The sequence below is a fragment of the Sminthopsis crassicaudata genome, chromosome 2, assembly GCF_048593235.1.
Source record: "Sminthopsis crassicaudata isolate SCR6 chromosome 2, ASM4859323v1, whole genome shotgun sequence".
NCBI classification, from domain to species: Eukaryota; Metazoa; Chordata; class Mammalia; order Dasyuromorphia; family Dasyuridae; genus Sminthopsis; species Sminthopsis crassicaudata.
In genome coordinates this window covers 251,260,590-251,332,678 of record NC_133618.1, presented here as the reverse complement: position 1 = coordinate 251,332,678, position 72,089 = coordinate 251,260,590, and the positions used below count along the sequence as shown (strand labels likewise).

General features: G+C 38.7%; 1 protein-coding gene across 1 annotated transcript; it reads left to right on the top strand.

Annotated features, from left to right (window-relative positions):
• Nucleotides 1–31,347: 31,347 nt before the first annotated feature.
• Nucleotides 31,348–60,317, top strand: GATA5 (GATA binding protein 5). Its single transcript, XM_074288785.1, has 7 exons — nt 31,348–31,482; nt 32,844–33,608; nt 38,593–38,768; nt 55,198–55,323; nt 57,714–57,801; nt 58,582–58,703; nt 59,514–60,317. The coding sequence occupies exons 2-7, from the start codon at nt 33,080–33,082 to the stop codon at nt 59,664–59,666; spliced, it is 1,194 nt and encodes a 397-aa protein (XP_074144886.1). The 5' UTR covers nt 31,348–31,482; nt 32,844–33,079; the 3' UTR covers nt 59,667–60,317.
• Nucleotides 60,318–72,089: the final 11,772 nt, after the last annotated feature.

Below are 72,089 nucleotides of genomic sequence, written 5' to 3'. Positions count from 1 at the left end.
ATGGTTTTGTCTTGTATCTTTCATCCAACACTTTCAGGTCAGGCCATCACTTATGTGCTTCAGGCCCATCAGGCAATGACTGAGTTAGGAATCCGGAGTTCAAAGTGAACCGTAAACCTTCGTCTATCCAATAAATCATACAAATCACTTTAACAAAATAGTGCATTGGGGGAAAGGGGTTATCGTGTTACCTCCAGTTTACATCTCTAATGACTGTAAGTTCTCAAATGTGTTCTGTCAAGAATATAAACATTGCTTTTATTGTAAAGGGGACAGATATTCTTGGTAGCTTATAGTACACAGTTAGTGGTTAGCTTACAAAGTGGTTAGCAGGGAATAGAAGAGGCAAAAAAGAGAATTTTTTCATTATATCTTATACTTTGTAGCATAATTCTTTTTCTTTGTAGTTGAAACTATTAGCATGAATGTAAGTGTTTAATTTCTATTTAATTTTCTACATATACATGTCCTGAAAAGATCATTCTCTCCATCAAAATTGAAGCAAAACCCCACTTTCTGAATTTAAAACTGGATTGTGGGTCTCGTGTCCCTGCGCAGTCTTCCTCGCCCCTGAATGAAACATAATTTAACACTAGATTTAAACCACAATTGGAGCATAACCATCAGCAAATTGTGACATTTTGACACTGGCTCCATGCACTGCTAGGTAAATCACTTAGGCCTGGGTAAGCTAGTTGCTTATCAAATGTATATAAATCAGGAGGGTTTTGTTTCTAATGCAGGGACTAAGAACCCAAGGCTCCATCCTGCTCTCAGATCCTTACTGCAAATCTTTGAAATGGGAGGTTATTTATGTGATTCCAGTTGAAGGGCTTGGTCTGCAGGTATCTGCTGTCCTCTATAAACTTCCCTTCTCCCAATCTGTCTCTGTCCCGTGCCTGAAGTGGCAGTTTGCTTAAAGGGGAGAGTGCAGGGAGGGGGTGAGCCCGGGAATCCATAAATCCCTCCTTCCCTTGTTGTTCTCTAACTTAGGGCAAGAGCAGGAGACAGGCTAGGCAGAGGAAACTCCTCCCAGGCTCCTTCTAGGATAATTTACGCTCTTGGGGCAGCCCCATTCTGGGGCCCAGAGGGATGGGGCAGCTCCTGGAGCTTGCTTGCTCTGGTGCTTCAGCTCCCTCCATGATCCAATCTTGTTGGGGGATGGGGGAAGTGACATGCTTGAGACATTGCCAGGGGGCTTGGGGTCTATATTAATGGCTTATATTCATCCACAGTCATTGCTCTTTCCTGTTTCTATAGAGCAGCACCGGCCCAAATCAGTGTCCTCCTTGAACCTTATATTTTTCCATTTCATGATTTCCCCCTCCTCCTCTTAATTTATTACTGCGCTGGAGAGAATTATGCCTCTTTATTCTTCACTTGGCTCTTTTGAGGGGTATATTGCCAGATGGCTCTGGAGAGTAATGAGCCCTTTGCCAAAAGGTCATTGGATTGATTCAGATATGGGTCAGAAGTAACTGTGTGATGCTGTGTGCCCAGGCCCAGACCCGGAATCAGGAAGAGGTCAGGGACCTCATAGGTCAGAGAGCCCATAAGCCAGGGGCCTTTCTCCCCAATGGCAGGGGCTTATTCTGCTTCTCATGAATCTTCTGCTCTTTTCCAGCAACTAGAAGAAGACTGAATACATAGTAGGTGTTTGCTAATAGGTACAGGCTAAAATTTTGGTTAAACTGTATATAATATCTACCCTGTTGAGATTTAGAATATCAAGTCTGAAAAAGGCAAAAACATGCCTTGAAGTATAAAGAGGAAGGTCTTTCAGATGCAAAGCCCCCTTCCATATCTTAGAATGAGACTGAGTCAATTGCCTATGAATAGGATAATTACAACAATGAACTTGCCCTATGGCACAGACCGCATCAGAAACCTTGTACCTAGCCATTCATCTGCCTATGAACCTATAAAAATCTGGGAAGTATAACTGTGATGAGCATTATAAGTAAATAATCTCCTATTAATGGAAGTCACCACTAAAAGACTGTTAAAAAGGAAAGGCTAGAACTCTCCCTTTCTAGGGCTGATGAACCTCACAACACTGGCTCTGAGGAACTCTATTAAACCTAACTTTTTTTTCCTTGACAAAAAGAGAATTGCAACATTTCAACTGAAAGGAATACTGTAAGATCTAAGTTTTGGAGGCTATAATGACTAAAGCTGCCAATTGAAGAATGTCTAGGAAGTCCAATGGATTGCACCATCAGGCAGAGACACTACAGCCTGAAGAAGAGCCCAGCAGCTGAATAATCTGCCCTGCTGAGGCTGGCAGCAGCTATCAGTGGCCTGCCCTGCCCAGTCCAGTCCAGGATGATCAGTGAAGAAGCTAGGTCTAACCCAGCAGCGACAGAGCTCAAAGTCAATCAGCAGCCAAGCGACCTGCTTGAGTTAGGCTAAAGGAAGAATGACATGTGAAGCTATGATACCTTTCCCTTTTAGAAGAAAGCCCAGTTGAGCCACCCATACAACAAATGTGCTTTGTCCTATGAAGAACAGGTAGAATTAACTCATCTATCACAAATATTAATCACCCCATCCAACTATCTGGGGGCTTTCTAGGAGAGAAAAGGACAAAATTCCAGTTGCTTTTCCTATTCCTGTGTTTTGCTACCATTAAATTTTAACTTTGTGCCTAGTATTATGATATTAGGTTTCATTTATGTTTATAGAAGAGTGTGTCCAATATTTGGAAGGATATCAGTCAATCAATTATTCAGCAAACATTTATTAAGCATTTATTAATTATTGTATAATAAGCATTTATTAATTATTGTATAATTCCTGGTACATAAAAGATAATATGTGACTGGCACTGTGCTAAGTACTGGATAGGCATTGTAACTACTATTCTTGTAATGTCATTTGAACAAAAACTTTTTGCTTTAAAAACTGACTACTGGTTCAGTTAAATAAGAAACACACCAGTTGGGGCTCATGGGCTATAGTGTTAGGAAGATGACCACTCACAGGGTTACCTCTAGAACCCTATTAGCAGCCTCCCTCCTGGGAATCTAAACTTCAAGCCCAGGGAAAATGTTACACATTAGTGTCATAGAAATAGGACAGGACTTCAGAAGTCAGCTAATATAACCCTGTCACTTGACAGGTTAGGATGTTAAAGATTAGAGTTAAAGTGTCTAACTTATGATCACAGAAGTAGTGTCAGAACTGAGATTTTAGCACAGGGGTAATTACTCCAAGTTCATTACTCTGTCCACTGAACATGCTACCTCTGCTCACCAGACTTAAAGGGAAAGACTTCTATGAATAAGGCTCATCACTCTGTGTCTCAAATAAGTACTGTGTTTAAACTAAGTACTGAAGATTCAAAGGAGAAGATGACATAACCCCTTCCCTGAAGAAGTTTATAATCTTATACAACAGGAAAAAAATAGCTCCAGAGTCGGAATTGATGAGGTCCAACGCAGTCTCTAGTGCTTGCTACTTAAATAATCTTGGACAACTTATTTAACATTCCAAGGCCTCAGTTTCCTCGTCTCTAAAAAGAGAAATTGATATTGGAGATCACTTCCAGTTCTAAGTCTCTGATCTTGGTAAGGGAGAGGTGTCATGCATGAGATAACTATGTTTGAGGGAATATGTGGAGAGCAGAATGTCATAAAAGTGTGAATAAAGAGGAAGGAGAGCTTTATAGTGCACACAATAGATCCTTAATAAATATAAATGGAATGAGTAAGAGATCACTTTTTCTCAGAGGATCAAGGATTCCCCAAATGGGGCCATTTTGATTTCCCTTTCCTTGGTGGTGAAAAAGATGCTATTTACCAATAGAAGACCTATCTCTTTTTGATATAAAGCAATCTGAGGTTGTTGCTTCTCTAGCCAACCTCTCTGCTAGGAAAATGAATTGGTAGTCACTAGGGGAAAAGCTTTGATCCACCACACACACACACCCCTTTATGCAGCATTCTTCCCCTTACTGACATGTGCTACACATCTCTTTACCCTTCCCCTTTCCCCATATTAGGAAGTGCTATTCCTGGGATGGTATCTGCCAAGTGGTCTGAAGTCACCAGAGAGGCCCTAGTGGGATGGATTCATGGTCAGAAAAAGACACAGATTCAGAAAGACAGAGAGCCCACATGGACTATAACTGAAGGAATTTCAGCTGGGATAGCCTGTCTCTGGGCAGATGCCCAGGCACAGACAAGCAGCATGCACAGTTTGTGGCTCTGGCTGGCAGCTTATTGGTGCATATATACACACACACATACACACAGGCTTGCCAACATTTGTATCTGCTACACAGTTCCTTCCACAGGGGCAGCATTGGGCTACATGAAGTTTTAGAATGCTGAGAATCCTTCCTCCTCATCACTGCCTCTCCCCCTCTGCAACTTTGCCCTTATTTCTACCCCATCCCCATATTCTAAATAAGCTTTAAATTTATATGATATCTGAATCTTAGAAAAGTGTGATTTTCTGATAGGGAAAATAGTTTGCTTGGTTTTTTCCTGTGATTAAAATGATAGCATTTCTGACCTCTTCTTTCCTTCTGTCTTCCCTGACATCTTCCTAACTGAAAATGGTATGATCATGTAGAATCAGTTATTCAATCTATTCATCAATCAAATAATATATGTTGAGTGACCAGCTCTTTAAAGAGGACAAAGACTATGGAATTTTGAGTTTGCTTTTTGTTTTTTTATCTTCAATATCTTGTATAATTCCTGGTACATAAAAGATAATGAATATTTGTTGACTAATTGTCATTGGAAAAGGAAGTACACCAATTGAAACTCATAAGGGATTACAAGTGGGGGAGGGAGTCAGGCTAGGATTTCATTGGTATAGAAAATGCCAAGTGGTATAATACTCTTTACCACTGGAGATCAGCACCCACTCACTGCCTACCACTTTAAATAGTTACCTGTTACAATAAAGTTTCATGACTTTCCCAAAGTGACACGATCACCATATATCAAAACCCAGACTTGGAATGAGATTTTCCTGACTCTGAAACCAGCTCTCTTACCCACTATGCCACACTGCTTTGGTTAAGTGGCTTTATTTAAACAGCCAAAATTTAAAGTGGAAAAAAAAATTACTGGTTCAAGCTAGAGCCATGACTAGAAAAGAGTAAGTAGTTTGTCCTAAGATGCTGAGTTCAGAAGGTGTTGAATGTAGAAGGCATTGATAAAACTTGCAGCTTTTCAACAGCTGAGAAAGAGCAGAATTCAACACCTAATTAGCAAGAGACAACATGGCACAGTAAACTAAGATTTGACCTTGCCGATCAGGAAGAATTGAGTTCAAATTCTACCTCTTATGCATTTCAGTTTTAGAGTAAACTTCTCAAAGCTCCCAAGAAATTCTCTAAGATTCTAAGTTGTAGGGCATTTGTTGATCTGCTTTGGTAGAGTGTCATTCACTGGAAGTACCCTATAACAATGAAATCACAATTTTAATTTTTTATAATTAAAATCGGATTTCCTGTACAATTGTCAACTCTTCTGCCTTGTCCGGCATGCCCACCCCATCCCACTCCCAAATGAAGGCTGCTTTATGCCACATACCTCAGGCACTTTCTCTGAATGCAAAAATTCTAGTCATGATACTGATATGAGGGGAAAGTCGATATGACCAAAAAAAAAAAAAAAAATAGAGAACCTTCAGTTTTCAGAGGGAGAACACAGAAGACTAAAGCCTGAACATTGTGAGAAGGGGAGAAATCTGGTGCCTAGAAACGGCACCAAAAGAAAAGGAAAAAATAGGCCCAAATTCTTCCTTTCAGCCTTAATCTTCCTCCTCCTTCCCATTGACTAGCTTTCTATTCAACTTCAAAGAGTTTCTGCTCCATCATTTCCCTTTCCCAAGCAAGGAGAAGATAGGGAGGGGTAAGAGGGCCCTAGAGGGAGTGATTTCCAGAAAGGATTTTATCAGTTTTATTTACGAACATATGGATGCTGATTTCCTTACACAGAGGCTGACATAACTGCCAATTATCAGTAATGATAATTCAGTGGGAAATGTCCCGGACAATGTGGATAGTTTCAAAGTACTGTCCAGATGCCTGTTTCTGGCTTGCTCCTTTCTTCCTTTCCCTTAAGAATAAAGGGGCTAAACGTTGACTTTTCCATCCCATCTGACAAGTTAGTAAAATAATTACATCATTTTGGAAACTGGAAGGAGTGAAAGGAAAAGGAGAAAAAACAGAGAAACTTCAATATGTTTTCACCCTTTCCTTCCACATTATGAATATAGTGGGAGTTTCTCATAAAAGACATGGGACCAAAGAATATTAACAACTTCCTTTCCTTAATTTTTTACTAGTATGTTATTAGCAATTATTAACAAATATAAATACTCCAAAATACAGACAGAGCATAAGAAAATGTGAATTTCTGCTATTTAGTTTCAGTTGTTTCACTTGTGAGTCCTTCCATACTTCATTTTTTTCATCTCTAAATTTGTGTGTGTGTGTGTGTGTGTGTGTGTGTGTTTTATCAAACTCCTTATGTTTTCTCCCTTTCTTTTTTTCGCCAGATCTCTCACCAGTAATCCCTTGGAGTATGAGGATAAGAGGAAACCCATGAGACAAACTGGATTAGATAGAGAACTGAGCTAGCTGTCCTTCCCTTCCCCTATTGAATTTTTAAAGCTTTTCTTTTTCACCTATAAATGAGGGGGTTGGATTGAAATTATATGAGTCTACATAATAATTTATGAGTTCATAGAATAATTACTCTTTTTTTAATTTTTATTTTTAAAAACATAATAAGAAAAAAAACAAAAAAGAATAGAAAACAAAATTAAACAAAAGTGTACATTGTTATGTGACCAGCAGAACATCAGGGAGAATTCAAAATATATGAATTAGCAGTTCAAAAGAGTATATATTTCATTAGAAGTAGAAGAAAATATATTCATATGTCCATCTTTTTTATTTCCTTGTAAGTTGTTCTTTTGTCCTCTACTCTAAACTTTTAAACTTTATTTTTATTTTTTTACTTTTTCATCCCTTCCACCTTCCCCAAGCAGGCTATAGTTAAAAAAAGATATATTTATGTATACATATATAAACATATACATACACATACACACCTATCTTTCCTCTCCTTGCTGACTCTTTGCTTTAATTCTGCTTTAAGGCATTGCTCTTACAGTATGGGAAAAGAGATTAAACATCTCTGAATATTCCCCAACTTTATCCTCCCCACCAGGCCTAATAATTCAAAATATTGGAACTTCACACTCAATACCCACCTCCTTCTTGCCATCTTCTTTGCTAGAAAGGTCTCTTAGGGAAGGGAAAGGGTCACTGGATTAGATTCTAGAAGACCAGGATGTGAGAGCTAGCTTGGATAATTTGCTAGATGTATAATCTTGTGAAAAGCACTGAACTCTCTGGACTTCAGTTTTATTATCTATTACATGGACAAATTTGTGCTTGCACTACCCACTAAGAAGAATCATAATTTTTTAAAAAGTGCTTATAAGTGTCACTATCACTGATCATATATGGTCCTGGCTTTTTCTTTAATTATTCCTTAAGTGCGAGTCTGTCTTCCATGCTAGGCTTATCTAGGGTCCCAACCTCCTTGTCTCTTAATTTTCTTTACAGTATTTAACACAAGAGATGCCCAATAAAAATTCATTGAGAGTTTTAATGACCCTCAATTTCTGATACTCCAGACACTGCTATTGCTTTATTGTTGGAAAAAGGTATTTCAGGAAAAATATAAATGACAGAGCAGCTATAGTGCAATGCCTAGGTTCAACATTCTTTGATAATATCTACCTAACAGGTAAGATCCAAATAAGAGAGCATAGGCAATGCTTTGCAAACCTGAATGTACTATATATATGTATACTATTAGTTATCATTTTTATTATCTCTATGACAACCGGCAACTTGTTTCCCCTCTTAGTTTCCTTAGGGGGTTGGAGTAGATCTGTAAGTTTCCTTGCTGCTCCACCATTCTATGACCTCATGCTTCCTCTTTGAGAGGGCATGTGATTATTTCCAACCTTTTTCAGCCATCAGCTCAGAAAATGAGTGCAAAGGAATAGAATTGGCCTTGGGTCAGTTACCTGCCTGAATGGATGGAGTGTGTTAGGTAAAAGACAAGGATTTGCTGCTGCTCACATTAAATAATAAAGTTGGGGTGGGGTGGGGTGGGAAGGAAGGATGGTCACCTGGTGAAAGTTTTAGGATATCTCACTGCATTAAATAATAGCTACAATGGGAAAAGATACTGGATTGCTTAAATGAATATGCTGTTAAGATAATATTTACATAAAATCAGAATATAGCTTTATTAACAGTAACAGTTTTCTCAGTATGGCTTCAAGATCCTTCACTATCCAAAGTCTAATATCAGTGACCACATAGCATTGATATAATGAAAACAGTGTGGGACGTTGAGTCAGGAAAACTAGGTTCAAATCCTGACGTGAGACTTACTGGCTGTTTCACTTCAGACAAATGACTTCCCCTCATAGGCCCTCAATTTTCTCATAGGTTAAATGAAGGGATTAGATTAATTGATCTATTAAATTCTTTTTCAGCTCTAAAAATTCTCTAATCTTCAACATGCGACTGTTTAGTCTCCAATACCTTCAATTTCAAGAACTCACTGCCTTAATAAACCATCCATTGCACTGTAGAATCTCTCTCATTTGTTAAAAAGTTGTTTTTTATGTTGAACTAAAATCTGCTTCCTTAGAATTTCTACACATCTGTCTTAGTCTTATCCTTTTACCTCTTGAGCTATGAAAAGCTCATATAGACATATGTGAAATATGCCTATCCTTTAAATATTTGAGAACAGCTACTATGGCCTTGCTAAATCTCTTTTCCCAGCACTTTCTTAGAAACACCATAATTTGTCAATTCTCATCTGATAATATGGTGGCCAAAAATATTCATATCATCTCTTTTTTTTATAGCAAAGAACTGGAACCAAAGTAGATATCCCTCTTTTGATAAATAACTAAACCAATTGTGTTATATATGTAATAGAATATTATTATATTGTTCTGGGGTTCCACCTCACATCTATAAGATTGGCTAATAAGTCAGAAAAGGAAAGTGATAAATGTTGGAGAAGATGAAAATTGGGACACTGATATATTGTTGATGGAGTTGTGAAGTGATCCAACCATTCTAGAGAGCAATTTGGAACCATGCCCAGAGGGTAATCAAACTGCATGCCCTTTGATTAACAATACTGCTTCTAAGGTTATAACCTGAAGAGATCATTAAAAAAGGGGGAAAGGACCTACATGCATAAAAATATTTATTGCAGCTTTTTTGTGGTGGCAAAGAATTGGAAAGTAAGGGAATGTCCATCAACTAGGGAATGGTTGAACAAGTTGCAGCATATAAATGTGTTAAAATTTATTGTACTATAAGAAATGGTGAGCAGATGAATTTCAGAAAATTCTGGAAAAACTTATGTGAACTGATCCTGAGTGAAGTGAGCAGAACCAAAAATAATTATGTTGTGTGATGATCAACTATGAAAAACTTAGCTCTTCTCAGAAATACAATGATCCAAAACAATTCCAAAAAATATATATATAGAAAATGCTATCCATATCCAGAGAAACTATAGAGTCTTACAGATAAGATACAGATCTGAGCATACTATTTTCACTTTTTTTGTTTTCATGGTTTTTCTCTTTTTTCCTGTTTCTTCCTTCACAACATGACTGATGTGGAAATATGTTTAGCATAATTGTTTATGCATAATCTATACCAGATTGCTTGCTTTCTTGATAAGGAGAGAGGGTAGAGAGTAAGGGAGAAAAATTTGGAACTCAAAATCTTATAAAAAATGAATGTTGAAAATTATCTTTACATATAATTAGAAAAAATTAAAATCCTATTTGCATAAAAATAATATTGTTGAATATTATTGTTGTAAGAAAATTTTAACATGAATATTGAAGCATATTTTAAAAGGCATAAAAGAGAGCAGAAAGAAGTTCAGGGTGAAATACAGACAAGGAGAGCTTTGACAATAATAACATTCAATTTATTATATATCTCCCCCCAAAAGCAAGCTATATGTAATATTCTTAGTTTTATATAAAATCAAATTGTTATGCTTCATAAATACAAATGTTCTCTCAGGGGTGTTATTACATTTTTTAAAACTTTAATTTTAAAATGATGAGTGTGAGAAATTTAGAAAATCATAGGAAGACTTTTATGAACTGATACAGAGTGAAATAAAGAGAACATGGAGAATAGCATACATAACAGAGTGAAATAAAGAGAACATGGAGAATAGCATACATAATGCTCATAACAAAGTAAAAAGTAGAAAAACAACGATTGAACACTTGGTTATTATAATAACCAAGCTTGACCTCAGAGAAGTGTTGAGAAATTCTTTTTCCTCTCTTTGCAAAGATGGGAGTTTATGGGTGTATCTTATTAAATATAGTATAAGACTCTTTAAAGTGTTGATTAATTTTGCCAAACTACTTTTTAAAATTTCCTTTTCTTATATAAATGGCTTACTTCATAGTTGAAGAGAAAGGATACATTTGGAAATGAAGGTGATATAAAAAGAAACTATTATAATCATTAATGTAGGAGCCAAAACAAATTATAATTTTCCACATATACTCTCCTTAACCATCCCGGTATCAGTTTTGTTCATCTATAAAATAGAAATGATAATTCTTGTCCTATTTACCTCACTGAGTTGTTGTGAAGATCAAATTATGATAATGTAGATAAAGTTCTTTAAAATTCCTTAAACACTATATAAATGTAATTCATGTTGAATTTATTTCAAAGTCAAAACAACAACCCAGTCCACTTCTAAATTTCTTAAAACAATCAAGAAATCAGGCAAACCTAATGATAGCCAATGAGATGAGAATGGCCAATAAGCATTCAATCCTTTGAACATTCACAAATTTGCCAGTCCTGGTGAGTTATGTGGAGCATACTTATATATTATCTTCCTAATTCCAATCATGTAGAACTTTGAGGATCTGGTTTCCCAATAAAAGTGACTGAGGAGTTGATACAATATGAAGACAAAAAGTCTTTTAATGACTTTAAAATCAAAACAAATTATTACTCTTCACACTATTGGTCAGAAAAATGCAAATTAAGACAACTCTGAGGTACCACTTCACACCTCTCAGATTGGCTAAGATGACAGGAAAAGGGGATGTGGGAAAACTGGGACACTAATGCATTGTTGGTGGAATTATGAACTGATTATTTTAAAATAAAAAAGAACTAATGATTCAGGAGATCGTAAACTAGAATAGAATTTGAATATAAAAGTCTCTTTTCCTTCTACAATGAATAAAGCAGAACTGTTGTGAGTTAACAATTGAGATACCAGCAATAAATTACACTTCCTTCTCCTGCTAATACTTTTCTGTAAGCACATGGCAACTCCATTTTTTCTGGGGTATTTGTTTGTTTGTTTTTGTTGTTGTTTGTTTGTTTGTTTTTGCTGATTTTAGGCAACCAAATTACAAAAATTAATAGATTCCTACTTTTTGAACTTTGAAAGGACAAAGAGCATCAGAGATCCTATTTGCAATCAGAGTTGGTTACAAAGTCCATTTAGTTGCCATATCTTAACAACAGAGGAAGTGACTGTAGACAGATGTAGGAAGATAGTTTGTAGGGATTGTGGCCTCTCATGATGAAGAGAAATTTTAAATAGACTGCAGAAAGGCACCAATATAAAGGGTCTAGCAGAAAACAGTACTGAAGGGGAATTTCATGAGAACATGACCAAAAAAAAAAAAAAAAAAAAAAAAACCCTCCTAGAGGCAGGAGTTTTAAGATTCCTATTGGTCCCATGTGATATGTACTTGTATGCTTGACTACCTTGATACTTTAAATCTAAGCCCAACTACCCCCAAAAATCCTTGATATGCAAAAAGAAAATGTTCCCTGATGTGGTGAGAGGGGATGCATGATATTTTTGCAACTTCTACTCTTGCTATCATTTCTAAGTCAATCCCTTTCCTAAAAGTATACAAAGTTTTATTAGTTGCTTAATAATGGAGAACACACTGGGTGAGGGCTTAAGAACTACAGTGTTAGAAAAAACCAATGCCCTCAAGGTTGCCTCTAGAACCCTGAAGAGATTAATAGTAAACTTCTTTCCTCAGGATACAATCTACCTGTTCAAGAGAGGGAGCAGGGTTGGGAAAGTGACCAGAGGGGGTAAAATATGAACATTATTGTTTAGTTTCTATATCAAGTGTTTTTCTCTCTTATAATTTCCATTCACTTATGATCTTCTTGGCTCTCACCTGCCACTAAATACAGAAAGGACTGACATGAAACTCATAAATTAGGCGTGAGATGCACCTGTGCTAAAATCAGTTTTCCATTGTCTATAGGACTAATTGATAAGAACAAGGCAAACATTTAGTCAGAAGGAACAGGGACTTTGCACAGAAGACACTTTTTCTTAGATGCCTCATGATGGAATGGATTTTCTAAAATAATGCCAATGAAGTACAATCTCTAGCAGGTCCAACTAATCAGAAAAGATCCTGAGAAGGAGGTTTCAAAGTAGGCTGTATGTTTAAACTCCAGGAATGGAACTAAAAAGTTCATCCCCCAAAAGTTAATGACCTGGACAATGGAATTTTTTTTAATCATGGCCATTTATGCTACACTGAGAAAAACCAAGGATTTCTAGTTAGAGGACTGCTTTATGACCCTGAGAAAGTGACTGCACTCATTTACACCTCAGTTTCCTTAATTGTAAAAATGATGGGGCTGGATTCAATGATCTCTAAGATCCCTCCCAACAGTAAATCTATGATCCCATGAAGATTCTCTGCCAAAATATGAAGAAGTCATGGTGATGGAGGTGTGCAGATAAACAGGAGTACTCACATTCATGAAAGCATGGATCTTTTGAAGTATTAGAGGGTTTGGGGGGGGGGAGGGTTGCAGTTCTTGACTAGCTGAAGTGAACACTTACCAGAGCTAAAGGAATTGTGAAGGAGGGTAATCTGAGTGAACTGCAGAGAGCAAAATTCCTCCATAATTTTTAAGTACCAGCCAGCCTGGGGAGTAAGTTTGGATCTCATTTTTTAAAAATAAAGGACTGTAATTTCACAAGATGACATATGGTTTGCATTTTTAATCTGCTCTGGCAAGGAGGGAGCACTACAGTTATAGAAAACCCAGTAACCAAGCAGATTTAGTTCAAGGTTAGTCTCAAGAAGGCTTATCTGATCTTGGACAGTAATTTATCACACACAACCCATCATTAGTGTCAAGCTGTTTTATTACCCACCGACTTAACACTGTTTTACTAAGAGTCAAGTGTGATGTCACTCACATTGGAGTAATTCACAGCTAATTGATTTGGGGTAGGAGTCTATGCTTTCTTTTCAGGTTGAAGATGTTAGAAACTCTACTTATTTTCCCTAGAAGGATAAAGAGATAATATTAAGGGCTTAGACGGGACATAGAGCCCACTCCCTTCCTGATCCCTTCTTTCCAAATAAATGAAGAATTCCTCATGGTTCTTTTAGCTATTCTCATAACATAACATTAATCTTTCTTTTTCTCTCTCCCCCTTCCATTTATTTCTCCCCTCTCTGTGGCTCTCTTCTTTCTACATTCTTTCCTTGACTCTTGATCACAACTTCTTTCTCCCCCTTTCTCTCTCTCTCTCTCTCTCTCTCTCTCTCTCTCTCTCTCTCTCTCTCTCTCTCTTCTTTTCTGCTTCTTTCTCTGCTTCCCCTTCTCTCTCTTCCCTTTTTTCTATTTTTTCCTGTGGATCTTCACTCTTTTTTTCTCTCTCCCTTCTCCCTCTCTTCTTTCCCCCCTTCAATGCATTTCACCCTCTTTGTAATTTTTCTGTTTGTCTGTTTCCCTCTCTTCTTTCATCTCTCTGATTCTTTATCCTCCTATACACACATATGAACATACTCTCTCTCTCCTCTATTTTATTCTTTCCTCTATCTCTGTCTGCATGTCTCTCCCTAACAGTATGAATGTCTCTCTCTCTTTCTCAATCATTGATTGACTTTCTCTGCATTTCTTTGTGTTTTTCTCTATATGTCTCTGTCTTCCTCTTTTTCCTCTCAGGGAATGCCTGAATTGAAATCACTCACAGGCCCTAGGAGACAAGCCATAAATCTTCCTCCACATGTGACAGGAAATGTGTTAATGCTCCAGTCATGTAGCACACTTCTGCAAATTGGGGAGATAAAATCCAATGTCGACTATGATTACTTACTCCCCAAAAACAAACTTGCTTTGATTCGCTCCTGAAAAACACTTTTTAAAAGAAAATTGGATGATCTGGCCCGAGATTTCCTGCCATTTGTAATGCTGTAGAGAGTGACGGAGGGCCTTTGAAAATAGATTTGGTTACAAAAAATGCTTCAGCTGCATTTGGAACTTTGTTTTCATTTCCAGTTTTCCTTTTCTCTCTCGCCAATTCTATGCAATGGCTGGGTCATCCATAGTGCAGCCGGGTTTATGAGAGGATGCATTTCCCATTTGTGAGCACTTGCTGTCTCTTCTAATGAAATCTCTTTGCTGACTACTTGTTATCTTCTGGGCTAGGCTGAGCTAAAATGAAATAGGATGATCAAGTCTAGGCTTGCTTAGACTGCTCTAAGCTTGCATAGTTTGGAAGAGAATGACCCAAACTAGATTGAACTAGGCTAGGGTAAATTGGGTTCAGCTGGCTTGAAAGGAAGCTATGCTTAATAGAATGGACCTTCACTGTAATAGACTGGACTGGAATGAAATGGTCTAAATTGAATTAATCTGGGCTGGACTGCATTGAAATGGACTGGATTATATTGAAATGGGCTAGACTTTTACTAGACTGCCTTGCGGATGATTTAGATTTAGGAGTTAGAATTACCCAAACTTACCTGGGCTGGGTTAGATTTAATTGAGCTGAGTTATACTGAGCTAATCTGGGCTGGGTTAGGACAGTTTAAATCCTACTGGACCAGTCTTATGTAGCATAGTGGATAGAACGGCAAGCCTGAAGTCAGGAAAACCTGAATTCAAATCCAGCCTCAGAGATTTACTAGCTGTGTAATTTTAGTCAAGTTACTTGACTCTGTTGGCCTTAATTTCTTTATCTGTAAAATGAGCTAGAAAAGGGAATGGCAAATCATGCCAGTATTCTTAGCAAGAAAATCCAAAATGGAACCACAAAGAGTTAGACAAGACTGAATGGCTAAAGAACAAAAACAATAAAAGACCAGGTCAGACTGGGCTTTGGCAAAGAAAGGTCTAGTCTGTCCTAGTCTTAGAACAGGTTGGCCTGGTAAAGCCTGGGATGATGTAGAATAGGCTGGACAGGAATATGTTAGGTGGGATTGGACTGGGCTGAGCCAGATTCATCTGGGCAGAGGTGAACTTGACTCAGCTAAGAAGTATTGGACTGCCCCAGATCCAGAAAGCTCAATATGTCAGAGACACCAAGGGATTGATGGATTGCCTTTAGAAATTTATTCGGGCATACCCTGAACACTTTTCCAGCATCTTTTTTGCTTTAGAAGTACTAACAAAGTATAATTTGTTATCCTTATTTTCTAATATTCTATTCCTGCATTAGCTCCACATGACTAGGCAGAGCAGAAGTCTAAAATGGTTATAATGTAACTACCGAGATAGTTTCAGACTCAGATAATCTTCCCTGTGGAACATCGTGCTAGTTCAGAGAGTGCCCATTGCTAGCCAAGGCAGAGAACACTACTTCAGCTTCAGTATCAGCCTTTAACTGCTTTCAGAGTCTCAGAAGACTAAATTCCCATCCTTGAATGTGCTGCTTTGGGAAGCAGTGGAAAATCCAAAGACCAGGATGGCAGTACTGACATTTACAAGAGGTTTGATTTGGGGCAAGGTATCAAAAAGTACCTTTTTTAGTCCCACAGTTTCCCCATACATAAAATAAGAGATCTGTGTAACAATTCTGCTAAGGTTCTTTCCAGCTCTAATGTTCTATGATTCCATGACTTTCCCAAAGTTACTAGCATAACAAGGATTAGAATCACAAAACCTCAAATGCTACCACATTCAGTGTGTAACTGAGTTGGAATTTTCTCCTTAGTATCCACACAACTAGTCATTCAACCTATGTTTGAAAATTTTCAGTTAGTATAATAAGAGGATTGGACTGGATGATTTCTAATGTCTACTCCAAATAGTTAGAAGGAAGGGAAGAGGAAGAGAATAAATATACATTACCTACTATGTACCATGTACTGTGCTAAATACTTTGCAAATATTATCTCATTCAATCCTCACAACAATTCTGTGAAATAGGTGTTATTATTCCTATTTTGGAAAAACTGAGGCAAACCAAAGTTATGTGACTTGTTCAGGTTCACATAGCTAAGTGTCTGAAGTTGGATTTGAACTCATCCAACCCCAGCACCAAACTTTATATACTTCCTTTCAAGTAATAATATCTTCTTCCCCTTTCTACACTCTAAAGTCTAAACAAACTATCCTTCCTGCTGTTCCTTATAAATAATTCTCCATCTCCTGCCTCTGTGACTAGCCTGTACTTTCCCTTACATCTAGAACTCCTTATTTCTTTTAAAACTTAAATGATACCATGAAACCATTTCTGATTCTTCCTCCCCAGCTCCTAGAGCTGTACTTCCAAAAATAATCTTGTATTCATCCTGCATAGATATATATATATATATATATGATTACATATACATGTTGTCTTCCCTCCAGCCCAAAAAGAATGTAAGATTGTATCCCACAAGACCTAGTGCAGTGCCTAACATATACTAGACCTTTAGAAAATGCTAACTGATTCTATTTCTACTGTGACACTCTGTGTTTCTCTCTGTGGTCCTCTCAATTAGGAATCGCCTAAACTCAACCTCTGAAATTGTTCATCCTAGATATTTGATTAATGCCTGATCATCCTGTGTCCCCTTTTATATCCTATGGTCTAGTATCAGTCCCAGAATCACTGTTTCCTTATTTTCTCATTCTTCCTAACTTCAGGAGCTTTCTCCTCTATTCCCTTCTTTCTTATAGTCTTCCATTCCAAATTCTTGGGACTTCTATAGAACTATGACTCCATACTGACTCCTACTAGTGTTCTCTCCATCTCTCTTAATCCTATCCAGAATTCAGGGCTCAGTTCCTATCTCCTTCATGAAGCCTGGAACTAGTCAAGCTTAGGCTGGTCTTTGTCTCTGCTAAATTATTGCAGCATTTATGTGCTTCACACTCCATTCAATTATCAACCCAGATGACAAAGCTTAGCCGAACCATGCATCTGCCATGTGCTCTGCATATGAAGACTGGGTTGCTCCTAACATCTGATTTACATATTTTCCTTTGACTCTAACAACAATAATCAAATCAATTCTACTAATGCTACTGGAAAAGATGTGATAATTAACTGCTTTATGGCTCCACTCACTATTCCTGATTGTATAAACCAACTCTTTTCCCTGGCCATCAGTCCCCTATATGTATTGTATCCTCTAGTTAGAATGTAAGCTTCTTAAAAGTTTTCTCACTTGTGAATCTGTATCCTTCATGCCTAGTATAGTGCCCATAAAATGTTAGGTCCAATCTAATAAATTTATTAAGCATTTACTATATACCAAACACTGTGGTAAGTGCTGGGGATAAAAGTAATAAAAAAGAAGATCCTTTGCCTTCAAGGAACTTAAAATCTAAAGGAAGAAATAGCACATAAAAGGAAGTAGGAAAGCAATGGTGGGGTCAAGATGTGGACATAAGGAAGTGTCTAGAATTGAGACATTTTATTCTTCAAAGTTAAAACTAGGCAGAGCAGGAGATGTGAAGTGGAAGAAGTTGAATACAGCCTCTGTATTCTATAAAGAAAGGCATTGTGGGGGTGATTCAGGGCAATTCCAATAGTCTTGTGAGGGAAAGAGTTGTCTGCCTTCAGAAAGAGCCTCTATGAGGACTTAATGTGGATTATAGCATAGTATTTTTACCTTTTTGTTGTTGTTGTTTGCTTGCTTGTTTCTTTCTTTCTCATTTTCCCTTTTGATCTGATTTTTCTTGTGCGGCATAATAAAAGTAGAAATATGTTTAGAATTATTGCACATGTTTGATTTATATTGAATTACTTGTTATCTAGGGGAAAGAAGAGTGGAGGGTGGAGAGGGAAACATTTGTAACATAAAGATCAATGTTGAAAACTATCTTTGTATTTATTTTGAAAAATAAAAAAACTTGTTATAAAAAAGAAAGGAAGAAATAAAGAAAAAAGAAGGAAGGAAGGAAGACATTGGGAGTAGTTTGGTACTTCACTCTCCAGCCCTCCAAACCAAGGGGAGAGGAAAATAAGAGAGATGGTATCAGTAAAGAGATCATTAATAAATAAATGATGTTGGGTCCACAGGTACATTTTCATATAGCTGAAATCAGGAGGCTATACAATTGAGAGAGCTCAGAATTAAAAGTCAGTAAGATTCAGGTTCCCATTGTTCAGCTTGTTCTCTATATAACCTCAGGCAAACAGTTTAATTCCTTTGGACTTCAGTTTCCTCATGTGTAGAATGAGGGACTCAAGCTAAAAATCTTTAATCTCCTTTCTAGTTCCAAATCTTTGTTCCTATGATGCTAATTTGTTAAAATCTTCCACAAAAGATTGTCTTTCTAAATCTTTCTTATCAACTACCACAGTGCTAAACTATAATAAATATCCCAAAATACTTCTTAATTGACTGTCCTCTTGGCTGTTTTCTGAGTGCTCATTAATTTCTAGTGGTCTAGGCTATATGGGGATGATGTCAATAAATATAATCTCCTCTATATTGATATATAGATCTGGTTCCATAGAATTTTAATTCAAGATATAAAAATGTTACTCTCCCTCATCTTCCATCAATAGCAGATGCATTTTGCATCTCCAGCATGCAGATGAACGGAACTTAGTTACCCGTATTTTGCCTCCCAGTTTTAAATGTGAAAGAAAAGGTATGTTTTTAATCAATCCACAAACATTTATAAAGCTTCTACTATGTTCCAGGCACTGTGGCACTATTTTTAAGGGAATTGACTGAGGTTTGGGATGAGAAACAGGACAAACAACAATGATAGTAGCAGTTTTGACAATAACATCTACATTCCCCCAGCAATTAAGATCCTTGCTAATGGAAGCCTCTAAAAATTGTGAATGATTGGTTTTACTACCTAGACTTCAGCTATCATTCAATTTCATGCACAAGCATTTATTAAACACCTATTTTATGTCAGGCATTATGCTAGGCATTGGGAATAAATAAATAGTTTCATTTCCTTAAGTAGCTTGCATCCTAATTGGTATATATATATATATATATATGTATATATATATATATATATATATATATATATATATATACATATATATATATATATATATATACCAATATACCATATATATATACCAATATACCATATATATATATATATATATATATATGTAAATACATGATAATTTAAGGATTGAGATTGCAGTAAGTATTGGAGAACTTCAGGGAAGTCTTTGGAGAGGAGGTAGCATCACATAGGTCAACTGATATAGTATAAACAGGCAAACAACAAAATTTCATGGACTGAACTTTTCACTTTGTATCATAATAATGTGGTTTTAGCCACTGTCTAAGGTAGCTTTCTGAAGGCAGTATGTTGCACTTAGTCTAGTACTATGTGCTAGGGAAATGTTCACCTTTGGGGGAAAAAAATATAAGAAATAATGAATATGAACACACTGCAACAGATATGGTTGATTTATTGCTCCAGAGATAGACTCTGTCACGAATGTTGAAAAGTATTTACAGAGGGGGAAAAAGCCAGGGAAAAGACTAATAAGACTAATAAAATCTCTCCAAGTCTCTCTCCCTCCCTCTTTCTCTCTCTCTCTCTCTCTCTCTCTCTCTCTCTCTCTCTCTCTCTCTCTCTCTCTCTCTCTCTCTCTCTCTCTCTCTCTCCCTCTCCCTCTCTCCCTCCTCATTCTTTTTCTTCTTTTCCTCTCCTATTTCTCTTTTCATTTCTCTCTATCTATTTTTTCCTTCCTCTTCACTTCATGGAAAATTGAAAGTTAACTACAATGACATTAGTTAGTGATCTCAAAATCATAGATTAAGTTTTAAGAGATTACTTTCAGCTAGGAAAAAAATAGTAACTCCCATTTGAAAAATCCACCCAACAACTCTGTAATATAGTAATTAAAATGTAAAAATTATGTTATTATTTTACAGATGAAGGATCTAAGGCTTTGAGAACTTAGATGACTTGTCCATACTCTCATGGCTAAAATCTGAATAATGAGTTGAAACTAGCTCAAAGTTCTTCATGTTATATCCAGTGTTTTATCCAATAGGTTAAGGGAGAGTTTTCAGACTGGCTTTTCTCATGGATATAATTCTGCAACTTTTGCTAAAATATCACTGGTTGATCCAGTTGAATTTTGCTCAAAAGGACTGTCTTTGGTAGAAATCTAGAAAGAGAATCACCAAATAAGGATACTGAGCAATCTGGAAGGGTTGGGGTTGTACAGGGTGAGGACATCTAAGATCTGAGTCTGGGAACACACTGGGAAGTGATCTTCTCTGATCCTCTCCCCTCACTGCAGGTCCTGTAATAATCCCATTGCTCCCTCACACTCACTCCGTTTGATCTGGGTAAGACACACCGCAGAAGAGTGTGTAAGGAAGTGAGCTGGGCTTCTTGGGGAAACAGAATCAGCACAAAAGGACCGCGGGATGAAGCCACAGTGGCTGGGTTCCCAGGGTGGCAGACAGATGTTCAAGAGAGACATGACTTCTGCTGGCTCTCTGCTGGTGCTCTCCTAAGCCAATAAGTTCAGTTCTATGGTTTTTAAATGTGATCATGAAGGCACAACAAAGAGTAGCAAGTAACAACAACCACTGACATTTAGGACACATACTTATTTGCTCCCTCAGAAATTCTTCAAAATGAGAATTATTCTTCCCATTTTCCAAATATGATAAGGAAAGTCAGAAAGGTTAAATAACTTGCCTAAATTTACATTACTGACTATTGAACAAGATGGGATTTGGCTTCCAAAATGCTACTGACTCAGGTCCCTTGCCCTTTCCAATATAATACTATCCCAACTCAAATCATTAATGATCCCTCACCAAGCCTGTTCTAACAAAGTTATAAAATAGTTGAAAATACAAAGAACTATTCCTTTTTTTCCCTCCTATAAATTTGTCTGAGTTAACGGTTCCCAAGATCTAGGAGTCCCAGGCTGGGGCTGAGAGAGAACTTACTGCTGCTGCCGATAGAAAAGTGACAATTGAAAAGAAACGCAGAGCCAACAGGGAGGGGAGGCAGGCAGACCGGAGCCTGGTCTTCTCCCATCGAGATTACTCAGACTCCAGCTGCTCAGGACCTCACATTCCCCAAAATCCTAGCAACAAAGTGCTGTCGCTCAGCCTGCCATGAATCATGTGAATGTAACCTTTTCACCTGGCCACCAGAAGGTTAATTCAGCAAAATAGATGTCTTTATTTATTGCCTCTGTGTAGGGTGGGGATAGGGAAAGAGGGGAGGGAGGAGTAGTGGCTCTGAGCATGCTAAGGAGAGCATGTCTCTGAAACACAACATAACAACACACTACACACTACACACTACACACCACACACCACACACACTCAAAACTCAGGTCTACCCATCTCCTTGGGGATCTCTGGCTGACAGCCTCCAATCTGTTTTCTCAAGTGATTGCCATTTCCCTTTACACCCAGTCTGGGAAACCTTCCTAAGATGGTGCTGCCAATCAGAAAAATTACAAGAAACAGTGAAGTACCCTTCCCCAAAAATGTATGCATAGCAGGACCTTCATTTTTGGCCACACACCCATCTTCTCCTTTTCATGTATCATAGGAGGGTCAGTTGGTATACTCCATAGAATATGAAATTATAAGCTCCTTAGGGGAGGAATTGCTTTTTGTCTCTTTTGGTTTCCCCAGAAGTTAGCAAAATGTTCAATTGTGTCTGACTCTTCCTGACCCTCTGGATAATAACACACTTCACTGTTGTCCTTGAGGTTTTCTTGGCAAAGGTATTGAAGTGGTTTGCCATTTCCTCTGCATTGCTAGTAAGTGTCTGAGTCTGGATTTGAATTCAAGTCTTCCTTACTCCAAGCCGAGTATTTTATTCACTAAGCCACTCAGCTGCATCAACTAGTATATGGTAGATTCTTACTAAATGCTCATTGATCACTTGATTGATATGTGATTGGCAAAACCCAAGTTCAAGTGCTGCCCCTGGTATTTACTAGCTGTGTGATACTAGGCAAATTACTTAAACTCTTTCAACATCAGTTTTCTCATAGGGGATAAAGTATAAAACAGCAATAATACCAGAATCTACATTATAAGATTGTTGCAAGTACTAAATAAAATAAAATAAGATGTATATGTTAAGTATTTTCAAACCTTAAAACTTTAGCTAAATAAATGTTGGTTCTCATTTTCCTTCCTCAAAGATGTCCCTTTCTTACCCACATGTATCATTCCCAATCTTTACTTCCCTTAGATTCTTTCCCTTTCTCATCTCTCTCCTCTTGTAGCCCCAGCAATACTTGATAGAAGGCCCAAGGTCAAAAGAATCAGATTTATACCAGAATGCTCTGAATTGGGATATTGGTATGACCTGAAAAGTCCAGATGGAGACATTGGCCAGGATAAGTGTAATCTTCAAAGAGTTAGCTATACTTTAAGTCTCCTACATGTCTCCACCAAGTGGTCACCCAGTCTCCACCTTAAGAATTCCAGTGATGGGTAATTCACTATCTCCAAAGACAGCCCATTCAACTTAGAGGTATCTCTACTGATTGAGAAGTTTTCTATATATCAGGATGAAACCTGTCTTTCTGCAAATTCCATTGCTCTCCTCTGAAACCAAAAAGAACAAAACTAACTCACCTTTTATATAACAGCCCTTCAAACATGGCAATTATTTAGTCTTCTCTAAAGTAAATATCTTTAGTTCCTTTAAGCAATCTTCCTGTGATGTGGTCTCCAATCTTCTCAAGATTAATGTTTTTTTATCATGATCCTCCAGATGTTATTCACATAATAGAAGGATCTGGGATTTCATCCTGTGGGACACTACCAGTATGGGGACATCCTCCACCAACACAGATTCAGGTATGTTTTCCATAACCTCTGGGAAGTTGCCTAAGATACAGAGAAATTAAACTGCCTTTACCTGGGTCACAAAGCTAGTGAGGGCCAGAGAAGACATTTGTAATCAGTGCTTTCAAACTCTAATCCCAGTAACCTATTCACTGCATATCACTACTTCTAAGGTCCTGGTGTTATTTAATAATTGTATTATTGTTTGCCAAAGATGAATGTGGTTATAATTCATAATATAATACTTATCCTGTTGGTATAGTGTTAGTGGAGTTTTATTATAGGCTTGTAGTTTTGTGATTGAAATCAATGGGAAAGTATTATTGGCATTATCTAATTTAATTTAGTTTAATTTAATAAAAATGTATTAAATTATGAAAAATTATTTGGTCTTAGAGCCAGAAAAATTCAGGTTTAAGTCTTACCTAGATAAGTATTGTCTGTGTGACCTTGGACAAGTCCCAGTGCTCTAGACAAGTTCCTAAGATTGTATATTGAAGAGAAGATGCCAAAATACATTGAAGAAATTTCTTCATCAGAGAGTTCCTCCTATCAATGAATTTATAGATCCAATCCCTATCTCTGTTTTGAAATTATTATGGGCAGAGCAATCTGCTATGTACTTAGAAGACAAAGATAAAAATGAAGCATATCTACATTGTGCTGGGGTGGGGTGGGAAAGGTGTGAAAATCAGGTCAAGCAAAAAGTACTTTAGATTTTTATTTATTTTATGTTTGTTCATATCTTCTCTTTTTGCATTACTTTCATTTCCTGATGTATCCCTTCTGCTCCCGTTATAACAACAACAACAAAAAATAATAAGGAGAAAAAATATCCTTTCAGCAAAACCAACCAATGGGTGTGTTTCACAATATATAAAATATTCCATACCCAGAGACCTCCTATCTCTGCAAAAAGATTTAAGGTTTGTGTCACTGAATTTGAGCTCAGCTCTCACCTTATACTCATGGTTTCTTTCCAGATATCTCTTTGCCACAGAGATCACGCTCTACTGTGGTGATCACGCTCTACTGTGGTAGGGCAAGGCAGTGAATATTAAATGAATTTCCATGCTAATAATGGAAAGAGGTCCCACCACAGAGGTTCATAGACTTATGGACTAAGTCCCAAGAAGCTGATTGAAGTATTTAGAGGTGGTGACAGAGACACATAGATAGCGTCAAGAGTAACACTTGAACTTAGATCACACAAACTACCTAGAATTCTATCCACTAAATGCCTCATTGACATTAATTTCCAGAAGTCACCAAAAGAAACAAAAACTCAAAGACTTGTCCAAGGCCACACAAGTGGCAAGTGACTGAGTTTGCATCTCGTCAGACATCAGATCTAATGTGTTCTCCACTAGGACAAAAGGAAAATTTATGTAAAGCTAGAGCCTCCCTCCATAGCAGCTTTCTCTATAACCCCTAAAAAACAAAACTCCAAATTAGAGTAGGAATTTCTCTTCTCAATATATGAGGTCAGGAACCATGTTTTTATTTTGTATCACTTATGCTTACTACAATGCATGGAACAAAGTCAATGTTTAATAAGTGCTTATTAAAACTGATTGATAAAGTTGGGGGGAGGGAAGAGGATATCAAAGTCCTAGTTCTGTTCTGTTCAGGTGGTTAGCACAGCTCCACTCAATCCAGAAAATTTAATTCTCATGGATTCTTCTTTTAGGGGTTATCTACTCCCTCTTTACCCAGGATTCCCCACCCCATCAACCTATCCTTTTACCTTCTATTCAGGAGAATTGTGTATTAATGGTCTCATGAAATCTTAGGTTAATAGCAAACTTTCAGTTTACCTTTTCTCCCTCCATCCAAAAATACCTCTCTGCAAGAGTATTTGGTCCCTGGAGTGATCCTTTAGTAGCATAACCAAATTTGAAGAGAGTCAGTGAGGTATGACTTCTTGTATGACTTAGTTGGCCTTGAAATCAAGACCTGAATTCAAGTATAGCCTTGAACACATGCCTTAGCTGCTAAATAACCATGAGCAAATTATAACCTCTTGAAGATTCCAAATGACCTCTTCCAGACTGTTTGCCTTAGTGGAAACTCCAAAAAAAAAAAAAAAAAAAAAAAAGGAAAAAAAAAACAGATTAAGTTCAAATAATACCCCATTTCTCCTTGCCCTTTTCCCACTCCAATCTACAGTGGAATTGATAGAGGATCCGTTGGCACTGAAATGGAACCAAATCAATTAGTAAGTTACCAAGCTAAGTGTCTTTATATAGAAGTTCGTGATATGACTGTGCAAATATGACTTATTATCTGTCTTAAGAGAAACTTGAAGTAGTGAGCCATTTTCTGGGTGTAACCCAAAGACTAGGTTCCTTTCTCCAGTATCTGCTAGTTGGTTGGTTTTGAGGAAATAACTTTTATATCTCGAGCCATAATTTCTTCTCCATAAAATGATGATATAGCTAAAGGCCAATCTGTGTTATGAAGTGATATATGTAAAATACTTTTCAAACCCTGCATAAGTGCTATTATTATGAAATGGTACTTGTGAGGGGAGTGTGTAATTTGTTTGGCATACAATATCTGTGATGCTATATTGTATAACTGGCTGTTTTGTGGAAATTTATGAAGTTTGGTTCAAAGGCTGGGGTTCTGCTATACTCTCTTTCCTTTTGGTTTAGGGGAATATTTCCATTTTGTGTTTGAAAAAAATGAACGGTGTGGGGAAGAGGATACCTGACAGAACACTACAACAGAATACCAAAAATATGATAGATTCATTTTGACCAAGTTAGTTTTCTACCAAGAATAAAAGTTTGTTAAAAAAAAAAAAATGTAAGCATAACAGATCATATGAGTTTTTTAAAAATTACTGTTTACTTAGAGTTTTACATTTTGCAAAATATTTTAGGTTCCCACAACAACCCAGTAAGGCAGATAGTGCAAGTATTCCTATTCCGGTTTTTCAGAGGAGGAAACTGAGGCTCGTACATGTCAATTTTCCTAATACCATCCAGCATCATACACAAATTTCAATGGAAGAATTCGAAGGGAGATCTTCACTGACTTCAATTCCACAAGTCCTTTCATATTCTTGGGATCTTGGAGGAGTGAGGATTTGGGGTTATGCTTTTTTCCCTGTTGGGGCTTCACCATTCCAAAACACTCTCTCTCTCTCTCTCTCTCTCTCTCTCTCTCTCTCTCTCTCTCTCTCTCTCTCTCTCTCTCTCTCTCTCTCTCTCTCTCTCTCTCTCGATATGGGTGTGGGTGTAGGTATGAGAATGCGTTTGTATAAGTAGATGAACTTTCCCTAAGCCCTCTTCCCGGCCTGGGCCTAAAATATAATTCCCCCTTCCCAGAGGTGATGCAGAACGAAAAGGGCAGGTGAGAGCAAGAGAGATAGGGGCGGAAGGGGGGTAGATGGAACCACTCCTCAAGGAAAATCCAAGTCAGGGATTGGGAAAAGCGAAGGAAAGTAGCTGTCTTCACCTTGGAAATTAGTTGGGGAGCAAAAAGAAACAAAAGTTTCCTCCTAATAGGAAAGCTAAAGAAAGGCGTCCAAGGCTCCGGGCAAGAAACCCTGGTCTGCTAATGACTGTGTAAACTCCCTGGAACTTGGGTTTCACACAGCGCAAATGCCTGTTGGGGAACCCCGACCCGCGACCATCAAAGGTGTAGGAAATCCGAGACGCCTCGCAATGATCAGTCCAATGTTCAGAGGTTCAGGCCAGGCTGTCTCTCTTATTCTCTCTGCTCCTACACCTGAGGATCCTGGAAAGCTCGGTAACCGAACCCGAGAACTGAGATTTTTATCTAGATATTTCAGGACTCATAATATGTCCCAATGATGTTTACTGATATTGTTAAGGAACTTGCCTCAATTATGTATTTGCTTTGGAGAGAGAGAGAGAGAGAGAGAGAGAGAGAGAGAGAGAGAGAGAGAGAGAGAGAGAGAGAGAGAGAGAGAGAGAGAGAGAGAGAGAGAGAGAGAGAGAGAGAAGAAAAAGCTTTGCATACGTTGTAAAGCTTCTTGGAATTTTCTTTACAATCTTCACCTCTCATCCCCAATACAATCAATAACCTTAGAGACTCGGAATCCTGAAATCTACGCCATCTCTAATGCGGACTCTGACTGCCTCCAAACCCGCAAAAATTGAACGCCTGACTGGCAGAAGGTATACAAGAGCCTTTCCCTACTCCCCACTCCCACCTTTCTACCCTGTCTCGTCCTTATCTTCCTCTTCGTTCTCCACTTTTCTGTGTCCTCTTCGACTCTAGGATCTTCAGCCTTGTTTTGGAGGCTGACAATTTAAGTTCCTGTTTCCCAAACGAAAACCAAGCTGGATCACTGAAGCATCTCCCTTAGGCTCCTGCAAAGGGCACCGGAAAACCTCGAAGTAAGTCCCAGTCGTCTGGTTGTTGTCTCATCCAGAGCCCCTACCCTCTACCTCCTAACTCAGAGCTCATTCCTCAAAGATATTTTAATGCCTGACCCTAATACCAAATCCCGTGTTTTAGGTATCTTCATCAGCTCAGGCCCTCGGGGCTTGCTTGGGACCTACCTGAACACCTCTAAACCGGACCTGGTCCAAATACCCAAACTCAGATCGAAATTTATCTTATTTTCCAATCCTATCTCCACTCTCTTGAAACGAGCCTTAGCCCCAGCTCCATCCATTCCCTGCAGGACCTTCTCCCTGTCCCCAAATTTTGTGGATGACTGGAGTTCTGAGACTGGACAACGCAAACTCGAAGGAAAGAATTGGAAGAAAGGCTGGTCGCATATAGATGGGACTGAATGGGGCAGGCCAAGCCTGCCTGCTTATCACATAATAAATTGTCGAAACAAGTGTCCCCACCCAAATAGGGCTCCATTGGCCGAAGAAACTGACCGGGAGAGCCTGAGAATGATAGGTGTGGGATAATCCTCTGCTCCCTTTCTCACTCCTAATTTTTTTCGGCAATCAATTTCAGAGTTAGCAGATTCCATTTAGAGCAGATGGGCCCAGGATGGAAACGGTGACTCTACATCGGCAGAGACATGTTGGATAAATACGTGCTCAGCCCAGAACCTGGGAAATGTACCCTGGCCTCTCAGTACTCCTTAAAAGAGATATAACAAAACATTAATATGCCCTTCCTTAGAACCCATCACAAAATATAACACCTCAGTATTTTAAAATTCTATGGTTTCATCGATATGGAATATTCCCTTCACCAAAGCAGTTTACAATTCTTTTACCCTTTAAAAAATGGTTCTCAAAAGTCTTCATGACTAAAAAAAAATCCTCTCCTTAAAACTATTCTAGAAACAAGTTCCTCCAAACTTAGCTACCCTGGTCCTTGGAAAACAGACTTAACAGGCTTTCATTGAGTCACAGTGAAACACACACACACACACACACACACACACACACACACACACACACATATCAATAACTTTCTGCTGGCTGGGTAAAACCTGCTAGAGCCCATGCTTCACTCGTAGCCTTTGACAATCCAGGATTTCCCTTTTGCCTTGATGAGAATTCAAATTATGACTTTCCTAGAATAAGATATAGCAAGATATAAATTATATACATAAACAATTTACAATTATTTATATACCTATGGTGGTCTTGTATTTCATGTATGTGCACATTAACTTGTTTTGCAGTTAACCTCATTATAGTAGTATGTGGAGGAGAAATGTGATCCCATAAATAATCATGTATGTGTGTATCTATATGTTTGAAATCACTAATATATATGTATTATATTTGCATTATATGATGCAAAGGGCAGCTTGAGTCAAGGGCTAGTCTTGGAATCAGGATGATGTCTCTGACATCCTGGCTGTATGACATTGAACTAGTTACTTAACCTCAGTTAGGTTTTGATGGTTTTGATAATAATGAAAATAAATTTGAATATTCTTACATTTATATAGGTATCCGCATACACCTATATGGTGTATATTATTGGAATATGATAGAAAGACACACACACCTATGGATGTTTGGTATGAAAAGACAACTTGGTTTAGGATAAACAATATAAGCAAAATAATGGGTTTGGAGTTCTGGTCTCTCATTTTCTCTTTCTAAGTGTGACTGTGGTCAAATAATTTCAATTCTGAGTTAATTTTTTGGCAGGTTTGTAAAACTAACAGGTTTTTATAAGGAAGATATGTGTGAGATTATTATTATTATTATTATTATTATTATTATTAAAGAGAGCACATGGTATGTTACTAAAGAAAGAGTGAAGGGACATATTATAGTAAAATATTCAATATTACATTCAACATTATAATATATCCGTTAGGGTAAAAGATAATAAAATATCATGTTTATGTATCTATACCTATATGTGCATATATATTATCTCTTATGTGTACCATGTTTCATAGAGCAGGAGAGCAGAATGTATTACAAATCATGTCAGCTCCCAGAAACACAAACTATATTATTATACTCATGCAGAACACTTTTCAACACGGAATTGCATTATGCTACATACTATATGTCTGGTATAGGACACCAGTACATTGTGTTATGTACTGCAAAGCTACTATCCGCGGGAGATATGACCGCATCACTCGATTTTTAAACCAGTTGGTTTCTAGGGCGTCCCAGCTCCAAGTGGTTATCGGGGCAGGGCCACGAGCTTCATCAAGCTGGACTTTCTCCTCCACCTCCCGCGCAGTTACAGGAGCCATGTTGCCCCCATCTTTAATTTTTAAATCCGATGTGAGCCGAATTCTCCGTAACCCAGATGAGGCAGTTGAGTCAAGGGCACTTTTGAGTGAATTTTGGAAAAGGTCTTGTCAGGGACAGTAGTGGGGATGGGGAACCCAGGAATCGAATCTGGGATCGGATCTTTTTAAAGGTATCGCCTCACAAAACAGACACCTGAACTTGGAGTTGGAAGAAAACCTTTTGATTCCTGGCTTCTACAACCTTGGACAAGGCAATTAGCTAGAGTTATTTGATCGTTTGGAAAATGAGGTGGGGGGTAAGGAGGAGTAATATTTGCATTAGTTACCTCACAAGTAGTTCTTCACACTCAGGGGAAAAAAATGCTTTTTAGACCTTAAATTGCTGCTATTAATATTAAGCCTGTGTCACCTGCAGGAACCCGAGTGCTGGGTTCCTTCTGTAGAGAAGGCTGCTTTGGGATACTGGACCCTCAGTAGCTCATGGATGATGTGGAGATGCAACTGTCAGACGTGACAATTTGTTCTTTTCGTTGATTTTAAAATGTCTTCACTAGCCCGAGCGCGGCTGCTGGACCGCTCTAGGGATAGGGAATCCAACCGCTGGAGAGAAACTTCAGGAAATTGTCCAGGGCCTTCTCTAATAGCTGGGTCCCGGCCCTGAGCTTACGGAATGACTTCTTTAAACTGGAAACCAAGAGCACGAAACTTTTGCCTAGGGCCTGAAGGGGCTCTATCCATGTTCTCTATTCAAAGCTGAGACATTTACTCACAGAATCTCTATCTGTCCTCCAAAAATCCACCTCCAATATTCATTCTTATCTCCCATGCTAAAGCTTTTGCCGGGGGGCAGATTCGCGAGTTTTTCACTTGTTTTTATAGTTCAAAAAAAAAAAAAAAATCCCACCCCGGTATAGGCGCGAATACATAACACATTCAAGTCTTGGGGCACTAATTCCAACTTCCTTGCGCCAGGTGTGTTCAAGTTTTCGAGTGTGTGCATGTTATTTGGGATGGGAGTCAGGGGACAAATATCGGACTTGGACTCACCCTCAGTTTCCAGCTGCCCCTCCAGGCTTCGGCTGGCTTCCGAGTCAGACAGGCCGAGGGGTTCGAGATTCCCTCTTTAGCTTTCAAAGCCACTGGTTGGCCCACTGGGTGGGCTAGCGGGGCTGGGAAGCTGACAAGACCCAGGGGGACACACCTCTGGTTTGATTTTTAATAAATTATCAACCGATTCATTTCTGAGTTGCCCTTTGTTCGAACACTGGGAGCCTGAGTCAAAGGACACGGCCCTGGAAAATGAGTTTTGCCCACCAGACTATTCAGGCCCCTGCCAAAGAAGTCTGGGATTTCTCCTGCTTCGCTCCAGTCAGAAGCCAAATTCCCAGAGAAAGCCGTGCAGGGTCACGTGGTTCCTCGGGCCAGAGCCCGGTCGCTGACCCGGGCTGGGGGCTCGGGAGCTGCCTGGAGCCCCCCAGGAGGGCGCCGGGAGATGGGGCGGGCCGACTCGGGCGGGGCCGGCGCTGACCTTTGGAGAAGCTTAGCGGCAGGGGGTGGGTTCGAGGGGAGGGGAGGGGAGGGGCTGCGGCCGGCCCGGCCCTCGGCGGGATTCCCTGCGGCGCAGCCTCTGGCTCCCAGTCGCTCTTCAGCTTCGGCCGCTGCCCCCTCCCCTCCACACCACAGTAAGTATGATGTCTCTGCCCACCTTTTATCTGCCCGCCCGGCCTTATCTAGTACATTGCCGTCCTGCGCCCGCGTACAAGAGGGATCCCGGTGGAAACAACTTTCCTTAAGGGCCCCCTCCCACCCCAGTCCGGTTCCCGCCTTCCTTTCCTAACGGAGCCCTGGGCCCTTCAGGCCGCCCCAAGGGTCTCTGAGCCGCTACGGGACGTGCTGGTCTCTTCAAGACTTTGTCATCCCGTTACGCCTTGATAGGGCCAACCTAGGCACTTTCCGCGGCCATATACTTAGCTCTCCCGGAGCCCTGCCGCTCCGTGGACGCGCCAGGAAGAATCAGCTACTTTAGCCCCTCGTATCCCGAGACTTCAAATGCTGTCCTGCGACAATCTGAGGAATTGGGTCTCATGGGTGAAGCTAAAGACTATCCTTCCCCTCTCCGTTTTCTTTTCCTTCTCTTCTTTCAGTAAGTCTAGTTCGTTAGAGACACTCTCCTCCGCGGGTTCTATCCTTACTCTTCATCATATCCTAGTCCTAGAAACTTAGCTTCCCGGAGTCGACGCAGTGCAATGGGTTTCCAAGATTAGTGATGGGTTGGCCGTTCAATTTTTCACTACTTCAGGGTCCCCAACCTCTGAAGATCTTAGTTCAACTTTTCTTCTCCAGAGAGAACCGGGCCTTTACAACTTGGGGGGAGGGGGGGGAGTAAGATGAGTGGGGGTGGAATAGTTAGTTCACTCTGGTCATAGCTTCTCGGTCCCCGTCCTCCGAAAGGGGGGGGGGGGGGAAGTGCTGAGAAAAAAAAAAAATTGTCTTTAAGACATTTGCCCAGGTGTTCATTAGAAGTGAGTCCGAAAACGTTGTACACGGGTTACAGCAATCACCCAATCGGGGACTCTTGCTTTTCTTGAGAAATGGAATTCCTGGCTAATAGGGAATGGGATAAGAACGAAGAGGAGGTAGTGAAAATTAGCCTCGTAGGGAACTGTATTCAGCCAGGCCTTACAGTGCCCGATCTCTGAGCAGTTTTCGAGGGAGCCGGGTATATCGCCTCTAGTGTCAGCCAAGTTATCTGGGAAGTATGGGAGGGGATAATATACCGAACCAGTCAAGCTAAGTGAAAAGTGAATCTTCCACTGGTGTTCCCGGTCTGGCCGGGCCTTGTTCTGGATAAAATAGAATGCCTCTGCCAGAGGCTAAGGAAGGACGCAGAGAGAATACTCAAACGCGGAGGCAGGTGTAATTGGGAAAGTTGGTGGAGCATTTGAGGGAAGAGGGTGATTTTAGGATACAGAGAAAAGCCCTGAGTCCATAAACAAAAAAGACCAATTTGATGGTCTTGTTTCTCTTTTTCATCTCTTTCCAGGTAACATCCTTTCCTGACAACATCTGGATACCAGTCCCCCTAAGTCGACCCAGATAGCCAGCCAGATAAAGGAGAGAAAATCACCAAGTCAGACACTGGGGGAAAATACGACCGAATTTTAACGCTTTGTTCCTTTGGCCTCGGCACCTGGTTCCTGCTGTGGCCCTGAGCTTCCAATTTTAATCACACCTCCAATCGCCCCTTTCTGGACTAGAAACTACGAGGCCTACTTAGAGATGTACCAAAGTTTGGCCCTCGCTTCGAACCCCGGCCAGGCACCCTATGCCCACGACTCCAGTAGCTTCCTACACTCTCCAGCCGCCAGTTCCCCCGTCTATGTGCCTACGACTCGGGTGCCTTCCATGCTCCCTACGATGCCGTACCTGGCAGGCTGTGAAGCTGCACATCAGAGCCATCCGCTGGGCAGTCACCCGAGTTGGGCCCAGGCAAGTGGAGAGGCCTCGGCCTTTAACCCTGGCAGTCCCCATCCACCGTCTGGTTTCTCCTACTCTCACAGCCCTCCTGGAGGCAGCGGCGGGGGTCGGGATGGAAGCTACCAGAGCCCCCTGCTCCTGGGCAGTGGCACCAGGGAGCAGTACACCAACTCGTTAGTGCGCTCAGTCAGCGGATCCTATTCTAACGCCTACCCAGCCTATGTAAGCCCGGACATGGCCCCTTCCTGGACTGCCGGCCACTTCGAAAGCAGCGTTCTACACAGCCTACAAAGCCGCCAAGCCGGCCTTCCAGGCCGAAGGTCCACCTTTGGTGAGTTCTTTTCTCCTTCACCCAGATGGTGCCCCTCACCAAATTTTTTTTTTCATGCCTCGACTCCATACTCCTAGTCATTCTATTTGTGAGTTCCCCACCACATCTCCAAGACCCAACCAGATCTTTTCCCCTTTGCTCCTGGGTGAAATAGGAAGGATGGGAAGAACAGAATGGCAGTTGAGAGGATAGAAGGGGGAAACTTGGCTTTCTTCTACCTCCTTATTTTGGAACAAATCATATTTTAATTTTTCCGAAGAGACAAGTTCTGGTCACCTGCCCCCGTTTTCTGAAATGTCTTACTGCCTGAGGTCAGGTTCAGAAATTCACAATTAGTCTAGAGAGTTCCCATCTGCACCCTTCACCCCTAGTCTCTAGGGGATTAGGTCCCAGTGTCTTTAAGATATGAGGTTTCCTTTGAATGTTTGCCCTTAAGAGGAGAGAGAGAGGATTAGGATAAAGATCACTTCTTTCAGAAACAGGCACTTTACCCTTTCTATTCTACTCTAATCCCAAAATCTCAGGGATTTCTGAGAGTGGCACATATTCTCAACTGTTAGCTTTGCTTATATAGGGAAGTGTGCAAATGTTATTGTAAAACAATTAAGATGCTCATTTTTCATTATATTGAAACACTCTCATCCCAATTACCAAAAAAAAAATCATACAAAAAAAAAAAAAAAAAAACCAAAACTTTCACCCAAAACTCCCTTTCCATCAATAAGAGGAATTTCCAGGTGAAATGCCCCCAAAATTATTCTGATCAATCTTTATAACTTACAGACCACCTCATAGGACTGGGAATCTGAGGAATGGGAGGAAGGAGTTTTTAGCCTAGGAGAAACTATGCCCTAACTTAATGGAAGAAAATTCCTTTGAAAATGTATAAGCTCCAAGTTTTCCATATGAGCCCTTCAACCAAAGCTAACCTCTCTGAGATCGTTTTCTTTGCCCTCATCTGTATTCAATGACCCCATCCTCTGAGCTGAAAAGCCAGTGTTTAAGCCAAAGGAATATATTTATAGGCTTTTAACATTTAAGTGATTTTTTTAGGGAAATTAATCAATTTATATCTGAATAAACTTTTAATTTCCTAATTCAGCTTTTTCCAAACAATTCCCAAATTGCCTTGTTCTCCCCTTCCAAGGAGATAGTGAAACTCAATCAGATAATAGTCAATAAAAGACACTTGGGTTGAGGGCCATTTTAGCCTATTCTTTTAAGTCACTCTCCCCCCTTACACACACACACTCTCTCTCTCTCTCTCTCTCTCTCTCTCTCTCTCTCTCTCTCTCTCTCTCTCTCTCTCTCTCTCTCTCTTTCTCTCTCTCTCTTTCTCTCTCTCTCTCTCTCTCTCTCTCTCTCTCTCTCTCTCTCTCTCTCTCTCACTCACTCACTCACTCACACTGGCACAGTCACAGATATTCTATTGTCATCCTATTGCTAAGGTGTTTCTTCTTTCTCTATGGTGTTTAAAGACTCTTTCTGCAATTGCCAAAGTTCCTCATTCTCTTCTCTCTTCTGTTTCTCTTCCTCCTTCTTCTTCTCTCTTCTTTTCAGTCCTCTCCTTCACCTTGTTCTATTTTCCTATGTCTTTTTCAGATACTTTCCCTTCTCTCCTTTTCCCTCTTCATATTTAATACTGTCTCCTCTCCCTCCCCCTCACTGCTTTCTTGCATCTAAATTTACTTTCCCATCCTCTATATTGACAAGTATCCTGTCAAGTCTTCTCCCACCTCTCCTGTTCCTTCACCCCTCCTCTCCACTGTCCTGTCTCTTCCAGCTCTTTCCTATATGAAATCCTCAATTCCACCCCCTCCAAACTTTGTTTTGTTTTGAAAAGCACTTCAAATCCTCAGCAGTTATCTCCTTCCCTGCCACCCTCTCCTCCCCCCCCCCCCACTCTATGACTGGGCTCCGGGGAGCTTATCTCTACTGAGAACAAAGTCACCCAGAGGAGAGAGTGTGAGACCTCTGCCTTCTCTACTTCTCCTCCCCCACAATTGCAGAACTTTCAACCTAAGTTGAAAAAATATTCTGTCCCTTCTTCCTCAGTAATAGACCAGATCTACATCTCAATTAAATAGATCATTTAGATACATCCATTTCCAAAACCCAAAGGATCATCCAAACAAAACAAAACAAAACCCACGATTGCCTGAAAGTTGGCAAAACTTTCCATTTTCCTTCTGATTTGTAATATGTGGGTTACTCTGAAGATTCGGGGATGGAAGGAAATGGAAGTTTTGGGGTACCGAGAATATAGTAATGGCGAAACTTCTGGCTTAAGATTCAGAAGATGAAAAGCTGAGACTTTTTTGGCCTCGAACTCGTTAACCTGCACTAGCTTCGAGAGTTGAGTCTGACATTCCAACGGCTCACTATTGATTTGGGCACCTTACACCAAAAATCCCAAATGCTTTTCCTTCTCTCCTCGAAGAATGAACTTCTCAAGAACTATAAAGATCCTCATTCAGCTACAAGGAAAGGGGGGCAATTGCCCAGGAAAACTGCAAATCCTCTTTATCTGGAGGAGTATCAATCAGCCCGGAACTAGCCTACCTTTAAACGCCTTCTTTGCCCTTAGTTTCGAGCTAGTTACTTTCTTAATGCAACCACAAGTTCTAGAATAGGAAGAGATCTTAAAACATAAAATGTCAAGGGCTGGAATGGGCTTAAGAATACAGAATGCAGAGTTGGAAGTGACGTTAGAACATTTATTGCTAGAGCTGGAAAAAAAGAAACTTAAAGAAGAGATTTAACATATCCTAGTCAAAACACTTCGTTGCACGGATGGGGAAATGGAGGCGCAGAAGAAGAAAAGTGGCTTGCCCAAGGTCACATATGTAATAAGTAGCCGATATTGAAGACTACAGCATACTGTGCTTTGAATAATTAGATCATGAGTGAATCTGAGTTTCTTGGGGTTTATCCATCACCTTCTTTGAGGGACGTTTACTGGAGGGATTGAGGAGATGCCTCGGAACTAGATTAATTTTTCAAAAGGAAGTACTCTAACTCTTAAGAATTTATGCATCTGGACTCTAGCTGCTCCTAGTAAGAAGATAAAATGGAGTAGACTAACCCCCGGACACTCTCACTCTCCTCTCTGTCCTAGTCCTAGGTCTAGGGTCTCTGGTCCCGGGTCCAGTCTTGCCTCCTCTCCCCCACCCCTAGCCCCCGGCCTGGCGCGGCTCCTCTGTCGGTCCTTGGCAGCCCAGCCCGAGGTGTGATTGATCCTGCGTCACCTCCCCCCTGCTCACTCCCCCCACCCCCAAACAGCCCTAGCGCCCGCGGCCCCCACACACATTCCATCCGTCTTGGCCCAGCCTGCGCGTCGCCACCAGTCAAAGCCCCCAAAGGTTTGATGGAAATCAGGGAAGCCCCCGAGTCGGCCCCCAGCCCCTCCCACACCCACCCACTCACCCACCCCCGCCTTTAATCGCCTTACAATAACATTGCTTCTGAGCCCTGTTTAGACAACCCGGCCAGCGGGCCAGTCTGTCCGCCGTGCCGGCCTCAAAGCCCAGTCGGCCCGTGAGACGGGCGGAGGCCAAGGGCTGGGCTTAGATAGTTAGGGCCCGGGCCTTGGGAGAAAAGCAGGCAAAAACCGCAACATTAACACCCCAAGCTGGGGGGAAGGGAGAAGCGCGGAGAGGTAGCGGGAGGAAGGACGGGGAGGAAGAAGACTGGAGGGAAAGGATGCGCGTGAACACAAGAAATAAAATCAAACTTCATAACTCAAAATCCAGGAAGGTTAAGTAGAAACGAAAACAGGGAGACCTGGCCAGGCTTTGGTCAGCAGATTGATGCTAACATCCATTACCCCCTCTTCATTCCCCTACTCTCCAGCACCTCGTGGTGAGAGTTTTTTTCCAGAGCTTTCTGTATTTCCCATGACCAAGTCGTAGTGTAAGGGGCAAAGATACTTAGCCATATAAACTGGGGAAGAAAAGACTAACCCCAGGAAAAAACAGGGAAAAATCTGCGTCCCAGTGGTTTTCTGCTACTGTAGACATGCCTTCCCCAAGAGACCGAAAGAAAGCGGGTAGTGGATACTTTCCCCGACATTACAAATCACACAGAACCAGGGTTTCTGCGAGTCCCGTTTTCCAATCTCCATTTTAATACGCACTGACAGACTGGATATCCAAGATGTAATACTAGATCTTAGACAAGTCACTTGTACTTCTAGGGGTCTCAGCACTTCGGGATTGTAGAATAAGGTCCTTGAAATTTTACACGATCTTTCAGTACCTTCCAGCTCTAGATTCTGTACTTTGGAAAGTTAGTTTGGGATTCCATCACGAAGAAGGTAGACATAATGGCACTGAATTTTATGTCTTACTTCTCTGTTTCTTATATAAAGAAATATATAAATATATATATATGTATATGTATATATATATATATATATAAACTTCTTATATATAAACGTGAAGTCACAAACGTGAAGCCAAGGCTTATAAAGCCGAGACTTCTGACTCTTAGGATTCAAGTTTGTTGCAATGTTTTTTTTTTTTCGTTGTTATTATTTACACACAATACATTGATGTTCCCTTCTCCCTTTCCAATGAAAAACTCCAAAACCTATCATCCCCTATACTCTTCCCTATCTACATCTCCTTCCCACTCAAAAATAAAAAATAAATTCAAAAGCCTAGCATAATATTAGGTCAGTCTTCTGTCCCTGGGGATCGAGTACTTAGCTGTGGGGAGACATTGGGGGAGGAAAGAGCACTGAATTTTTAAGTCGGAAGATGGATCTGATATTGAATCCTAGCTTTGCATTAGTTGAGTAATCTTAGTAATTAGTTGAGTTATCAAGTTATCAATTTACCCCTCTATTCTCAATTTCCCCATCTGCAAAAAAGTCCGTCCTAGCTCTAAATGCTCTGCTATAGAATGAAGGACGAACTCGGCTCTGCGTATGCAGCGTTCCCCCTTCTCCTCAGACGATACCTGAAATGCTTTCGTCTCTCAGTTTCAGAATTCCTGGAAGAGTTCCCCGGTGAGGGCCGCGAGTGCGTTAATTGTGGTGCCATGTCCACGCCGCTGTGGAGGCGAGACGGCACAGGCCACTACCTCTGCAACGCCTGTGGCCTCTACCACAAAATGAATGGCATCAACCGGCCGCTCATCAAGCCCCAGAAGAGGCTGGTAAGTCAGAGTCTGGGAAGGTGGTCATGTCCTGGCTGTTAAAGCCAAGCACTGTTCTTTCTATCTGGGAGAGAGACTGTGTCCACCCTAGGGCTAGGAACACGGGATCATGCGAATAAGGCTAACAAAAGCAGCATTTTTCTATGTACTTAAATTACCTGGGAAATTCACCCTGGAATATATCTGCTTTGTCCTGGAGACCTTGAATTGAAACAGAAGGAGAGGTCTCGAAAGAGGGGAGTGGAGAAGGTGGAGGAAAGGTGCAGGGAGGAGGGTACCGGAGAGATGCTGCATCTGCAAAACAGGATTAGCAACTAGGTAAGCTTTCTGTCCAGTCCTACGGACTCGGAGGCAGAAATGGTGAGCTAAGGTTGACCTTTTGGGATGGGGGAGGTTTGTGTTAAAGTATATCCTCCTCTATATGCCCACCACCACCACCTTGGCAAAGTAGCTTGGCAGAGGACTATGTTCAAGTGAAGGGATGCTGGATGAGACCTAAGAGGTCAAATAGTAGTAGTCCAATTCCCTCATTTTATAGATAAGGAATCTGAGACCTAAGGATGCTAATTAGCTTGCCTGAGATCACACAGAGAAAAAGCATAAAAGGCGACATTTGAACGCAGGTTCTCTGATTGCCCTTTCTGCTGCCCAAAGTTTGGTTTCTGTTCAGGCAGAGAAATGCCTGCCCATTACAGAGCTTCGGAATAAAACAGGCGATTTTTCTTTTTGACTTTTTCCCATTCGATTTAGAGCAAATGGATTTGAGATTTAACATGTCAGTACCTCTTCCCTCGCCTCGCCCCAGCTCCTTGCGGCTTTCAGACTAAAGTCTAACTGAGCGAGTTCAGGGTTTCCTCCCCCTTTTATCTGACTTCTTGCACTTTCAAGTTGACCAGTTCAGGATAGACTTCAGGATAGACTAGCCGGCAGAACTGTTATCGGAGACAGTAATTCAGGACTTTTAAAGCGCTGCTGAGTTTGAGGCAAGATGCTCACAGCTGCCAGCACCTTTGAGCCTGTCCCAGCCGCTGGTTACAGTTTTTTAGAGAATTTCTGTTTGGCTGATCCACCCACTTTCCCCTTTGGAAGGATATGTGTGTGTGTGTACACATACATACATACACATACATATATGCTACTTTTAAATACTTTTTCCTACCTATATGAAGTTTCTCTTTCTGGATTTTAGCTGAGGACCATAAGAATAGGTGCTTTTAGGAAATATATTGGAACAAAATTCATAAAGCTCTAAGAGGAGGCTGCTCAGCTAGAATTATGACTTAGAAAGTGGTTCTAAACAGACCAGTGTAGACGTCCTCCGAAAGCAAATTCTCTGTTATCACTGAGGAAAAAGGGAGAGCAACCTAGGGTTGTCTATACCAGAAAAGACTATAAACTTCAGAAATATATCCCCAGAGTTAGAAGCCATATTTGATATTCTAATTAAGATACTGACATCCTTCTTTGCCACTTTCCTTGTTGATTTCAAAAAGAATCTAGCTAGTGTGGTGCAAAAACAAACAAACAAACAAATAAATAAATTGGACATTTTGGACACATGGCAAATTTTACACTCCTTGAGTATAACAACTAAAGAATAGTCCTCATTTTGACTTATACCTGCCAAAAAACTACTTCTTAGGCTCTTGCAGAAAAAATGTAAAAGTATTTTTCCCAAGAAAGAGGAGAATATTTCTTAGAAACATAACTAAACATAAAAATAACTGAGAAATCCCCCAAGTCCTCCTACAGAGTTTAAATTACTGGAAGGCTCCCCCTGCCTCCCTCTATCCCCTCAAAATGAAAACCAAATGAGGTGATTTTCTAATTTCTTTAGTAATTAGCCATTTAATGGTATTGGATTTCTGCTTTTCCCTACACCCCCATCCCAATCATTTGATCTATTGCTAAGGATATATGCCCTTAAATAGAAGCCCCAGAGCAAGTGGCTGAATTTTCCTTTTTAAATTTGGAATGGATTATTTATGTTGTTTCAATCTGATTTTTCATTTGTTTTGAAATGTTTAGACCCTCTTGAGAATGTGGAAAATTTAGGGGATTTGGGGAGAAAAAACAGGAATTGTCCTGAACTTCTGTTTGGTAAACATTGATCATTGACCACTAACTTTAGAGGGATAAGGAAGCTGCTTGATTTTTTGAGTTTTCCACAATCTAAGATATGGTTACCTTTGGAATTGGGTTGGGCTGAATCTAAAGTAGTATCTCTTGTGTAGGACTTGGGACTGGATCCTCTTTTTATGGCAGTTTATGAGTTGGCTCGATGGTTTGGGAGTAGGCATCTATCTACTTCATCTTTAGAATTCATTTTAGACATTCCCACAATTCAATCAATTTCTTATGGGGTATTGAGTCCAATGTGTTCAAATCCTCCTCTAAGACCAAACAGCCAAGTTTAATACTTGCTCCCATAAATTAAGAATTTAACACACTTATATTTACATATTTTACATAACTAAATATAAAGGAAGAATATAAGAATGAACATTTAATTGAAAAATATTTATTTTAGTATTTATCACTATCATGAGGGTCAGTTGAGAAAATATATGTTAAGTACATTGCAAGCTTTCTAATTGACTTCCTACAGTATAGATATGACCATCTCTCTCTGTCTCTGCCTCTGTCTCTGTCTCTGTCTCCCTCTCTCTCTCTCTGTCTCTCTCTCTCTCTGTCTCTCTCTCTCTCTCTCTGTCTCTCTCTCTCTCTCTCTCTCTCTCTCTCTCTCTCTCTCTCTCTCTCACACACACACACACACACACACACACACACACACACACACACACACACACACAGCAGTGGTTCCCTATCAGCTCCATTATCAGAAAAAAAATGCTTTTGAGATTAAAAGTTCTTCTTAATTTAGTCCCCTCTTACTTTTCCAGTTTTCTTACATTTTATAACTCTCTTTGCTCCCTCCTCACCAATCTCACCATCATATATATACTCTATATCATCAAGTAACACAGGTCTCCTTACTGTTTTTCAAACAAAATACTCTACCTCCTATCATTTGCTCTGTCTGTTCCCCAGATCTAGAATTCGATCCATTTTCTTCTCTGTGTCTGAGCTTCTCTGCCTTCCTTTCAAGCTCTAGCTAAATTAGCAAGTTCTACAAAAAAGTTTTTATTGATCTCCCTTATTGCCAGTATCTTCCCTCTGTTATTTATCTCTAATTTATTCTGTATATATCTTTTCTTTACACACTGTTTGCATGCTCTTCTCTCCCCCATTAGACATTAAGTGTAAGCACTTAAGCAAGAGGGACCAGAATTTAAGAATACCTTGACAGAGACCAAGTTGTATCAATTGGTTCACTGCATTTTTTTCAAATTCATAAGGCAGAGAAAATAGAGATAAAATAAAAATGTTGTTTCAAAGTAAGATTTTAGTAAGAAAAATTTTATGTCAGTTAATGAACCAGGTCCTCCTAGTATTGATAAACACTTGAAAATGGATTATTAAGTACTTACTATGTATTAAGATTTGTGTTAAATACTAGGGTATAAATTCAAGGAAAAAGATAGTAGAGGCCATCAGGAGCCTAATTCTAATGGACAAAAATTGGAAACCAGGAATGGGAAGGGTACCCTGGAGATATCCAAAATATGAGGCTCAAAAACAGCTAGAAGTGCTTAAGTCCTTTCCCAGTATGGAGGTCTCATCCTAGAGAGAGAGATTTTACAAGATGAGGAGGTCATAAGAACTAAGGGAAGTTCCAAGGTGAGAAGGGATTGAAGGCATAGTGTCAAAGTCAGTAACCATGCCATGAGCTGAATGAAGGAAAATATTTTAATGTATGTCTTTAAACCAAGATTTTATCACTTGACTACTGGTATTGATGATAGCTATTGTGATACTGGTGGTAATGATAATTTACTGATACTTTATGATTTTAGTGAAAATAGTATTTCAGTAATACTCAGTTGCAACTGGTTACAGCAACTCTTGAAGAGAATTAAATTATACTTCCTAAATTATAAAAGGATTGGGAGCTCTATTGGTGGAAGGACTTAGACACTGGGATTACAGATCTTTAATGTCTTGATATACTAATACAGAGTGTCTCCAAAGACTTAGTAAAGTAACAATTTGATATTAAACATTAAAACTGAAACTTTAAGAGCTAAAAGCTGCACTGAGACTTTTGGGATGCTGTATGGTAGAATATCATTAAACCAAATTTGGTTTGATTTTTTAAAATCTGTTTTGAATCATCATCTAGTCACCAGCAGATTTTGTTTGAAAATAATTAAATGGTAAAAATCCAGTTACTTCCAAACCTTTTTATGTTTTTTGTTTTTTTGTTTTTTTACATTTTTCGTTTTGCTTTGGTAGTAATAACTGACATTTATACAGGTGTCCCTAAAATCTTAGTTCTGTTTTCAGCTTTAATAGCTTAACACTGTGCCAAGGGAAAGGAATAAACATTTTCCAAGTGCTATTCTATTCCATGCACTGTGTTAAGATTTTCACAAATATTAGCTCATTTTATCCTTTTAACAACCCTGGGAAGTGGTTACTATTATTATCTTCACTTTATAGTTGAGTAAAATGAGGTAGACAGAGGTTAAGTGATTTGTCCAGGATCATACAGCTAAAGAGTCTCTGAAGTTGTATTTGAACTCAAGACTTCCTGCAAGTTGCAGTCATCCTATCATTAAATCTCACAAAATCTTATTAAGAGGGTATTAAGGTGTGATTATTAGCACTTTTCAGATGAAGAAACTGAGACTCAGAGAGGTTAAATGACTTATCCATGATCACTAAGCTAGTAATTCTTTGATGAAATTTTACTAAATTATTACAAGACTTGTAGCAGCATCAGGTTTGAAATTAGGGCTATTGGGATACACACCTAAGGAATATTTCACTATCACCCTGAAGAAAAACAAATAAGTCTAATGTTCTGGATCAAAGAGTAAGGTGAGAAAATTTAGAAGAGTGCTCTCAGATGATACATTTAAGTCGTGTCTATACAGGTTTTCAGATTAACCATTTGACTGAATCTGGCAACCAGTTTGATCCAGTAAGTCCAATTTTAAATTTCAAATTTTTAAAAATGAAATTCACTGTCTGTGCTAGAATTCTATAGACTATTAATTAATTAATATTAGTGATATTAATTAATTCTATAGATTATTAAAATAATCTCAGGGAGTGAGTTTCAGGGGAAACTTTGATTGGGGGATTGGGTATAGCTTTATGTAGACAATAGGTAGCTAGACTTAGCCAAGAAGACCTAGGCTTTTTTCTCTAACAATTAAAAGGCAAGTTATTAAATCTTTATGGGCTTAATTTTACTTATTTCTTGCTGATACCAATGCCTAATACTTACCTTAATGGAGAAAATTCAGATAAAAGTATACACACATACATATGTGTTTATATATACATACATACATGCATATACACACATATATGTATATGTGTGTATATGTGTACGCACATTATATTCATGTATATACATGTGTATATATACATATGTGTATATACAAATAGATCTCAGCTATTTCTTCTCTAAATCTACTAAAATCTCTCAGTAAAATCTTTTCATTGGTGAAGGGAAGGGTCAATGTCCTGCAGAAATGCTTTTTTTTTTAATTGTATTTTGAGAATATGGGTCTTGGGGCAGCTAGGTGGCACAGTGGATAGAGCACCAGCCCTGAATTCAGGAGGACCTGAGTTCAAATTTGGTCTCAGACACTTAACACTTCCTAGCTGTGTGACCCTGGGCAAGTCACTTAATCCCACCCTCAGGGGGGAAAGAGAGGGAGAGAGAGACAGAGAGACAGAGAGAGATAGAGAGAGACAGAGATAGAGAGAGAGAGAGAGAGAGAGAGAGAGAGAGAGAGAGAGAGAGAGAGAGAGAGAGAGAGAGAGAGAGAGAGAGAATATGGGTCTTAAAGATTGGGGGGGGATTAGTGATCTAGTCATTGCATTATAAAATATCAGAGTTGGGAGAGGTCAAGTGGTCTAACCTTCTCATTTTATGGAGGAAAGTGAGGTTCAGAGAGAGCTATTGACATATCCATATCACACAGTAAGTCTGAGAGACAGAGAATAAAACCTTAGAATCCAGACATCATGATTTTTTGAAGCATTTGAATCTCCCCTTGGAGGGGAGGAGGGTGGGACTCTGCTCTGGGAGTGGGGGGGGTCACCATATTTGTGCCACAGTTAATATAAAAACTCAGTCAACTTTAGCCCTAAATAATCAACTTTAACTCAGAACTCCTGAATTCAAATGAGCCAGCCTTCCCCAGTAGCAGGTATTATAGGCATGTGCCCCATGATTTATTTGCTACTTTTAGAAGAATGGATGTAAATGACGGGGCCATCTTGTACACTAAACAAAAATTTCCCTTTGACAACATACTTTTAAAGATCTTAAATTAGATGCAGAAATTCTGCCTAACATTTCTGGCCAGCAAAAAAAAAAAAAAAACAAACCAAAACCAGTAGTCATTATTTAATAATATGGAGGAACATTTTGGCATTTTCTAGAAACAAATAGGGTAGGAATGATTTTTAGGTAGAATGATTTTCTGTTTTTCATTATGTGAGAATGTGATAGAATGTTTATTTTATTTATGATTGAACCCAGGAATTTAGGTGTTAAAGGTAAGTTAGTGAGTTATTTTCTGATTATTGCTAACTTCCTTTTCCATGAGTGGCAAAAGATTTCTTCATCTTTTCAACTCTTCTTTCTCCTCTCATCCAATGCCAGCCTTCAAGAGAATAAAGAAAGGGTTTTCCCTTCCTTACCATGGTAGCTCCAGATTTCTCTCTTCTTTCTCATTCAATATCTTCCCAGTCTTCCTTTCTAAGATCCTGGGGTGTTCCCTCTGACCTGTTATGGAACGTCAGGAATTAAACTTTATTTTTCATTTCTATTCCTACAAGGCCCTCACTTTAAGTTCCAGACTTTCCTGTATCAGAAGCCACAAGCTGCATTTAATATGTGGTCTTCCAGTTATGGAGTTAGTGAGATGATCTTCAACACTAAAACTTTAAAATCCACAATTAAAGAGGTAAAAAGAGAGACCATTAATCAAACTTAGCATTTCCTAGATTCAAGTCTCAGAATCCCTCAAACAGGTAAAGAGGACAGTAAGTGGAGGCAGAAGGAATAGTAAAGGACAATTTTGGCGTTATAGTTACACTTTTTAAGCTCAAAGATACCTCAGTGTATCTTTGGGTAAAATAAAATCACTCAACTTGTATGTAAGGAGAGGAATTTTGGTTCAAGCTTTTTCTCAAGGTTATGATCAAAGCATCTGTGGCACTGAAGGGTAAGATGTTTCCTCTTGACATCCAGATTTTTAAAAATATCTCTAAGCTTTTGGACTTAGTTTGGAATTTCATAGCTCTGAGCCAGGTACATCCCAACCACATTGTCAAGTTTAAAGCCAAGCAAAAATTTGATCACGTCAATGTTAATGGTAGCCATTAATCAGTCAAAAAATATTTATTAACTGCCTACTATGTGCCAGACACTGCTCAAACACTAAGGTAATCAACAATAATTGTCTTGCCTCATAACAATTATTGAAGTCTTCCAGTCCTCAACTTCTCCAGCCTGCCAACCCCAAGAGCAGTTCATCTCACTGGTGTGTTCCTCTCACTAATTCATTCATGTATGCATACATGTTTGAGTTTATCTCCCCTCCCCCTCTTTCCTCCCCTTTCTCCTCCCTTCCCCCCATCAAACATTCATTCATTGCTTGCTGTATGCAGAGCCCTATACTAGTTATTGGAGGAGTGACAAAGTTTAAATAAGACAGGGTCCCCTGTCTTATGAAGCTCATTTTCCAATAGTAGGCTCTGGGTACAGATAGCTCTAATATGCCATATTATATAAGTGCCATAGAGAGAGGGCAATCTGAAGGGATAGATCATCACTGACCAGGGCCATTTCACCGGGCTCTGCAGTGAAAATTCTCAAACTAAGAAATTTATCTCCTTACTTAACAAGGATTTCTTCAAATGTGTTCTTGGGATATCACTTTGTGGAAAGAAATAGGCTCCAGATTTCTCTGCACTAATTTGACTACACTAGCTGTATTTTTTAATGACACACACATTCCCTACAAGTTTCTGTGATGTAGCTATTATAACTGGAGTTCTATTTTCTATGATTGATTACAACTGGAGTAGCTACTCTATTATCTTTGCAAGTGTTATTAAAAGAAAATACTTAAAGGTCATAGTCTTTGAAGAGATATCCCACTGAATCATAGGGGGCATGTTCACCATTCTATAAAAACAAACCATTTTTTCTTCTCTTTCTCATGAGTATTTCAATGGGGAAAGACTTCATTTGTTCATTCATTCATGAATAAGCTGGTGACTTGGTAAAGAGAGCACTGGATCTGGAATTAGGAAGATTTGAGTGCAAATTCAAGTTTAGAGATTAAGGGAATATCTTAACCTCTCTCTGCCTCAATGTCCTCATCTGTAAAAAGTAGATAATAATAGCACCTCTATTCCAGAATGATTGAGGATCATTTGAGATTATATGTGTAAAATACTTTGCAAACTTTATAGTACAATAGAAATGATACCTATTGAAACAACCATGATACAGTTGATATCATTTCTTTTTATTATGCTACTGCTGATCAATGTGGCAAGAAAAGAGGATCACCCTTTCTGGTTCCAATAAAGTAGAGGAAACTGGGACTGAGGCTTATGACTGTCTCAGGCTATTGCATCCCAGTTTAGAAATAACCTGTGGTTATTATCCTTGAGCAATTCTAGCGCTAGCAATGAACAGTACCCCATAGCACCAGAGATACCCTAAAATCATCTTTCATGTTACATAAAAAAGTACAGGAAATAATTCAGATGCATTCAATTGAATTGGAAGGGGAATTAACTGCTTTGATAGCTCACTGATTGATATGTAGCTTCCTTTTTTAATGACTTGTTTTTATTAGTTAGATTTTAAGGTCAGGTGTTTTTAGATATATTTATGACATAGTCCTCTAAATTTTAGTATCAGTAGGCAAAGTCCCCATGGCCACACCCTAGTTATGGTTCTGCCTCAGCTAAGTGAACTGAAGGCCCTGAACTCTCTCATTTCTTCAGTAATAAATTTGTGCTTGAGTAATCACAGGAACTCAGAGAAAGCCAACCTAAATCAGAGTAGTAACCTATTAATAATTGCCCATAATTGTCCAGTTACAGGTATTTATTTTGAGAGACAGAGAACATCCATAGTCCCTAAATCACAATGTTCATGGCAAAAGTCTGTTAGAAAAATGATTTGTCGCTCAAACAGGCATCCATCTTAGTTCAAAATGGACTGATATTAGACATCAGAAAATATCCCCTGCTTTTCTCTGCTACATTTTCCTACATTGTGGAAAATCCCCTACTTAACCTGAGCCATGAAGACTTGAACTTATCACTATTTCATGAATTTTATATTAATCCACATTGAGACTCAATTTCCACATCCATAGAATGAAGAAGTTGGACAAAAGGATTTCTAACATCCCTTCAAACCCCCAAATGACATGATTTCATGACAACCAATGCTGGTTAACTCAGCATTATCACATTAATCTGACAACTCCAACCCCAACACAGTTTTTCCCTCCTACCAAACAGCCTAAATCTTTTGCTTTCCTCAGTTAAGTTTTCCCCAGTTAAGTTTTCCCCTTAATTATATGGATGATTATCTCAATTCTGTACCTCATTTTACCTGTATGGAATCAACCACAGTTCTATTCTATAGACCTTACATAAACACTTCTACTTAAAACCTTCCAGCAGTATCCTATCACTGAAATGTGCTTTGCACAGAATGAGTGATAAATTTATGTTTATTAAGTAAATAAGGAAGTAAGGATGAAGGGAAAGAAAGGAGGGAATAAGCATTTATGTAACAATTTCTATCACAGTGGATAGGGTAAGTACAAGGTCTGGAGTCAAGAAGATCTGAATTCAAATATGCCTGCAGACACTTACTAATTGTGTGACCCTGAGCAAGTCATTTAACCCCATTTGCCTCAGTTTCCTCATCTGTAAAATGAAGGAAATGGCAAGGTACTCTGATATTTTTGTCAAGAAAATTCCAAATAAAGACTCCAATGTAACTGAAATAACTGGTCAAGCACTGTACTATGCACTCTTTATAAATATTATCTCACTTAGCCTTAATAACAATCCTATGAGGGAGGTACTCTTATTATCCCTATTTTATAGTTGAGGAAAGAGGGCTCTGGGCTTGGGTTTGAGTCTTGCCTGACTCTTTTATCTATAAGGAGTTTCCTTCCCCTTTCCGTACCTCAGTTTCCTCACCTCTAAAATGTGGATACTAATAATATCTGCCATGTTTATCTCAGGATTGTTTAAATGACATTTGGATATTTAGGAGGTAATACCATGTTTTTAGAATTGAGAAACTTTTCTGTGTTGGGTTCATCTAGTATTGGGGCACGAGAGAATGCTGTAATATAGAGCCCAAAGGGTTTTCTAGTTTATCACTTGTTCATGATTATGATATTTCTTGCATCAAAAAAAAGGTTTTCTAGAAGAGAGATCAGAGTAGCAGATGTCTCAACTCCCCTTATAGCTGGTCTTGAAGAAGTTTTTACTTCCAAAATCTTATTCCAAAGTCTCAGATCCAAGAAATGGAGACCCTCTTACAATAACTGCAGTAGAAGGACATGCTATGTGAAGTCATTCCTAGCTAAGACCCCTTTCTTTATCAGTGCTCTTATGTGAGATCCCTCAGTTTCTTTAGTGAGGAGAATCTTCTCACCTAACCACACTGCCACAAACAGTTGCATATAGATGCTCAAGGTAGTATCACAGAAGGTTGCCTCTCATACTGCACACTCTAAGTTTCATTGGGATTTTGGTGGTTTATCAGTTACACATGGTGTGGGGGGGAGGGTACTATCTGATTGCTTGCTACATTTAAAAAAAAATAAACATTTGAGTACAGCACTGAAGGCAACAGCTTCTTAGGCAAGGTCATCATGTGAAAAGGGGGCTCCAAAGAAGGGGAAGTTGGCTCAGGAGCCCTGCCTTTGGAGAAAGCTGCTGGTAAATTCAAAATAACATTATGCTATTTGTCCTTCAGTGAGCAAAATTGTAGCCTTGGCAGTAGTTCCCGCCTCCCTCAGGATGATGAATCCCAGCAGAGAAAACAAAAATAGGTTGGAACTAGGCCTTTTAGTCCAAGGGTGATGATACCTCCTGAATTTATTCAGAATCTACAAATTATGATTTTATTACAAAGGACACTCCCAGATTTTCATTGACTTCAAAGTTAAAAGAACATTTCTCTCTCAGTCCTTATGACTAAGAGAATTCCCATCAGAAATTCATGGATCTATTTCAAATGAAAAGAACTTACCAATGAAGAATTCTTTCAATTTTTCAGTCTAATGATTCATATATTTTGGTATTGTGTAACACAGGCCCAGTATAATGTTAACTTGTTATTTTTTTTTATTTTTACTTAGTAATGTTCATTGTGTCTCAAGTAGTGATACACTATGTACTTTAGAGCAACAGAATATCATTTCTTAAAAAAAAAAAAACAAAAACCTTCCCCCCCTAACTGGAGCATAATGTAATAAAAAAAAAAAAACCACATTCATATTTTTTCAGTATCCTTAGAACACTGTGAAATAAGTTGGCAGTGTATACACATACACACACACACACACACACACACACACACATATATATATGCATATGCATATACATATACATATACATATAATTATACTCATTTTATACAGACAGTGAATATGGTATAGTATAAAGGAGATTTGTTTGGGGTCACAATTGTATTCCAGTGTAAATTTTGTCTTTGGGGCAAAATAATTCACTTCTCTGTACCTCAGTTTCCTCATCAGTCAAATGGAAACGATAGTACCTTCTTTTTCTACCTAGAAAGTAAGATAGAGGTGAAGAAAGGAATGAAAAGAATGTTAAGTGCTTTGAAAGAGAGCCAGGATAATTAATTATATTTACTAATTTACTCTCTATTGGGGAAGGGAAAAGAACAAGTATTTAACATGAATACTATGTTGTCAGGTACTATGCTAAGCCCTTTTTACAAATATTATCTCATTTGATCCTAACAGCAGCCTTGTGAGATAGATACTATTATCATCCCTATTTAAAGCTAAAGAAATTGAGTTAAACAGAGGTTAAGTATCTTGTCCAGGGTCATACAGCTAGTAACTATCTGAGGCTGGATTTGAACTTATCTTCCTGATTCTAGGTCCAACATTTCATCTACTGTACTGCCTAACTGCCTCTTTGGGATGAGTATCCTTGGATCTAAATTATATTTAATAGCATATCCCTCACGTTTTTCACATATACACACACACAAATACACGAACATTACCAACAATTCACAACTCTTGAATGTTGGATTTTGTTTTGTTTTGTTTTTAATAACTGTTATAATACACTAAAATGAAAATATCCCTGAACTAGAAGTCAGGAAAGCTGGTTCCTAGTTCTAGTTCTGCTAAGTCATTAGGAAAGTCACTACATCCCTTATCCGTAAAATAAGAATACTATTATAACACTCTGACCATTGTCACTACTATTACTGATGATGATGATAAGTGTTCTCATCTTTTTAAAATTACTTTGCACAGCTTTTTTGTGAATTTGTGTATATATTATACTTTCTTTCCACCAATAGGATATAATCTCCTTGAAGGCGGAAATCTTTTTCTTTTTGTCATTGTCAACAACAAGCACAATACCTTGCAATACCAAATATTTTATAAATGTTTGCTGTACTGCTTAATTTAATTCAGTGATTACAGAAAGCATGCACCATTCATCTGTTTCACAATGCTGTTGTAAAGATAGTGGATAAATGCACTTTTAATTTAATTCAACAAATGTGTACTAAAGGGCATGGTAGCATAGAGTAGTGATTAGAGAGCAGGCTTCAGTCTGTGAGACCTGGATTCTCTGATCCTTTCTTGGACTGATTAGATAACCCTAAGCTTGTCTCTGAAACTCTCAGTGCCCCCAGACAAGTCTATAAAAGCTATAAATTGCAAAGCCTGAGTTGAGCTACATTATTAGAGGAAGTTTCCTCTCTAAGAATTTTTATATGCCATGCATGAAATCACAGGTACAGACCATATGCAATATTAACTCTGTTCTAGAGCTCTGAGAATAAAAAAAGATGCCATCTCTTCCCTCAGAGAGTTTATATTCTATTAAAATAAATTGAAAATGTGTAAAGTAAAAAGAACTTTTGAAATGAGATGATATTAGAACCAAAGACTTACTATATATATAGTATACTTACTATAAGTATCCTAAATCATCATCTAGTCCAAACACCTTCTTTTACAGAAAGTTGAAGTTCAGAAACAGTGACAGACAGAACAGAGAATGGACTTCACTTTTCCTAACTCTTCACCTAGTGTTCTCTCCTTATTGCATGTTGTTTTGGGTTTTGTTGTTATACAAGAAATAAAATTTAAATCCTTTTCTGTGTAAAGTAGATATGTTTCACCTTCCTTCTTTCAAACCTAAACCTCAATCTCAAAGACATTAAAACCTTCTTTTACTCCTCTTTTCTTGTTATTTTTGAGATGTAAAACTGCCCTATGTACAGTTAACTAGAACAGAACCTACCATCTGCCTTCCTGAAATACTCTCATCTTTACCAGGCTCCTGGCCTTCCTATTTCCTTCCCCTTAAGTCCATTTATCATTTGACCCTGGGGGCTGGGATGATGTGGCGTCAGTCTGGAAAAGTAAACAGGGATAGAATTCTTATAAGCATGCTTCATTTCTCTCCCAGACACTGGAATAGGCCTGGGGAACCCAAGAGGAGGAAGCATTCTGGGATGAGTTTTATGGATTTTTTTTTTTTTTGGTTGAGACTGAAGAATATCACTCCAACACCTAAGTGGAAAGATAGCTCACACTCTGCAATGTGACTCAGAGATACACGGACACTCATTCCAGGCTCCCATTAACATTGCTCAGATGCCTTTGGTCCCCAGGCATTAATAGGAAACACCCCAAGTGCTGGAGTTGACAGGTGAAGGCTAGAGAAAGAGTTGGCAGCCCCATCAATGTGGGAATAGGGGAGGGAAAGGGTTCCTCTTCAGCAAAAAATTTACAGCAAGACAGACCAACTAAAATTTTGTTGTTCTTATTAGAATCATAAAGCGTCAGAATGAGAGAATTTTTAGAGACATCTAGTCTCACCCTTGTCATTTTAAAAATGAGAAAACTGGAGCCCAGAGAGTGACTCATCCAATGTTGCTAACTAGAGGAGCAGAACGGAAGTAAAACTCAAAAAACTTCCCAAAGGATATGCACCTTGAAATAAGCTTTGAAAAGTAGTGCAGGGGTGGCAGGGGATACAGAGGTGGGAAGAAAAGGGGAAAGGAAAGAATCTCAAATTTTTTAATCTTGTATTTGCCTTTTGATGTCACTCCTAAGTGATTTGGTGGCATAAGTTCAGGAATACACGAGTTTGAATTCTGACTCAGATATTTACACTTTATATTCCTCAACCTCAATTTCCTGTTCAGTAAAATGAAGAAAATATAGCACCTGTCTCAGAATTGTTGTGTACAATAATATATGTAAACTGCATTGCAAGCCTTAAAGAGAACTTTCCCCAAGAATGAACTGAAGTATCCTGAGTACTTAAATATTATGGTGGTCACGGAGGATAGGTCTGACCAGTCCTGTAGACAAGCCACCTATAATCAAGCCATATCGCTAGGTCACTGGGCTAGAATGGAGGTTTCCTGCTGAGATTGTCCTCAAAGAAGGCTATCAATTCTTCACATCTCCCTCCCTCTAGAAGAAGATACTATACTCTCTCTGTCTCTGTCTCTGTCTCTGTCTCTGTCTCTCTCTCTCTCTGTCTCTCTCTTTTCTCTCCCTCTTTCTCTCTATCTCCCTCTTTCTCTCTCTCTTTCTTTTTCTCTCTCTGTCTCTCTGAATCTATCTCTGTCTCTGTCTCTCTTCCTTCCCCCCTGTTTCTCTGTCTCTTTTCTCTCTCTCCCTCTTTCTCTCTCTCTCCCTCTTTCTCTCTCTCTTTCTCTTTCTCTCTCTGTCTCTCTGAATCTCTCTCTGTCTCTGTCTCTCTTCCTTCCCCCCTGTTTCTCTGTCTCTTGTCTCTGTCTCTCTCTCTCTTTTCTCTCCCTCTTTCTCTCTCTCTCCCTCTTTCTCTCTCTCTTTCTCTTTCTCTCTCTGTCTCTCTGAATCTCTCTCTGTCTCTGTCTCTCTTCCTTCCCCCCTGTTTCTCTGTCTCTTTTCTCTCCCTCTTTCTCTCTCTCTCCCTCTTTCTCTCTCTCTTTCTCTTTCTCTCTCTGTCTCTCTGAATCTCTCTCTGTCTCTGTCTCTCTTCCTTACCCCCTGTTTCTCTGTCTCTTTTCTCTCCCTCTTTCTCTCTCTCTCTCTCTTTCTCTCTCTCTTTCTCTTTCTCTCTCTGTCTCTCTGAATCTCTCTCTGTCTCTGTCTCTCTTCCTTCCCCCCTGTTTCTCTGTCTCTTTTCTCTCCCTCTTTCTCTCTCTCTCCCTCTTTCTCTCTCTCTTTCTCTTTCTCTCTCTGTCTCTCTGAATCTCTCTCTGTCTCTGTCTCTCTTCCTTCCCCCCTGTTTCTCTGTCTCTTTTCTCTCCCTCTTTCTCTCTCTCTCTCTCTTTCTCTCTCTCTTTCTCTTTCTCTCTCTGTCACTCTGAATCTCTCTCTGTCTCTGTCTCTCTTCCTTCCCCCCTGTTTCTCTGTCTCTTGTCTCTCTCTCTCTCTCTCTCTCTCTCTCTCTCTCTCTCTCTCTCTCTCTCTCTCTCTCTCTCTCTCTCTCTCTCTCTCTTTCTCTCTCTCTCTCACACACACACACACACACACACACACACACACACACACACTCACTCACACATTTCTTGGTCATACCCTCCAGCTTCTCAAAATCTTTTTGCTAGAAAATTCATCCCAAATTCCATCCTGGTTCTCTATTTTTACAATCACTAGGAAATCAACATAGGAACCTTTGGAAAGGGAGTGGGGTTTGGACCCTAACACTCATTTGAACATCTCTGGTTCCAGTCAGTTCCAGGCACTTAAGGGCCCTCCCTGCCTCAAACCCTCCCCACCCCACTTCTCTCTGTTATGAAATATGAATGTGACAGCCAGAACCCATACATTCTCAAACAGAGAGGCATTAGGAATCTAGCCAGGTTTATCAGCTTTAATGAAAGGGCTCTGGGGATGAGAGTGATCTCAGACACAGGCTATGCCTTTCATCGGCCCTTTATCTCTCCCTTGACCCCTTCCAACATTTTCTTCTCCTAGGAAAAAGTCATGAGGCACTGAAGTCCTATGGGGAACAAAAGCCCCCTTGCTGCAATCAAGCTCACCCTATTTTTCTTTCTCCTGTTTAGTCCTCAACTCGACGGGCTGGACTTTGCTGCACTAATTGCCACACAACCAACACCACCCTGTGGAGGAGAAATGCAGAAGGGGAGCCAGTGTGCAATGCCTGTGGACTCTACATGAAGCTTCATGGGGTAAGTGGGGCATTGGGGCCAGAACTTGGTTAAGGGAAAGTGTGTTATATAGCCAGAGAGGTGAACTAAGTCTTCTGTGCCCTGCAGAGTCTTTGATTCCTATCCAATGACTCTCCAAAACCAAAAGCCTCTTAAAGACCTTCCCACTCATTTCAGAAAGACTCCATCACAGCTTTCAGAAGAGTGAGTGAAAGGATGACTTTGGTCCCTTAATAATCATGGTCTATTGGGTCTTCAGATACCGTCAAAGTCTAGTCTGAGGTTACTTGGGGTAAAAACTATTTTTCCTATAATACTAAGTTAATTGTCTCTTGAAATCTTTCATTTTCTATGTAACAGTGTGAAGCCAGCTTTTCTTCACATAATTTAACCATAACAATATATTGAAACAGACAATGCACAAGCAGATGTGAGAACAAAACTTTTAAGCTAGACATTAAAGAGATGTGAAAAAGAAATATATAGGAGAATGCTACTTTTTTGTTTTGTTTTGGAAAATACACTGATTTTTCTAAAAGATATTTTTTCTGTTAACATGCAATAGGTTGTGAATTTTAAATGAATTAATCAATGAATGTTTTAAACATTTATAAGTAATAATTATAGTATGACAAATATAGATAATGTCCTACATTTTTAAAAAGTTCTGTGAGGTCCTTAATAATATTAAAAGTAGAAAAACTTCCTGAGACCAAAAAATTTGAGAAATGTCAATCTAATCCAACAAACAGAGAAATTGAGACCCAGATAGGAAAAATGACTTGCTGTCCTTTAGAGTCAATTCGTACATCTGTTCTTCATCAACAAATATTTGCCAGCCACATACTGTGGCCCAGCTATAAGAGAAACATATCAAAGAGAAGGTATAGTTTTGTGATAAAACAATAAAAATCTTTTAGAAAGGTATATTAAATTGTTGAGGGCAGGGATTTGATTTTGTGTTTATATGCCACTGTTTAACACTGGGCTTGATACATGTGTTTAATAAGTTTTCATTTAAAAAACTTACAGAAAGCTTACATTTTGAGACTTACATACTGAGCAACCTATAAACTAGGATGCAGTGTTGATGCTAGAGTACTGAATTATGTGACTCCAGAGAACAGTGTAGCAAGAGAAGAGTGGGAGTGAGTGGAGAAGGCTTCTTGGAGAAATGAGAGAGGAAGTAAATCCTAATTATAAATGATGAAAAGAGGCCTATGATGAAGGGGAAATGGAGAGAAACCAAACCACCAGAGTTGTGGGAAGAACACATGCTCAAGCAAAACTAAAGAACTAGACTAAGGCAAGGAGACCCCCTCTCTCCCTGAAAACTAAAAACAGGATACTGGAGGCCTCAAAACAAAACAGAACTCATTATCTTTCCCCAAACTCCTCTCCTCTATCTCATTTCCCTTTATATTTTTTATTTTTTCTGACAAGGCAATTAGAGTTAAATGACTTGCCCAGGATTACAAAATTATGAAATGTTAGGTGTCTAAAGTAAGACTAAAACTCAGGTCCTCCTGACTCCAGAGCCAGTGCTTTATCCATTCCACCATCTAGCTGCCTTTACTTTGGAGGGGATCACTATCCTCCCAGCTACTTAGGCTCACAGCCTCAAAGTCATCCTCAATTTCTTACTCTTTGTTCCTCCTCCCCCTATAAATGATCAATTGTCAAGTTTTGTCATTTCTACCTAGGTAACATTTCTCAAACATGCCCCCATTTTTTCCCACTGACATTTCCCACAACCTTGATTCAGGTCTTTATCACCCACATCTAGACTATTGAAATAGCCTACTCATTGTTCTCCCTGCCTTAAGTCTTTCCCCAGTCCAATTCATTTCCCATTCAGCTGTGATCTTCCTGAAGTGCAAGTTTGACCATGTTACCATCTCCATTCAATAAACTCTAACAGCTCCCTATCATTTCCAAGATCAAATATAATGTCCCTCTTTGGCTTTTAAAGTCAAGCCTGGCTCCTTCCTACTTTTCAGAAGTCTTCTTATCTCTTACCTCCCACACTCTTCAATCCAGAAACACTGACCTCATTGTACCTCAAACATACTTCATTTCCTGAATCTAGATACTTTAATTTGCTATCCCCAATGTCTGAAAATATCTCCCTCTTCATCTCACCTTTTGACTTCCTCAGCTTCCTTTATGTCTCATCTAAAGTTTCATCTTTTACAAGAAGCTTTTACCAGATCTCCTTAATCTTAGCACCTTTTCTCTAAGATTTACTCCCTCCCCCAATTTATCCTGCCTATATTTTTTGGTATATTGTTTTCCCCATTAGACCATGAGCTGCTTGAAAAGAGGAACTAGGTGTTTTTTTAAAATAGCATATTGTAGATGCTCAAGAAAGGATTATTGTTATTGACTGATCTCTCTGTGCTCCTGTTAAGGTACCTCGTCCCCTTGCCATGAAGAAGGAGAGCATCCAGACAAGGAAACGGAAGCCCAAAAACATTGCCAAAGCTAAGAGCTCCACAGGTACTTATGGCTTAATCCACCATTTAAAGGAGCTGAGATGGACCATCTCTAATATTCTGAGAGGAAGCTTCTTGTACTGTGGGAGTGGGGGTGAACTGAGGGGAATATGTAGGGAAGAGAATAAGTTCAGTGTACAAGAGAGAGGCTCAGTTCCAGGTCAAATCTCTTATACCCTATCCCACATTAGGGGTAATGATTGTGTTTTTCCAAGTAGGGAGAGTTAGGCAAAATATGTGATTGCCTATCCAAAATTAAAAAAGTAGCATCAAGAGCCAAATATTTCTTGAGCTATCTAAAGTGCCATTGTTAGAGCTTCATTTTTTACTTATTTATTTTTGGAATAATCATTTTTCTCTTAAAATTCATATACCCTCAGAGGAGTAACCCACTTAATCTTTAAAACTTCAATAGAAATGAGATTTCTCTGATCCAGAACCAGATACCGACTCTTAGGACAAAGAAGTTTAAAGCCAGGAAAGGAGAGAGTGCAGGGACCCCCAGAAAAAAAGCATCACAATCAGTCCTATTCTGGAATAGCAGAAGTGGGGAAGATTGGAGAAATAAGGCAAGATGGAAAGAAGTTGGACAAGGCTCTTGTAATGCAAGGACCTGTAGTCTAGTATTCAGACAGGGTTCTATAAGAGTTGAAAGTCTAATAGAAAAAATATATATAGGATTTGGACAAGTTACTTAATCTCTCTGTGGCCCAACTTATCCTAGCTAGAGAAAGAAAATTTACTAGTTACACCTTACATACAGATCATAACTATCTCTTCCCAGGATCAACAGCCTCAACCACAAATTCCCCATCTTCCATCACCAACTCTGACAGCACTGCCACTTTAAAACCTGAGCCAAGCCTGACATCCCCTCAGTATCCAGGGCAAACCATCACCTCTCAGGTAAGACCAGGCAGGGATAAGAGGCTCAGAGGGACCAGACTAGAGCAATCAGGGGTAAAAACTCAGAGGGCAATCAGAGCTCTCTCTGAAGTGAAGTATAAGGGGAAGAGTGAGGACAACTTTCATAGGGAGAGGGCACAGGGAAGAGCTCTCCAAAATGGCTCTTTGTGGAGGGTCATACCTACTTAGAAGTGGACAAAAGGAATGACCTTTAGCCACAGGTTGGCTAATCCAGCATAAGTGTAAACTTGAATTGAGCACAGTGCCTTCTGTACCTCTACAGTCTTAAACCCAGCCCAGGTCACATTCCCCTTATCCCAATTATTTCCCAGAAGCAGGGGATGTGGTAGGGATGGGAAGTGGCAAGAGACAGGGTGGGGATGAAATGCAAAATAGACATATCCCTGAACTTATTATCTCTATTAATCATAATGTGGCTTATGGCCAGATACCTCTCCACCTTTCTAAGAGGACCCTGATATTAATTCACTGTCATGATTTTGTAGATTCCTGTGCTCTTATCTTTTTAGTCTTCACCTTTCCAGGTTTAAAACCCCAAACTCTTAATTTGTCTCCACTATGGCCCTATCCTGTTTCGCCCAATTGTAGAGCATTCTGGGAACCTTCACCATAAGTGGTAGCAAATTTATGTATGATGGAATAACTTTTTCAAAGGAAGGATGAGTCATGATCCAACCTTTGGGGACCAGGTTTGGCACCAAATCAGAATCCTAACTCAAAGAAAGGGTAGACCTGTTCCCAGAGCCATGTGCCTGGATTTCCCATGCACACTTCTTATCTCCCCAACAGGGTCCTAGTCCAGCAGAAGATCCCCTGGGCCCCAGCCACTCGGAGTTCAAGTTCGAGCCTGAGGATTATACTTTCCCATCCTCTGTGACTTCCCAGTCAGGACTCAGCGGGCCCCTCCGCCAGGACTCATGGTGTGCCCTGGCTTTGGCCTAAATCCCCAGGCTCCCTGGAAACATCTTTTTTGGACCAACCTTCCTACCTGTCCTTCTGATGGATGACAGAGAGGCCAGATGAGAGCCAATGACCTGACAATTTGCTTATGCACCAGCCCAGCAAGAGACTGAGAGATCCGGGGATACCTGGCTGCCTTCTGCGTTCACCACTCACCCTGCTTGGTTCTATCAACTTTAACTCAGCAGGAGCAAATTGGACATACCTCCTGGGAGCAGGAGGGATAGGTTTATTTGTGAAGACCCCATACTGTCCCTCAATGCTGGCACAAACGACCCTAAAATCATATGTTTATTCCCAATGATTTCTTCCTCCTCTGACTACTTGGAGTGCAATTTGTCCCACTTCTCAATAAAGACTGATTATGTGTCACCACCTAATTTAATGTTTTTGTAAACAGATTAGCCATTATCTAAAAACACAACCTGTTACTTAAAAATTTTACTGTATTATATTGAAAACAGTCATCTCTAGAGTGTTAGCTTCTGAAGCATGTATGTGCTCACCCTGAAAAGTCACTGGAGATGCAGGCATTGCTCATATTGTCCTACTTCCAAAGGATTTTTTATAAAAATGATGAGCAACACAGCCAAACACGCCTAAAGAATTTGAAGAAATAAAAACTTTGAAATCAAGTCATCTTTGCATCATTGAACCATGGGAATTTTCTGGGAGTTTCCATTCTTCAGCGCTTCCACAATAAAGAGGTTCATTCATCTTTCCCTTTCACTCTGCCTCCCAAATTCAGAAACCATTCCCCAAACAGATTTGATTGTTTCAATTTAAATGAGATAGAATTCATTAATGAGCAATAGATATGTATAGAGAGAGGCATTTGTTCAATCCAGGGTTTTTCTTGAGGAGGGACCAGATAACAATGAGATTAATCCTTCTCTGGTTCCAATGCAAGGTTACACTTGACATCAAGGGCCAGACCTCGATGTGCTAGGTAAAGGGACTGTAATTAATGGAGAAACAACAATGAAAGTGGCTGGAATGTCAATGGTGGAGTTGGATTCAGGTGAAGTTGGAAGATACAGAACTTAGATGGTGAGGAGTAAAAACAAAGTAGATGGAGAAATAAGAGCTGGAGCTCCCTCCATATGCTTTTACCATCTCTCTCTGAATTTTGTGTCTGCTAATTCCCAAAATGTGTTCTTCCTAATGGTATCTCCAGAGCATATTTTTTCTGAATTCAGTTCAATTCAAAAAACATTTGTGGAGCATTAAAAAAAATGTAAAAAGCATTATGTGGTATTCGGATATAATTGCACCTATATTATTGGGGTGCAATAATAATAGCTGATATTTATCTAATGCTTTAAGATTTTCAAATGACTTTACATATTAACTTGGGCTTTACAACAATCTTTTGCAGTACATCTCTGTCTCTTTCTGTATCTCTGTCTTTATATCTTTTTTGCGTATCTCTGTCTCCCTCTTTTTGTCTCTGTGAGTGCCTCTCTTATTTCTTCCATTTTTAATAGTCTGTAAGTTAAGTGGTTTGGCAATTAATCTGACATGTTTAATATGTTTGTTTTTCCTTCTAGAGATATACTTGTAAATGTTCAACAGTTAGCTCTCCTAAAGTGTTCACATGACACGTTTTCAATAGTATTTTTACTTTGTTCTAATTACATGTAAAGACAATTTTAAACATTCATTTAAAAAAAATTTGAGTTCCAAATTTTTCTCTCTCCCTCTCTCCTACCCCTTCCCACCTTCTAAACTGGTTATATGTATGCAATCATGTAAAACATATTTCCGTCACACATAATATATTTTAAGGTTCTTTATTCATACTTTTAAATCTAGCTAAATAACAAAAGAACAAATGTGTCCCTAATTTGCAACCTTTGCAGATTTCTGAGGTATCCTCATTCACAGTGAAAATTTAACATTTGGTTAATGTTAATACATTTCTGCCTTATTCCCTTCACTCCATTCAAAGTCTACTCAACCTGCAAGACTAAGATCGAGTCTGCCTGTGAGCATTTTTCCCTGCCCACTTCTAGAGACATAAGGCTCTCCATCCCTGGTTTACTAAGATATTTATTGACCAGTTCACCACTCATTCAGCTTGTGATACCTTATTGATTCACATCTTTTTGTGTGTATCTTGACTCCCCAATAGAATGTGAGTTCTTTGAGGATAAGGTGGTTCAATGGAAGAAGTCCTGGAAATTTACTTAAAGAAGCAGAGTTGTAAGTGGCTGCTTACCTGTTATATGATTTTGGACAAGTAACTTACTCTCTCTGGAATTATATTCCCACATATATAAAATGAAGAAGTCAAACTAACTTATCTATAAGGTCCTTTCTAGCTCTAAATATATATATATGTATATATATATTTTTTTCTCTTCCAGTATCCTTCTCAGAACTTAGTGCCTTATATGTATAGTCCTCCCTCTACATTGCAGGGGTTAGAGGGTACAACAACCCAGGATCTGGAAAATCCATATAAAATTGGTTTATCCTCCTCCCTTTGTACCAGAAAAGAAGTCTGAATTACTATGGCATTAAAAGATAACATATGTTGATATTATAATATTATAATACACACACTTATATTTTATATATACACACATATATATATAATACATATCTGAGTTTCTAATCATTTTCTTGTGTTTTCTCTTGGCGATCCCCTGTAATCTGTAGATTCCACAAAACTCCTCAAATTTCCCATTTAATTTCTTATGCTGATCTGTGATATATTGAAACCAAATCATGATGAAGAAAATCATGATGTTCAAGGGATATGATACTTAGTAATTTAATATTGATTTGGCAGTATGGAAAATCAATCCATGTATTTCAGGCTACAAAATGACAAAAATGTGCCCCAGTCCCACAATAATTGCTATTACTCCCAGTGAATTCAGTTTGGAGGTCACCAGAGACAGCTTGGTATAAGAGCCCTTCACAAGTAGACAAAATACTTGTCTTCTAGACTAATCCCTGTCATTTATTCACTGTGGGATCTCAGACAAGTCACTTAAATTTTAGGTCTTTGTTTCCCTATCTGTAACATAAATCTATTTTGTCTTCTTCACAGGGATAGTAAAAGGGTCAAAGCAGTTAGTGCATGTGGAAGTACTTTGGAAAGTATAAAGTATTCTATGAAGTAAAGGATTGTAATTACAGCAGCATCTCCAGGATCTGGAATCCTGGAACAGCATATTCTTGATCAATGAACTTTACAGATAATGTATAGATAACTTCTAGATAGTTAATAATTGGAGGGTGAGAGCATTTTGTATTGTCTTGTCTTGCTTTGCTATTTAACCTTGGAACACACAGCCTGAAAACCTCATGTAGTTTGCAACACTCTTGAGTATGACTAGAACAAGATTAAAATATAACTGGACAATATTTAACAAAATAAATAGAAATACAAAAAAACATAACATTTTAACATTACGTTTTAAACTCAGTATGCTTTCAACAGTGATGCTTGTATAGGGACTAGTGGCCCCATTTCTGATTAAGTTTGATATCAATGATCTACTCCAGTCCTTCACCTCCCATTCCTATTTCATGAATGAGAAAACAGAGCTAAAGAGCACAAGGTAAAGGTAAAGCCAAGAACGAAATAAAAACTTTCTGATTGCCAGTCCAGAGTTTTTTGTATAGTTGGGATGTATTTTTTTTTTCTAAAATTTCACCCATGTTTTCTTGATTTCCAGAGAATACTGAACAAAATTTAACCTTCCTTTGATGACTCAGGATTACCATTATAAATAATCATTATTACACTGTTTATTAATGTCCTCACAATTTATTAATGTATGTAAACTGTTTTCTCTGATAGTAAGTGTTTCTTGCCTGTTGTGGCTTTTTAGCTCTTCTGTCTGTTTTTTTTTTATGCTTTTTCTGTCTCCCTTTTTAAAATTTTTCATTGTTACGTTCTATAACTTTCTAGAAATTTTTCCTCTTCTGATTTGGTGATTCTAATCTGTTGAGAGCAGGTTAACCCTATAGCCAAATGCATTTTTTAAAAAGCATTTAAATTAAGAATAAATGACGAAGTATGTTTGTGAAGTAAAGGAAAAGGAGGATTTTCTGTGATTAGAGCTTTAGTGCATCAGCTTTGTGTTTTGACTCCTTAAATGTATTTTCTATTTTAGCTAAATTCCTACTGGGTGAAGGGTTCTGAGTGATCATGTGATAATAAAATATTTGAGTTGGAAGGAATTTAGAGGAAATCTAGTCCACAACTTTCACTGTATTAAAGAAGAAGTTAAAGCCCAGTGATTATGGCTTCTTCAAGGTCTCACACTTAGTAAATGGTAGAGCTAGGATTTGAATCTTGATCCTCTGGCCCCAAATCCAGCACTTGTTCTCTTCCTAAAATACAGGTTGGACCATGTTATTCCTCTTTCACATGCACTCAATAAACTCTAGTGTCTTCCCAACATCTCCAGAATCAAATAGAGAATCCTTTTACATTCCATGTCCTTAAAAATCTGCTCCCACCATTTCAAATCTTATATCTCATCCCCTGCTTCTCATGTATTCTGTGATCCAATGACAATAACTTCTTTGCTTGTATTTGAAGAGCACACTTCAATTTCCTTACTCCAGGTATTTTCATAAGCTGTATACCCAGTCCTGGAAAGCTCTGTCTTCTGATGTCTATCTCCTGAATTCCCTAATTTTCTTCCAGTCCAGCTAAAATGCTACCTTCTACAGGAAGTCTTTTCTCGTTCCCCTTAATTCCAGTGCCTTCCCTCTGTTGATTATCTCCAATGATCCTGTATATAATTTGTCAGTATATAGTTATTTTGTATTGACGCCCACACATCCACATATTAGACTCAGCTCCTTGAGGTAGATACTGTTTTTTTCCTTTTTTGTATCCTCAAAACTTAGCAGTGCTGAACATATATTAGCTACTTAATAAATGCTTAGTGACTGACAGATCCAGTCAGCAGAAAAACTTTGTTGGTTTAGGAAAGGAAAGAAAGTTTTACTCTTATTTTCCCTCTTCCCCAGTAAGAACTACCAAAAGGAAGATTTCTCAGGGATTTGGCCTGATAAATTAGGCTCCATAATCACTTTCATTTGGATAAATAATATCAGGGCTTATCTATCATAAAGTGCTCTGGTTCTTTATTATTGGCTGACAGGTAAACAGGAATGCAGTTCCTTCTAAGGTATGAATAATAAAATGCTCTCAATAAAATTTAACAAATATTTTTAAGCACTTACTTTAAAATGTCTTTATGCCAAGAGCTTTCTTTATATTTCTTTTACAAACTTATCATGTATCATTTTATGCTATAGTCATATAATTCTACTAAACTATAAGCTCTGTTAGGGTAGGAATTGTGATCCATTTAAGATTAAAGAAGATACTATCCCTGATTTTGTGGAATTTATAATCCAGATATATGTTATCAATCTCTTGTCCTCTGTTGCCATTTTGATAAAATATAAACTCTTCAGTCTGATATTATTCTACTATCTAGATCTAGCTGTTTTTCAGATTTATCATATAATATTCTCCTTCACAAACTCTACATTTCAGAATTTATGTCCTCACCAAATTAGTCCATATCAAAATGGACTGTTAGCTGTTCCCTGAATTCTGAAGTCAGCATTCCTTCTATGCTATGAGTAAATCAGCTTACAGGTCACAGCCATTCAAAGTGTGTCTCCAGAAATGCATTAGTGTCTCTCATCTCCACCTCTTGTTTCTTAGAATCCTGAACTTCCTTCAAAGCTCTGATCATTGTCTACTTCTTACAAGAAAACTTTTCTGATCCATTTTACATGTAGGTGCTATCTCCCTCCAAAAGTTAATTTGTATTTACTAACATATACATTTTATATTCCACTTTCTTTTCTTCCCAATAGAATTAAAGTTTTTTGAGGGCAGGGAACGATTTGTTTTTTTGTCTTTAAATCACTGGCAAATACAAAGCATGAAGGATTATGGAATCAAAATGCAAGATTATAATGTTAAAGAAGATAAAAAAAAGCATCAGAGAAGTAATATAAGTGTTATGTGAAGTCTAAGAAGGGAAAGATCATCCTCAGCTAGGAGGATTTAGGGTGGTTTCAGAAAGGAAATGACATTTCAATTAGACTTTGAGAGTCTGCTAAGATTTCAGCAAACAGAAATGGGATGAAGGTTGTGGGAATCTGCAAAAATAGGCACCAGGACATCCTGGCAGAAGAGAAAGAAAGTCTGGGATCTATATTGAAGCCCAACTCAGCTCAGGGTAATGTAATTGCTTGAAAAGAATAAGAGTCCTTGGTGGTGGACTTCTTTTTCCAAACTTTTGCTTTTGAGTGCTGCTATAAAGTCAAAAAAATAATAATTCTATTATATTGATTACAAGTGAACTTTTTGATTCTTTGAGTATATGGCACATGGTAGATGTTTTTTTTTTTAAATATCCCTTCCCCTTTTCTTCTCCCTCTCCCACTCCCATATATTTTATATTCCTCATTCTTGCTATCATTTCCTTTTCTTGATACACACTATGATATACTGAAAGGTATCTTTTATAACACTTCTTGTGCATGGCAAAGTAATGGTTGTAAAGAAACATGGTGCAATTGAGAAGAAACATGATACAATGCTGGATTTGGAGTCAAAGTTTCTCAGTTTAAATTCAAATTATTTAAATTTTCAACTGTGGGAGCCATCATGAGTGAATCACTTTATCTCTCAGGCTCTCAGCTTCCTTCTATCTGTAACAAAGATAGTTGTGTGTATTGCTGTGGAGGATGATACTTATCAAGTTGAATATTTATCATCTTGCCTAGCTACTCCCTTTATCTCCCCAGTTTTGATCAACAACACCTTTTTTTAAAGATTAGGAACAATATAATTATGCCTCAGGTTTACATGATCCCCTCCTCTGTTTCTTTATGGAATTTATATTGAACATTTTTATATGAGTACAATCACTGTAGCTCAGAGCCCCAAGTTAGTATAATCTCTATATTTAGGCTCTAAAGATGCTAACCATAAGTTGAGACACATTTGGCTTTCTGCCCTGATTTAAATTTATATTTTTCTCAAGCCATCCATGTCCTTTCTATGGTTGAAGCAAATAAAAAAATCAGGTTACCAGAAACACCAGGATAAAGAAATAAATCTAGTATTTTCCTGTGTCTGTTAATGGACAGACATTAAGAAGGAAAGTTTGGGAAGAACAGATATTTTCTTGGAACTTCCCTTAGTCTTTAAAGAAATAAATACAACTGGTTGCTTTTGATGTAGTCATCTGCTCCAATATATCTTGTAGAGGCTGTCGGCTCTTCTCATTCTCTCTTTTCCCTACCAAAACTTAGCTCTACTTTTCCTTTCTTCTTTGCTTGTTGCCCCAGAACTGACAATCCTTTCCATCTTAGGTGTGGAGATCTTCCTTCTTCTTTTCAATCTGCCTCTCAAAGACTATGATGAGTCTCTTTAAGAACTCCAGGTATGACTCAATTCCATTTCGTGATTCAAAAACTGCTGCAATTCTCCATTGCTTAAAAGATTGAGAAGGAAATACTTATCCCTTTGAAATATAAATCTCAAGATGCCAGTCTCAAACCCATGTTTTATGTAAAATTAATGAATTATAGCATTAACTCTGTGATTCTATGACCACAAATCTTTCCATTGCCCTTTGCATTATCTGTTATTGTGATTCTTCTGAGATAAAGGTAACGAGTGATTTTCAGTCATAGAACATCACAGGAACAACATTAGTAGTAAAAATAGAAAAAACTGTTGAGGAGTGTTGAAGGCACAACAATGTTTCTTGAATGTAATCCAGCCCATTTTCCATTTCTCAGTCAGTCCTGGACTCACATCATGGTCCATTTCTAGTTCACAATGGATTGGAGATGAATTAATGGACCCAGGATAAAATTTGTAAATAAGGTGAAAGGAAAAGCAGATCATTTAAAATGAGAGGCTTGATTGAAAAAGTAGTTGAAATTAAGGATTCAGAGTAGAAGGGACCTAATCATGACTGAATCTGAGATATGGATTAGGAAGGCATTTTAGAGGACACCCAATCCAATTCCTTAAATCCCCTCCTTTTGTAGGTTCCCATGAGTCAAACAGCTAGTGGTAACAAAGCTAGTAAGTCAAAGAGCTGAAGTTTAAACCTAGACACTCTAATATTAACTCCAGCTCTCTTCCTTCTAGACTTACTCTCCTTTGAATTCCCACACTGACTCTCAGGAAGCACTTTTATAGTTCCCTTTCCTTCTTTCTTCTTTCTCCTGTCTACAAGGTAAAGATGAATGTGAGTCCAGTTGGACCTCACTTATTTGAACTAATTTAGGGGAAGGTGAGATTAATTTCATGACTAGTCAGAGTTGTACAATATTCTCAGAAATAAGTTATATTTCCTTCAAGAATTACACTAATATAGTAATGCTCAAGCTATAGTAGAATCCTCTAAATGAGGGGAGCCTGCTTAATGATGAATTGTAAATAAGCTATCGATTATTTGTGAATGATCCCTCCTGAAGGACTTGTTCACTCTCTTAATTCAATTCCATTTGATTCAATTCAATTTAACAAATATTTTTATTAAGACCAACTATCTGTGAGCACTGTGCATATCCTGGAGGTGTTATCAAACCTGTATTAGATATAACAATAAAAGTAAGTGCATAGGAGAGATGACAGCAGTGTTCTATATAGATCTGAGAAAAAAACGTGCTTTTATGGAGGAGAAAGGCATATCAGAGAATGTTTTCTGAAAGTATTTTTTAGGGTAAGGTATGAGCTGGATTTTAAAGGAGAGATAGAGAAGGGGGAGACTAACTATGCCTATGCAATTATTATCTCTATTTGTTTACAAATATAATGGGGAAAGTCCCCTCTATTTCATATGCTCAGAAGCAAACTTAGCAATTTATATCGTATCTCTTACGTGAGTCCAATCCATGTGTTTATATAAAGATAAATGGCAGGCCTTACCTTTCCAGATTCTTGAAATTACAATTTGAAAGAGTCTGAATGAAACATAGGCTGACTGCCCCTATGATTACCTGGATGAAGAAGAGACAGAAAGAGGGAGTAGACATTTGAAGATGTAAATGAATCTTCAGTAAAATATCTAGTCTTCATTCTCTCTAAAAAATATACAAAAAGAAATTGGCTTAACTTGCAACAAGAGTCAAGTTGAACTTTAATTTAGAAATAAGACATTTTTAATTTTAGGGGACAAAACCAGAAAAACAAGATTTCTTGAGGTTATACTATGAACTCAATCCTGTTTCAGACATGGGAGAGAGGTCAGGAATGTTTAAAGATTATAGTTCCTGCCCTTGAGATGCTTACAACTTAGAGAAAAGACACATACATATTTTTAAAAAGTGATGATTTCCTTGATGGAGGTAACTCTGACATCAGTATAAATCACCAACTTTTCCTGCCTTAGTATACCATTTCATGAGTTCATGAGTTTCAGCGATAATATATATATATATATCAATCATTGTCTTACCGCAAAATTCTCTATTTCTAAGTCTCTCCCAGTTCAGATTGCCTGGTCCTTGGACAATATCTATAGGGCCATATCTGAAGCCTTTTCCATTTGGCATGTTTTGCTTCATGAGCCTAGCTTTTGTGACCCTAGTGTTATCTCCATATCATGATGAGGCATCAGGAAAAACTCATGGAAGAAATGTTTTTGTTGTTTTTTAAAAATAAGTTTTATGGATATCCTTTGTTTTTACATCTCCCACATCTCCCCATTTCCCTCCCTCTAGCTTATAGCCATCCTTTATAAAAAAGAATTTTTAAAAAGGAAAAGTAGGAAAATCAGCAAAACCAATTAGCACTTTGAACAAGTCTGACATTTCATACAGTGGTCCACACTCACAGATTCCAACCTCTGCAAAAAAGCAAGAGGAGGTATCATTTCATATTTCTCCTTCGGGATCAGACTTGGTCACTATAATTTCACAACATTCAGTTTTGATCATTTTGGGGTTATGATTTTTTTATTCATAGTTGTCATCATTGCATATATTATTTTCCTTTGGTTTATTTCGGTCTTTATGCTTCTCTGTATGGCTCGGGTTTGTCATTTCTTACAAGATAGCAATATTCTCTTAATCTCTGTACCACAAATTGTTTAGAATGGACACAGTTAAATCATAATACAAAACAAAGATCATAGAGATATAAAAGGCAAACCATGATCAGTACTATGTGAAAGGAAGACATTGTAGTGTAGGATTTTAGGGGGAAGAGTTTGCTCTGGGTTCCAGAGGGTCAGAGAAAATTTTATGTGGAGGAAATAAAATTTGAGTAATATCTCAGGAGATGAGGAAAATTCATTTGGAATAACTAGTGCATATAAGAATGGGGAAAACCTGAGATAAATGAACAGGGCAGTGAAAAGTAGATTGACTAAAAGGTTCTTTTCTATATAAAATGAGAAGCTTAGACTAACATCACAGTTTTAGAGCTGGAAGAGAACTTAGAAGTCAAAGTCCAGTCCTTTCATTTTACAGATGAGGAAACTAAGGCACAGAGATATCAAATGATTGAACCAGGTTTTGCAAGCATAGTAGGTGTCAGAATAAGGATCTGAACCAAGTCCCGTTGATTCCAAATCCAGAAATCTTTTAGTTTATCATACAATTTTCCAGTTTTGTCATCTGATGCAAATGGGAAATAGCCAAAAATATTCATTTTTCTCTATTCTTATTTTAGTTTTGAAGAATGTGCCTCACAGTGAAGCAAGACCTACAGAAATTACCTTTACAGTCACTTTGCAGCTAAATTTAAAGTCTTCCTAATGAATCAGCTATTCATGGCCAGGAAACTGTCAAGCAATAGGACCTTAATATAGCGGCCACAGGGTACCAAGCTTCCTGTAATGCCTCTTCCGCCTGTCAGACTAAATGCTCTGCCCAGTTTTTATTATAAACAACATGATAAATACAATGACTGGTGAGGTCTGGCAAGAATGAAAAGGGTTCTTATCAGAAGAGGGAAAATAAGAGGCTTAATCTGAGAGGCATAAGCTTGTTTCATCTCATTTTCGTATCATTTTGTTTGGAGATTTAACAGCTACTCCTAGCAAAAGTACCATTACAAAGAAATTGACATTGTGTAGTGGAAAGAATGTTCTATTTGGATTCAAAGGCCTGGATGTTGTTTCTGGCTTTGACCCTTCTATCGTAGTATGATCTTGGACAAATCACTTAACCGCTCTGCATCTTGGAGAGATATCTCTATATTTAACAAATGAAGAAACAGATTCAGAGGGGCTAAGCAATTTGTTCAAAGTTATATAGCTGACATATGTAATATGTGTAATAAGGGAAGCAGGATTTGAATACATTTTTCTAACTCTAAATCCAGTCCTCTTTCTTTTGTTAATAATAACTGCATTAACTATCTCATGTACTTCGTAGGAGGTTCAAACAAGTAATTCACAAAAAGTCCTTTGTAAAACTTTCTATCCAATTCAAGTCAATAATCATGTAGGAAGAGCCTACGATGTGGTGGTAAGCATTGGTGCTGGCAATAAAAATGCAACATTTTAAGCGACTCTGATCTCAAAAAGGTTATATTCATCAAGTGTTTCATACAAATTAGCCATCAAAAAAGTTTATTTAGATTCTGAAGAGCCTGCCATATTGAACTGATGGAGGAGCAAAAGCTTTATTTCCTTCCTCAATCAATTGCTCAACATATATAATCAAGTGAGTGCTCTTTGTCCTGATTGCACCACACTGTGAGAGATATAAAGCAGTCCTTTTCAGAGAGTGGAATCAAACGGGATAGAATCAAGCACTTGACTGGAAGTTATAGATTATAAGGACAATGAGATTTCAGAAGAGATCAATTTAGACTGGAGAAATCAGGGAGGCTCCATAGAGGAGGTGGGAGCTAGGATGAAGTAGCCTTTAGCTAACTAAGAAAGAAGAAAAGGCTTACCTGTCTGAACAAATTCAGAGGCAAAGATGAGTCTAGAGAATGCACAAATAGTGAAGAGAAGAATCTGACTTAGGGGGACAGGGTATTTATGGCAGGAACTAGAAAAGGAGTCAGATAAGTGAGCAGTCGGGGGGGGAAGATATGTGAAGGGCTAGTTATAGAGGCAAAAGACTTGGGTTAAAACCTGGCTCCATCTCTACCTGTGTGATCTTGGATTAGTACTCTATCTGGAGAAGTGGGACTAGATCATCTCTTAGATTCCCTTCTAGCTTTAAATTCTATCACTATATCTCCATGCTTCCATTGATGACTTAACATCAATTGATGGCTTGATATCAGTGATAAATATAGGAATGCATGCACAGCCAAGTTGGAGAGCATTTCCTTGTGGCTTCCAGCCTGTCCCTCACCCCCAACCCTGTCTTTGACAACATTCTCCTTGCTATCTCCTATTGATTATTTAAGAGGTGAAACACACA

Excerpts from the sequence above, each read along its gene's own strand:
- GATA5 (XM_074288785.1), top strand. The coding sequence starts at position 33,080 with ATGTACCAAAGTTTGGCCCTCGCTTCGAACCCCGGCCAGGCACCCTAT. Across the intron at positions 57,802-58,581 it reads CAAAGCTAAGAGCTCCACAG|GATCAACAGCCTCAACCACA; the intron begins GTACTTATGGCT and ends ATCTCTTCCCAG. Across the intron at positions 58,704-59,513 it reads GGCAAACCATCACCTCTCAG|GGTCCTAGTCCAGCAGAAGA; the intron begins GTAAGACCAGGC and ends TCTCCCCAACAG.